This window comes from Myotis lucifugus, unplaced genomic scaffold, assembly GCF_000147115.1.
Source record: "Myotis lucifugus unplaced genomic scaffold, Myoluc2.0 scaffold_60, whole genome shotgun sequence".
Taxonomy (NCBI): Eukaryota; Metazoa; Chordata; class Mammalia; order Chiroptera; family Vespertilionidae; genus Myotis; species Myotis lucifugus.
In genome coordinates, this window is record NW_005871108.1 from 361,631 (window position 1) to 432,901 (window position 71,271).

Consider the following 71,271-nt stretch of genomic DNA (forward strand, 5'->3'; position numbering starts at 1 on the left):
ACTTAGCGCAAACTTGTTTGTCTCCGGTCGGCGCCGCGCGCTGGGCACCGCATCCTCTTAAGGTGGACTGGGGAAGTTGCGGCCGGCCTCCCTGGCCTCCTGGCTCCGGCCGCGGTCAGTCCCCGCTTCCCTCTGCCGACCGGCTGGAGGCGGCGAAGGAGTGGGGGAGTGGTGGGGACTCGGGGTGTCGGCCTTTGCCCCTTCCCAAGTGGCCCCGCCCCTGCTCCAAAGGAGGGCCCAGTTGGGGGTACGCTTGGGCCATAGGGGCCCCGATTCTGTCCGAGCTGGGCCTCGGTGAAGGAAAAGCAGGAAGTAAGTGAATGTGGGGGGAAGGGGGAGAGGAAGGAGAGAGTGATGGTACAAAAATAGCGTGTGTGTAGGAAGGATTTCAGTGCTGCCTGGAAAAGAGGCGCAGAGGAGAGGAAGACTGCGAGGAGGGCTGTGGCCAGGAAACTAGAGGGGAAGGGTCCTCACCTCCCTGAGGAGGTGGGCGCTCTCTGCCAGGTGCCTCCCGGTGGCAGGCTCTGGGGGTGCGGGGAAGGGGGGCTTGACGTCCTGGGCTCCAGGAACATGACAAGTAATGAGTAATAATATGAGGGCAAAGGAGGGGAACAGAGGCAAGAGGCTTGGAGCTGGAGAGGACAGAGCCTCAATACGTCTCTGTCTTTCAGGCTTCCTGTCCCCCTCTCCTCCTTCCTCTTTCTCTCCCCTTGTTCTTAAGCTGAGCTGCGTGCCCAGTAGCAGCCAGGTCAGTGACGGTGAGTGGGAGTGCTGGTCACCTGGCAAAGGTGGCTCAGGACAGTGGGAGGGAACGGAGTCCAAGGCTCTCTGCTAATGGGGCTTGGAAAGCAGCCACATCCCATTTTGCTTGGCGGCAAGGCTGTGAAGTAAAGAATATGAATGAAGCCACAAAAGGGAGCCCAGAGAGGAAGCGGACTTGCCTCAGGCCACACAGCAAGGCCAGGGGTAGCGACAATTTTGACTTTCTGAATCCCCGGCTAAATAGAGACCTTTGCAAAGAGATACCCTCACTCCCATCCCAGCCTCCCTGTGGGATGCTGGTCCTGGACTTGTGCTAAGAGAGAGGCAGGCCGGGCACGGCTTGAGAGCAGGGACCAGACTCCCTGGTTCCAATCCTGCCAGCTACCTCTTACGAGCTGTGTAGATTTGGGGTGCTTCACCTTCCTCATCTGAAACGAGGCCAACCTGAGTATCTACCTGAAAAGGCTGGAGTGGGGATTGGGTGAGTTAATGCTTGCACAACACTTTAAAGAGTGTCCAGCATGTCCCAAGTGCTCCATAGCACTCGACAAATAAGTAAAGTGTTTGACAACAGTCCTGGGGAGCCCACAGGGTTCTGGGCAGTATTTGAAGTACAAGGGGATTTTTTTTTTCCTGTGGGTATGGGAGATACAAGCAGGAACCCTCACAATGTTCCTGTCCATGAGGCATTTACATTCTAGTGGAGAGACAGATAAGTAGACAAGTAGAAATAATTAATGAACAACAGAAGATTGAGCTCAGAGAGTGAGAAGGGTGTGCTAATTTAGATAAGGGTGAGGCCTCCCTGAGAAGCTGGGAGCTGAATCACAAGGGGTAACAGGGTGAGGGTTTGGGGACTTGCTGTTCCAGGAAGAGGGAGCGGTATAGATAAAGGCCCTGGGGCCAGTTTGGCTGGAGGGGAATGAGTGAGCGATGGGGGAGAGTGGTCCAGGTAGGTGGTCTTGCAGGCCTTGGTAAAGCAGGCGTTTATTCTGCAGATAGGAAGTCATTGGAGGGTTTAAGCAGGAGAGCACCATGGTGTGATCCATATGTGTAAAAGGCCAGGCCAGCCTGGTTTCCAGTGGAGAGTGGGCTGCAGGGAGGGGAACACGGAATCGGAGCACCAGTGAGGAGGTTGTCCTGGGATCCTAGTATCTGAGTGGGAGGTAGCGAGTCTCTAACTCTTCAGGCCACATCTGGCAGAGACCATGAAGGTGACCAGCTGAGACTCCTGGAGAAATCCATTATTAGAATCCATCTGGGTGGGAATGGGGGCCGGGGCTGCTGATGAAGGTCAGAGATGAGGCAGACCCTGGCCTGGGCTTCCAGAAGGTTCTGCCATTCCCCATTCCCCAGGGCAGACACACACACACACACACACACACACCCTGCCTGGGATTAGGAGACGGCGGATTAGGGAAGGATAATAATTGAACCACCTGCTATTTATATATAGCACCTCCTCTGGCAAAGGACCCAGCAGGGGTTCCCAGCACTAGGGCAGTTTCACTGTCCCAGGAGGGGGCCTAGGCCTTGTTTTCTTGCTCCAGCATCCATAGGAACATCCCCCTTGGCCAACCATCAGGGGTGGGAAGTCACTGAGACCAGTGGGCAGCCGGGTAGCCTGAGGTTGCGGGAATTTGTTTGAAGTCACAGTGAGATTATGGCAGACATAGGAGGCCTCTGGGCTGCCCTGGATTAAAATTGAGTTGCCTCATACATACATGATTCATTCATGCAATCAACAGTATTAATTATGCGTCTACTATGTGCCAGGCTCCGTGCTAGGTACTGAGGGTGCAGCAGGTGGGGAGAAAAAAAAAACGACAGACAGAAACTCCTTCCCCAAGGGACTGACATTCGAGCGGGGACAAACAAGCAAATCAGTATGTACACTATTTAGTCTGTCCGATGGGATAAAGCTATAGGAGGAAAAAAAGCAGAGAAAGGGCCCAAGAGGGCCAATGAGAGGGAAGGGCCTCAGAGGAGGTGATATTTAAGTGACTACCGGAAAGACTCGACAAGGGAAGCCAGAGGCAGCTGCATCCCTGCATTGCTCCGACTCCTCTCTGTCACTCCTGGTGCGCCATCTGTCAGCAGCACATCCCACTGGCTGGACCATCCCTTCAAATCCAGAACCAAACCCCTTCTGAGCGCCTCCACAGCTGTTACCGCCCTGGTCTAAGCCTCCACCATCTCCCTCCTGGGCACCCTCTTCCTCCATCTATTCTCCACTCAGCAGCCAGAGGGATCTTTTTATAGAAGCCGGACCATGTCCCTGCCCTGCTGGAAAGAACTCTGGAATGAGCAGGAGGAGGGGAGCACCAAGGTTCTTTGAAGCCAAGACTCTGCCCACTTGACTGATGAGACTTGGGGGAAACTTTTTTATGAGCCTCAGTCTCTTCATCTGTGAAATAGGAATAACCAGGTCTCCCTGGTCCCAGGGGCAGTACTGGCACAGGCGTGAAAGCAGCCATAGTGGGAGCATCTAAGGAGTTTGCCTCTGTGGGGGAGGGGGGTGATGGCACCCCTGTGTGTGCCTGGCCCTTCTACATGCATCATCTCCCTGATGTCACTCCGGTGTGTTCCCAGAGGTCGGGAAACAAGGCCGGAGGCAGAAAGTGACTTGACCAGGGTCACTCTGCCAAGGCATGCTGGAACCTGCAGGGACCCAGTTCTGCCTGGCACCAGCCCTGCCCAGGCTCGGCTCCTCACTTCCTGGAACCCTGGGCTGGCGTCAGCAGGCAGGCCCGCCAGGCCGCTTTTGTCTGGGGCCTGTCAGGAGGCTGGAGCTGCCAACGACCTATTTTTCTGGGCAAGAGGAGCCATTTGGAGTGAGAGGCCTCAGCTTTGGAGCCAGAACAATAAAAATAAAAACAGCTAGGACTCCTGGGCAGCCTGGACCAGGGAACCAACAGCCCCAGAGAGGAGCTGCTGGCAGCCTGGAGAGTAAACAGGGCAGGGGCAGGAGGTGGGGGGCCCTACTGCACAGCGCCCCCCACCCCCGCTTCGGTTCTGTTCTCTGACTTTATCTCCAAGGCTCCTGCCACCCATTTTATAGCTGCAGAAACCAAAGTTCAGAGTGATAGTGACTTGCTGGGGACACACAGTTACTGAGGGGCTGAGCCAGTTAGGGTTGGAACTCAAGTTCTTCAAGTAACAACAATTCCTATTTGTTCGGCATCTACTATGTATGCTTCACAGGCATGTTCGTGTGACATATTCACACCGCACCTGGGAGAGCTGCTAATAATTCATTTTACAGATACGAAAGCTGCTTTAGAGAGAGGTTTCTGCTCACAGGTCACCCCCTCAGAGAGGCCTTGCCAGACCACCCACCCAGTTAAAACAGTCACCCCCCCCCCCATCCCAATGCACTCTATCCCCTTCCCTATGTTATTTTTTGTCTTCAAAGCACACATCATGACCGGCCTGTGTTGTCTGTCTTTATTGCATTTTGTCCGTCTCCTTAACTAGCCACAGCTCAGTGCAGCCCAGGGCCCAGCACCTGGCCCTGGAAACACATGTATGGCTCAAACCTCAATGCTGCTTAAAACTAGTGGTGGGACAGTTACATTGCCCATCTGTGCCTCACCTGCCCAGAGTCAGGTAAGGGTAGAACCTTGTAAGGGTTAAATGAGTGACTATAGGAAAAGATGTTGGCTATTGCCATTGTTTTCTCCCAGCAATGCAGCCCCAGGGCCTTCAACAGCAAAGAGTAGGTTTCAATAAATATGTATTCATTTTAAAAGTGACCTGCGCAAGATCACATGGTAAGACATCAGCAAGTCTGGATTTGAAGGTGGGTGGGTCTCTCTGAGCCTGTGCTCAACGCACCTCACTTTATAATCACCTCTTCACAGCATGCCCCTCCCCGTTCCTCCTCCACCCCCCCACCCCCACCCCGCAATCGCCACCACCATAGCTGCACAGGACTCAGAGCTGTGGTTTCCCAAGTGAGCAGGCACCAGTGTCACCTGGAGGGAGTTGTTAAACTGGGATCCTAGAATTGCTGATTCACAGGTCTCGGGGGAGGTCTGAAAATCTGCTTTCCTAACAGTCCCCAGCTGATGCAGATGCTGCTGGTCTGAGCTCAGCCTCTGAGAACCACTGAATAGACTGGTGGGAATGGGTCATGAGCTCAGCCCCAGTTTTCCTGTTTGTCCACCTCTCTATCCCTGTTTTCTGTCCTCCCCCTGCCAGGCAAAGCAAAAGGGTGACAGCACTGGCTCAGAGACAGCAGCCAGTGCCCTGAAGCTGAGGGGCTGTGACAGGTCACAGAGCCAGGGCCCAGGGGAGCCATGCTGTAATTAATGCTTTCCTGGGGAAGTCAGCGACTCAGCGGCAAGCAAGCAACTCTCCGAGCTCATCGGGGGTGGGACCACGCTGTCAGGCCCTAAACACTGTTCTCAGGCTCTAGGGATCTGACTCTGCCAGGAGCTGAGCCCAGCTGTGCAGAGCTGAGCCTTCCCCTATACTCCTGGTCCGGGGCCCCCTGCAGGGTGGTGATGCAAGGACTGTCGTCTAGACAGAGAGCTGATTGCCTCACTATACACTGGGAGTTCAAGTGCTGACTCTGCCCAGTGATAATACTACCCAGTGATAATAGCACAATGTAGGAGCACTTATTAAGCTCCAAGCCTAAAGGATTTTAGTGGATTTTCCTATACTTTTCACTCCCTATAATTCTTATCCCCACTTAACAGATGAGAAAACTGAGGCACAGAGAGGTTAGGGGACTTGTGCAAGAGCACACACCTTGTGAGCTGCAGAGTTAGGCTTTGAATCCAGGTGTTCTCATTCCCCAGCCCCTGCCCCCAACCTCTATACATTCTGACTTTGAGCCTGGGTGGCCCCACAGTGCCCGCTCTGGTCTCCCTCAGTCATCAGGGGCTGGCTGATGATTTCTGGGCCCTCTGGCTTGATGATTGCTGGGCCTGCTGAGGCGCTGTAGGCATGGAAGGATCTGGTGAATGAAATGATGAATGAACAGATGAGTCTCACTCTCTCAGTTGTGATGAGACACCGGAGCTCAGGGCTGAGAGCTCCGGGCTGTGCCCCTCACCACCTGTGGGATCTTGGATGGGTCGCAGCCTCCATGCTTCTCTGAAAACAGGTTGAGGGCAAGATTCATGGCTACAAAGGGAAGAGGGGCGGAGCTGGAGGGAAGTGACAGACAGATGGAATCAGCAGACTGCAGCTGAGAACCATGGCTGGCGCTTGCCTCTGTCCCATCTTCTCCATCCCAGTTTCACTCATGCAGTTGCTCAGGCAAAATTCCTTGGTGTCTCCCTAGAACCCTCTCTTTTTCTTCCTCTCCACTCACAGTACTGCCAGCCAATCACCGGGGCCTTGCCTTCTAAATAAACTCATTATCTGACCAGTCCTTACCGCTGTATCCCCTCTGGTCCCACCCACCTCCATCTCTCACCTCCTCACTTGCTTCCTGCTTCCTCACTGTACTCCCCAGCTTGTCCTTCCTTCCGCCTAAACCTCCCAATAACCTTGCCTCTAAACCCCCAAGGTCTTAATGTGGCCCACGAAGCCCCTGTGATCCCACCCTCTGCCCCCTCTCTGACCTTGCCTCCCTCCTCTTTCTCTGGCTCACTCCATTCCTTGAACATTCCCCAGGGCCTTTGCACTTGCTGCTCCCTGTGCACAGTGTCCTCTCACCCAGCTGGCAGCCTGGCTTGCTCTGTCCCTTCCTTTGGATCTTTGCCCACAAGTCCCTTCCTTGGAGAAGCCTGTCCTGACCACTCTATCTAAAGGGGACCCGTCATATCTCACCCCCTTACCCCACTGGATTTTCTTGAAAGCATACAAGTCTGATAAATTCCTTGGCTGCTGTGCCTTTCCCCCACTCAAATGTGGGCTCCGTGCAGGGTCTTCGGTCTCCAGCGGTGCCGGCACAGAGCAGGGCCTCCGCGAACGAGTGGAAGATGCCGCTAGAGCCAGCAGATCTGTCCGCCAGCACTGGCAGCTCGGCCAAACGTGCAGGCTCCTCTGCCCTGATGGCCCAGCTTGGCCTGGGTTTCCTGGAGGAATAGATGCCCTCGTTGAACTTGGGTTTCCTTCCCAGGCAGGGACGCCAGGGCTCCTGTTGGCCTCGTTCCTGCTCCTGAGAGGAAGTATCTGTCTCCGGCGGCAGCGGCCCTGCTCTCAGGGAAAACCAAAGCAACTCACACCGCTTTCTCCGCTCCCAGCTTCTGAGGAGCCGGCACTGTGGCCTCAGGGAAGCAGGTGGCCTTTATAGTGCCATTGCCCCTGGAGCGAGGGGGAAGGTGGGGTAGGAGGCGCCTCCAGAGGTCATTTCCTGAGCTCTTGGGCCTGTTACCTCGATGGACTCCCACAGTCCGCTGAAGAAGGCTGGGCGTGGATGCTGGCCTCACCTGACTGAGGTTTGCACCATTCACGGCCCCCATTTGTACAGATGGGCAGACAGAGGCTCCGTGATGGGCAGAGACAGACCACCTGGGCTGCATATTGGGTCCATGGCAAGCAGAGGGGATGAGCCCAGATCTTCTGCCACGAAATCCCTTATTCTCCTCCTTTTCCTCACTCTACCCCTCTCCAAACGCCTGGGGCACTGGGTGCTTCATACCTGTGATCCCACCTTTGGCGTTTGTCCGGCCAAGAAAGCAGTAACTGGCCCCTAAATGGATAAGAAGACTGAGGCACAGAGAGGGCAATGGAGAGGCCCATCTCATCGACTGGAAGTCTGACGGGCCAAATTGGAACACGTTAGCCTGTTTCTTCTCCCCAGTTTCAAGCAAAGACCTGGGCTTCGTACGTAGGTGCTACGGGGATTTGGGCAGAAGGGTGCCATAGTAAGGCCTCTTGGTTTTTGGTAAAGTCTAAAACTAAAGGAATTACTAGACTTGGAAGAGACGGGGGAAGAGGCAGGACATGTTGGAGAAACTAGAGGGTGCCAGACTGGTGGGGGTGCTGCTCCTCCCTCAGTGGAACTGGGGTGTGGGGGTGCAACCTTGGGGCAGGCCTCATGGTGGCCCCAGGAAGCCAGACCCGGGTTCCAAGGCCTCTGCCTCACCACAGGCCCAAGGCCCCCCTTGAGGCATGGCCTTCATTCAGTCGACATATTTATTGAGCACCTACTATGCGCCTTGGCTGTTCTGAGTGCTGGAACAGCCTGTGTGGGCCCGGGTGGAGGAGGGAAATGAAAAATAAATACAGGCATACTATGTAGGCAGTGAGAGCTGCTGAGGAAAAGGAAGCAGAGTGAGGGCCTGCGATTCTGCATTTCTAACAAACTCCCAGGTAAAGCCAAAGCCGCTGGTCCACAGACCGCACTTTGAGTAGCAACTGTGCCCAACTGTGCCGGTGGCTCGAGAATCCTACCTGCTGCTCAGTTTCAAGGCCAAATGCTTTGGGATGTCATTTGAGGCTCTTGACAAATTTTGCAGTCCCTCCCACTTAACTGAAGGCTGGAACCTTAACCTTGTGACTATTGCCTACAACAGAACGGTTCTTCCCCGCCCCCTGGCACGCCCCACCCCTTCCCTGCAAGCCCTGAAGCCTCTGGGTGGAGCACTGGGATCCAGAGCCAGCCTGGTGGGGTCCAGATTCCAGCCCTGCCAGCTATATGCTGCGTGACTGGGAAAGCGACTTTGCCTCTCTGTGCTTCAGTTTCTCATCTGCACAAAGGAAACACACACACACACACACACACACACCACACATTACAATTCTTTTCAGGGATATTTTGAAGATTCAAGAAATAATATTCATCAGAAGTCTGGCACACAGGAGGTACTCAATAAATGCTACATCACTCTCCTCCAATTCTCCCTGTCCTTTAGGGTAGCGATCTATGTATTTTCATCTCATTATTTCAAATTTTTCTATTTTTGTTTCTGTTCTATAAAGTGCATACGTGTCCAAAAAGGATATAATGTATTTATAAATAGACAAATAAACATACATTGGGAGTGCCTGTTGAAAATGTTTTTACTAACAGGGAATATGATTTTTAAAAATTCTGAAGCCCAGTGGGGTTGATAGGAAAAGAATATTAGCGCTGGAGGGAATTTTAAAGGCCTTCAGCTCCCCCCAGCACTCCTCTCCCACCTGATGTGCAAACCTCTCTGTTCCACTAAATTGCCTCTAGCAATGGGGAGCTCACTGCCTTTCTGGGCAATCCATTTTGTACTGTTCTGGGAGGGGTTTTCTGAACTCACTGCCCCATGTGTTCCAGCTGCTTCCATGGCCTCCCAATCCACCGTGTCCTAGCTCTGGGATGTCCCAAGGGCCCAAAGCCAGGCTATGTGCATAGTAGGCCTTCAATAATGTGCCATAAACCAGTGGGAAGAGTAATTCTTATTTGGAGGGTGCACTAACAACTCAGTATCTTGTTACCCTGGGAGTGTGTTGGTCTCTGTAATTTGCATCTTTATTTGGGTTTGTTTACATGTGTTTGTACATATATGTATGTGTGTATGCCACTGTGTTTCTCTGTGTGGCTTTGTCTCTATGGATGTGTGTGTGTGTGTGTGTGTGTGTGCACTACAAATATCCATGTGTGCTATGCATGTCTTTCTCTGGGTCTTTGCATATCTGTACATTTACGGTGGGTCGTGTGTCTGCCTATATCTGTTTGGTTTGTTTGCATGTGTGTGCGTGCGTGCTGTCTGCAGATGTCCATGTGTGGTGTGCATGTCTCTCTCTTTCTCTGTCTTTGTATGTCTGTGTGCCTGGAATCTTTCTTTGTGTGTTTCAGTGTGTGTATGTGTGTGTGTGTGTGTGTGTGTGTGTGTCTGCATGAGTGTGTCTCCCTGCTCAGCCCTTTCAGGGAGCTGGGGGTGACTCCTTGCAGCCTGGTCGACTTAAGGCCGTCTGACTGGCAGGCAGCAAGGGCTCCACACCCTCCTCTCCTGCTCAGCTGTGCTAATCACTGGGTTATATGCAGATGGCAAATGTGTGGCTGCCAGGCTTGGAGGAGGGGTTGTGAGGGGTGTGTAGATGAGCAGACACTGAGAAGCGAGAAGACAATTTAAAGGCAGAGAGGGGGAAACAAGCCTGCTTTGGAGTTCGGGTGTGGGGGTCTCTCCAGAGGCATGAATTTTATTAAGAGAATGTTAGCCCTCCCCAGTCAAGCTCGTCTTAGAATCACAGAATTCTAGCATCCTAGAATTTTGGAGCTAGAGAATTCTAGAATCTCAGCCTCATGCCACTCTAGGCTCTTAGAATCCCATCCCAGAACTCAAATCCTCCTGCAATCTTAGCATCTTCAAACATTGCTCTCTCCCTCCCCCTTCTCTTGCCTGTCTTTCTATAGAATCACGCCCAGGGAATGACCTTGAAAGTTCACCCCTCCGCCCCCTGGCTGGGGCAGGGCAGTGGAGAGGGCAGCCCAGTCAGCTGGACATTCTTGGGATGTTGATCTGGAACCCTCCCTTGGCAAGGACTTGTCTCCTAAGTGGTCTGGGCTCTCGTATTACCCCCGCGACTTTCTGCAGCGACGGAGACAAAGGTGCCTGTGTTCTCAGGATGTGTTCTCAGCCATTCAGGAGCTGGCACAACAGACTGCAGGTGTGAGGAAAGCCAAGGGGCGGGGCTCCTGCGGCCTCACAGAGGAGGTTTAGGAACCCAGCTGGGGTGGGGTGGGCGGCTAACCAGGCACCTCCCCCAAGAAGTTCACTGGGTGTTTCCTTCTTCTAAAGGCTGCTCAGGATGGTGACTTAAAAGGCCAGACTAGTCCTGTCTTAGGGATCTTGGGAGCCATGGATTGTCTCTGAGGGAGGTCACTCCCTTGCACCCTGACATCCACCAGGACTCACCCAAATTCTCCAACGTGGCAGCTTTTCAGGCTTTGACTGCTAGCCACCGCCCCTTCCCCCCTCCCACATGTCCAGCCACACTCAGCCTTCAATATAGCTTACCTTCAATACATCACACGGAGCCTCCAATGGATCTTACTTTCAATATATCTTATTTTCTCATGCCTCCAAATCTTTGCATGGGCTTTCCTCTCTGCCCTTTCTTTATGGTGCAAACTCTTGTCCATCAGTAGAATGCAGGCTCCCACTCAATTAAGCACCACGAGAGAAAGTGTTTGACTTAGGTAATACTTTATTTCCCAGAATCTACAGTAATGCTTGGCACACAGTAGGGATTCAATAAATGTTTGCTGAATTTTGAACTGATTCCACATTTCCCCTCTGAAGCCTTTACTCCCCACTCCCGTACAGGTGTTTCCCCGGGGCCCACTCCACCCATAGGCTTACCTGCAGCCCAGAATTTACCAGCCTAGGCCGTCTTCATTACCAGACTGGGGACCCCTTGAGCTGAGACCATATCTGGTCAATCTTTATACCTGCAGCATCCAGTTCGGAGCCTGGCACCCAGCAGGTGCCCAGTAAATGTAGGGCTGCTGTGAACAGCCTGGCTTGGGGACTTGAAATCCCCTGTTGGTCCCAACTGTGAACGCTGGTCCAAGCTGTTGGCAACATCTGTTTCAAAGTCTCATTTGCAATTATACGTTCCCAGGCTCTTGCCTCTTAATATTTAATAACCAGGCAGCTAGCCTGTTCTGGCAGCCACTTAAGGCTCTGATTGCCTCTTGTCTGAACTTGGCCGTGAGTGAGGCAAGGGCCACACTGGGGTTAAGTATAAAGCATGTACCCTGATTCTGGGGCCAGGAGAAGGAGCCTCGGGAGGGAGGAAGGAATGCCTAGGAGCTGGAGGCTCCTGGATGGCCTTACCATCAAGGCAGGCTGGGCATTGGTTCCAGCTGGCTCCGCCCCCCACCCCCCACCTCCACCCTCACCTGGTGAGGTGGTGCCTGCTCATGCCTTTGTGGGCTGGGGTGGAGGAGAGAGGAAGATGTCATGGGACCTTCCCTGACTCATGTCCAATCTGGACGAGAGGGAAGAAAGGGGGATTCCGCTGGGCCGTGTCCCAGCAGGAAAAGTGGCTCTATCCTGTATGGCTCGGCCCCCAGGAGCCAGGGCCAGTCCACGTGGGGACCTGTGGTGCCACAGAGTGGGTGCTGGCAGCCAGGGCCGGGAGTCCTTCCAAGTCAACCGTGGAGGGAGATGAGACAATAGTAACGGCCTGACCCTTGGGACGGCCGAGCTGCTGGGAAATCCTGCGACCGAGAGGCCGGGGTCAGCTCTGCAGGCCGACCTCCACAGGACCGCGGGGCCGGGCGGGTGAGGAGCAGTCACGGGGAGGCTCAGGAAGGCAGAACAACAAGTGCACAGGCTATGAGGCTAGAGGGCGGCCCCTGAAGGAAACAGCCTGCAGGGCCAGTTTCTCCGTGGATGCGGGAGGAAGAAGGTGCTGTCGGAATTCCCGCCCGGGAAATCAGACTTTCCGGATCCCAGAGGGGATTTTACAGCGTCAGGAGACTTGTTTCCAGGTCCTGCTCTGCTCCCAACCAGCCCAGTGACTTTGGGCAAGTCCCCGCCCGGGGCTCATGCTGTCACCGCACACCTTGAACAGTGGTCATCTGGTCCAACCCAAGGAACTCGGACCAGAAACATCCGCCTGCACGGCCTGCAGGGTTGATCCTGGGAGGAGGTCAGCCTCGGTGCAGAGCGCTCGGTGCCTGTGGGCAGTATTTATCGAGTGTGTGTGCAAAGGGCCACGCTAAGTAAACCCTTTTCCCACACACATAATGTCATGTAATCCTGGTCCTCCTCGTCCTCTCTTTCCCTCACCCCCTTATCCATTCTCAAGTCCTGTCAATAGCTCCTTTTCACCCCAGTTCCAGCCCATTTTCCTCTTCCCACCTCCCCCGTGCCACCCTCACTGACCACCATCTGCCCTAGGACGCCACACCAGCCTCCTCCCTCCCCGGCCCCTGCAATCCATCCCCGACCGGCAGCCAGGAGGCCTCTGAACAGTCTAACTCCATTCATGTCCCTCCCCTGCCTTTGAACCTCCAGGGGCTGCCATGGCGCTTAAAATCAAACCCAGACCCAGACCCTAGAGCCCACGGTGCTCTCTCTGCCCCGTCCCCCCGGTGCTCCCGTCCTGAGGTCCTGAGGATCATACCATCCTCACTGCCCACGGTGCTGCAGCCACACGGGCCTCCTTCCTGTCCCCGGTGCCCTGGTCAAGTCCACCCCGAGGCCTCTGCACTCGCTGTTTCCTCTTGCTGAGACTTCCTGTGCCTGCTGGGGTGGTGGCGCCCAGGGTGGGGATGGGCTTCTTGATTTTGTTTCCAGCTGGGTCACCTGCCTTGAGGCTGAGGATCTAGGGTGGAGCCAGCTTCACCCACCCCCCTCCTCCCAAAGGCCACCTCCTGCCCAGGGCCTTCCTGTCCAGGCTGCCGGGCCCCCTGGAAGCCCTGGGTCTGGTTGCAGGTCAGCCATCGCAGCCCCTGCCACCCTGTGGTTTCCAAACCTCCCTTCTCGCTGTGGCAGGCAGTCCGTTGCTACAGAAGTTAATGAAATAACAAGACCCATTATCTGATGCAAATACCTTTTGTTGCCAGCGCCAGCCCGCGGCTCAGATCTCCCTGAGACCAGCCTGCCTCCTGCTCCAGGCTCTAGCCCTGACCAGGCCCAGGCACCCTCCCAGCCCTACCCCCACCTCTACCCCCCAACACCCCAGCCAGCAATCAGCCCCTGCAGCTCTGGCCCAGGAAGGCACCAATCCTTGTTCCAGCCACCTTACAGCAAGGCCCGCAGTGTGCAGGCCGTGGGCATATTTAATTTTCACATGATTCCATTCAAGTTTGACCCCCTACTGTGCAGACTTGGAGATGGAAGTCTGCGTTGCCCTCTAATGGGGTCCAGCGGTGTCTGGATATGCCCTCCAGCGCTTGACTCACCCTCCATCCATGCCTTAGGGCTTCATCCATGTGATCCCGTTAGGCCCTGTTTCTCTATTAGTTACATATCGGCCTCTCTATTTACAGACGAAGATGGGAAAGGTGTGTGGCGATGTGCTCACGGCCACACTGGTGTAAGTGGGACTTTGTGCTTGGCTGGGAGCCAAGGAAGGTGGGTGTGTGAGTGTGGGGTGCGGCGGAGAACTCCCAAAGTGTGCCCCCTGAAAGCCTTCATCCCGTGACCCCACACCGCCAGACACACCCGCCTGGCTCACCTTTAGTATCTCAAGCTGTACAGGCCCCCGGAAGGTGCTGAGGTCGCTCAGAGAGAAGACGGACTTCGCCTAAGTGCGTGTGAGCCTCAGAGGACAGCCGGGCAAGAGGCACCTCCCTCCTCCCAGCTGAGGCCGTGGGGGGCAGAGGACGGGTGTGACATGAGGCAGGAGAGGGGTCTGCTCAAGGCGGGACACCTGGTGTGCGCAAGGGCCCGTCCCAGGTCACTGCCCCTCTCAGCAGTGCCCTCACCCATCTCCAGGCTGGACACTCTGCCTCACCCACAGGCCTCTCTCTGGCTTTTCCCTGGACACCCCTCCTGGATGCCCCACGGGCTCCCAGATCCAACCTGCCTGTGAAGACACTCGCTGTCACCCCCACCGGCTCTCCCCCTCCTGGGTGCCTTTGTCCCCCCAGTTTCACACACCCTTTGCCTGCCTCCCCCTCCCTTCATCTCCATAGCCACCCGCCTCAGTCCTGTCTGGTCTCTCACAGGTGTTCCTCCCAGCAGTCCTGCCTGCCCCATTCTCACTGTTGCTAGCCTAGCTCAGCTCCACCTGCCCCTGCACCATGGATCCTCCCGCCTGCAGGCTCTCCGCCTCCAACCCCGCCTTCCCAGGCCACCAGTTGGGCTTTCTGAAGGCAAAGATGGCACCCTCCATCCTTCAGCGGCACCGATGCCATCCTGCAGTCTGATCCCTATGCCAGGACCTCAAAGTCACCAAGTGTCCCCCAGCCCCATGTGGCTGCCACATGACAGTTCTCGGGGTGTGCCTCCTGATGTTTGCCTGGCCAACTCCTGGCAGTCTGCCAGAGCCCAACTCTCAGGGGCCTCCTCTCAGGAGGCTTTTCCAACAAGCTCCCTGCTCTGGGTGAGGGGTCCCTTTCCTGCGCCTCCCCAGCCCAGGCACGCCCCTCCCTCAGGGAACATCCCCATGAGGTTTGTGACCTGTGCATTCATCCTCCTTCCCCGCTAGCCTTTGGGTTCCAGGGTGGGGGTGGGCGGGAGGGCTGGGTAGGTAGAGGTAAGACCCTGATTTTAGCTTGGCGGTAAGAGGGGCAGCTTTGAAACCTTCACTGGAGTGGACCTGGGTTCAAATCCTGGCTCTGCCCCTTTCTAGCTGCACAACCTTGTACAGGGGAGCTTACACTCTGTGGGCAACTAATCGTATTGCCTCCGTTGTGGGGTTGTTTGAGAATGAAATGAGCTTGAAGCACTTAGAAGAGGACTTAGCACACAGTAAACGCTCAATAAACAGTAGCTCCTGTTGTCCCCACCAGATCCCAGTAGGCAGCTCTTCTAAAGGTCTAGTCACCTAACAAATAGAGTGACTTCTGTTTAGGTCAGCGTTGACCTAAGCCCATGGTCCTGAAACTCAGGTTGCGAATCAGAATCAACTAGGACAGTGATGGTGAACCTATGACACGCGTGTCAGAGGTGACACACAAACTCATTTTTTTGGTTGATTTTTCTTTGTTAAATGGCATTTAAATATATAAAATAAATATAAAAAATATAAGTTTGTTTTACTATGGTTGCAAATATAAAAAAATTTCTATATGTGACACGGCACCAGAGTTAAGTTAGGGTTTTTCAAAATGCTGACACGCCGAGCTCAAAAGGTTCGCCATCACTGAACTAGGATCTTATGAAAGGCAGGTTATCGAGCTCCCGCAACCCAGGGGGGCCCGGGAACGAGGTTTCCCACACGACCCCTGTACCCTGAGGTCAGGCTCATACTCACTGCTCTGAGGGCCAGGAAGGAGGCCTTTGCCGTGGAAACATGATTCCAGGGATCAGCCCCTCCTCGCCCCCTTCTGCTGCCCCAGCAAGGAAGGTTCGGGGTGTGCCGAGCCGTCAAGGCCCTGCCTCTGGAGTCAGGGGGGCCTGGGGTCTAACACTGACTCCCCATTTCTGGCCAAGTGGCTTCCCTTCCCTGTGCCCCACGCCCCTCTCTGAGACATGGAGACCCCATAAGCTCCCTGTTGTGAGGGTTGCATGTGTCCCCATTTGGAGGCACCCCCGGAGTGAGACATCGTGAACGCTCAGCAAGCCACGGCGGCTCTTACCCTCGGCCCGCAGCCGTTTGTCTTCTGAGCCGGCTCTCCCTGAGTGTTTTATTTTCTGGTGATGGATTCCAGCTCATGTTCGGGGCCTGCACCTGCATACAAATGCCAAGAGGACAGGGGCCCTCGGGATCTGTCCTCGCCTGCTCTCCGCCAGGCTCAGCCTGTGAGTTCTCAACGGGCCCGGAAGTCCCAGGGCCTCCTGCGAGGCGGGGACCACCAGGCCCTGTGGTGGCCGGAAGCAGCCAGCCCGCCGGCCCCTTTGAGAGCAGGCGTCCCTGTGAGACCGCGGCCACTGGGAGGTCTTCGGGGGACTTGGGAGCTGCTGGGACAATCGGTTGCTGTTTGGGGGAGGGAGGTTGGCAAGGCCTTGCCCCTTGGCACTGAGCCCCTTGCCAAGCCCCTGCCAAGCCTGGGTCTGGTTCCCCACTGCCTGCCAGTTCCAGGGCTCGGGGAAGGGCCAGGGCCACGCACTGCCCCTCTCTCCAGAGTCTTAGCTGTGGTCAAGGAGGAGGCCTGAGCAGTTGAGGGGGGTGATGCGTAGGCCCCGCTGTCTGCCAGGGAGCAAAATAAAGCGCATGAGGGGACACAGGCGATGGTCAGGGCTGGTTTTGCCAGGATGATGGTCTCCTGAAAAGGTGCTATTTGAGCAGAGACCCAAAGAGCCCGGTGAAGTGAGAGACATGCCTGGGGGAAAAGTGTTCGGGCAGAGGGAACGGCTTGTGCGAAGCTGCTGAGCAGGGAGAGGACCTGGCAGGTTTGAGGAGGGCCTGGAGGCCAGGGCGGTCGGCCTGGAGGGATGAAAAAGGAAGAGGGAAGGCAACAAGGTCAGAGGGATGAAACTCCTCACAACCACCCTGGTCTCACCATCATCCCCATCTTGTAGACAGGGACTGAGCTCAGAGAGGTTAGACTACTTGCTTGAGGTCACACAGCCGATAAACAGAGGCGCCTGGCCAGACGCCCGCTCCTTCTGATGCCAGAGCCTTTTATCACTATGTTCGTATGATGCTCTGCCATGAGGCACAGGCGGCACCTTGTAATGGGCTTACTGGGTGCTTCCCTTTCGCATTCAGTGGGGCTGTGTGCTGGGCACCCAGGGGCTGGGCCGTCTCTGAGGACCTTGCTGGAGGGCTGGAGGCTGGCCGGTGGGGTTCTTACCCTGCTCTGCCTCACTAGTCACTGGGCTTTTCTGGGCCTTGGCTTGCTTACCTGCAAGCTGGGGCTAATTCTCTCTACCTCAGAGACCTGGCAAGACCTCAGGACAGCCCTAACCGGTTTGGCTCAGTGGATAGACAGAGCATCGGCGCCGTGGATTGAAGAAGGGTTCTGGGTTCGATTCCGGTCAAGGGCATGTACCTTGGTTGCAGGCACAATCCCCAATAGGGGGCGTGCAGGAGGCAGCTGATCGATGTTTCTCATCGACGTTTCTAACTATCCCTCTCCCTTCGTTTCTAACTATCCCTCTCCCTTCCTCGCTGTAAAAATCAATATAAAGAAAGAGCTCAGGACATGGTGGGTGATTAGAAAACATTTACCCCCACTCCCTCCAGGCCTCTAACTCTGGCCCTCACACCTCAGAGCAGCCTTCCCGGTAAGTGTTCAGGAGGAAGCCTGCCCCGCTAGCCTGCAGGCCTGGGGGCTGCACCGGCCTCCCCAGGGGGCTCTGGTGCAAGGGGCTGCAGGAGGCCCCTGGGGCAAGGCTGCTGTAAAACCTGATACAAATGGGAGAAATTGGCGGCTCCCTCCTGTCCCCTCCCAGGGCTCCCTCTGCTTTTCCTCAGTGGCATCCATCATGCTTGTAATTACTTGTTTAGCATCTGTCTGCTTCTCTGGGCTGTGCGCTCTCATTCTCGTCTGGCCTCGTTCATGGCTGGGTCCCCAGCACCGAGCAGCCTGCCTGGGGTGTAATAAGTGTTTGTTGGGGAAGCAAACAAACAGACGCCTGGCTGGCTGAGTGAACGTACGGATGCTCTTTGGAGCAGCTGGACTCGGCATCCCCCCCGAGGCCGGGGTTCTAACACAGGCTCTGCGGCCACACACTTCTTGTGTGATCTTGGGCCAGTCACAGTGTCCTCTGGGAAATTAGACGAATGGGTGAGGAGGGGTGGAGCTCGGGGGATCCCAGAGAGTTCTGGGGGACCGTGAGGGCGCAGATTCCAGGGAGAGGAAACGGCACGGACAAGGGTGGGAGGCGTGAAAGGGCAGGGCCAGACTTCCACGGGGCCAGAGCTCGCCCCGCACTGCGGTGTGTGTGGGAGGGCGCTATGTCTCGGCGTGTGCAAGTGTGTGCTACACAAGTGCAGCGGGTGTCTCGGTGAATGAGGAAGCGAAGGCACAGAGAGGGTAAAGCCCTTGCCTAGGGCCCCTCGGGGGCTGGGTGGCAGGCAGTTCTCACCCCCTCATGGGGACCAAGTTGAGGGGGGTGATGCCATGGAGCAGGGAGGGGGCAGGCCTTCTGGAGGAGCCTTTCAGGCTGTGGCTGGGGGTCTCCAAGGTCAGGCTGAGGAGCCCAGACTTAGGCCGGAAGACCCGAGGAGCTCAGAGCAGTCCCCTGGCTGCTGGCGCTGCGGTGGCAGCTGCAGATGGAGTAGTCAGCCAGCCCTCCTGCTCACTTCTCCTTCCCTTCCTCACAGAGGAACCACAGCACGAAGGTCCCCGAGGGGTCAGGGGCTGTTTGGGCAGCTTAGCTCAGTGGCTGGGGCGTGTGCATGTGGAGGGAGGGGTGGGGGCTGTTTGAGGGTGACTCAGAGCGGACCCCACGCCTCTTCAAGAGGGAATTCTATCATGGAAATCGTTTCGTGGTCCTCAGGTGGCACGGGGTCGCACAGCAAGCTGGCACCAGAATATTTCGAGCTCGCAGTAATGAAAGCAAATGGCAATTTGCTGTGTCTTCAGGCTTGAAAGCCTCAGCGCGGCGTTCAGTCATTGGCGGCCGTATTACCCGCCGCTAATGGGGGCTGCTGCTCCCCGGCTGGTGAGGGAGCGAGGGCTCAGAGAGGTTAAGTGACTTGCCCAGCGTCACAGGGCCGGTAATAGGAGGGCAAAGTTTAAGGCGCAGAGTTTGGCCTCTCCCCCTCCCCCAAGGCCAGGCTGCTCCCCGGAATGGATCAGCTCTGAGCGGTTCCTAAGCGCTGGTTTCCATAGCAGCAGGGCCATCCATTCCTGCACACGGATCCCATCTTCCCTGGGCTTTGCTACGGTGGGGCTGCAGGTGTGGGAGAGGCTCTGCCTTGGAGGGCAGCCGGGCTGTGAGCCAGGAGGAGCTGACAGGCCATTTGGACCATCTTGGGGCCCCCAGCCCTTACCGAAGGGCCACTCTTTTTCAATTCTTCCATCGGTTCTGGGGTTGGGTTCACTTTCAGGTAGAGAGTGGTGAGAGAGGTGAGAAAAAGAAATTAAAAAAACACCAGGACAGAGAATAGAGAGAAGACAAAGACAAAATAAATTCTACAAAAGCCTAGACCCGGGGGGAAAGGAAGACACGTGTGCTGTTTCCCAGATAAATCATTTCATTTCATCTTTACAACCTTGGAGGTAGTTTCTGTTTGCTCCCATTTTACAGATGAGGAAACTGATGGCAATGCAGTGCTTCCCAAAGGTTGTGCAAGAGCCAGCCCACCTGCCTGGGAGGTAGGGAAAGGGAGAGGGATAAAAGGCGGGTTCCCTGACCTACTCTGGACCTATAGAATCGGGATCTCGAGTGGGGCCAGGAATCTGCATTTGGTGAATTCCCCGGGAGAATTTTCTAGAGAACAAAGTTTGAGAGTATCCACTGTCAGGATGACTGCTCCGCACCTCTGCCTAAGTGTATGCAGCACATACACACAGAGACAGGATTTAGGACCCAGAGGGGAGCAAGAAAGAGGGGAAAGTGACAAAGAGAAGCTTTTCAAAGCAAGATAGATATGCTGCAGAAGAGAAGGCAGAGAGGCAGAGAGAAACAACATAGAAAGAGACACCTGAGGGCGCAGCCGGTGTGGCTCAGTGGTTGAGCACAGACCCATGAACCAGGTGGTCACGGTTCAATTCCCCGTCAGGGCACATGCCCGGGTTGCAGGCTCAGTCCCCAATAGGAGCATGCAGGAAGCAACCCATCAATGATTCCCTCTCATCATTGAGGTTTCTATCTCTCTCTCCCTCTCCCTTCCTCTCTGAAATTAATAAAAATATATTTTTAAAAAAAGAAGGAGACACCTGAGGAAAAGTCCACAAAACTCAGAGAAGGAGCAACTAAGTAGGACCAGATTGAGCTTTATCGACTATGACGGCCTGGCAGTCCAGGCACAACCCCTCACCTGGTCCTCACTGCAGCCCAATCAGATGGGTCCGACGGCTCCCATTTTCTGGATGAGGAAACCGAGGCCTGGAGAACACAGGGGCAGAGCCAGGCTTTGAGCCCCAGTGCCTGGCTTTGGAAGAGGTCATGGCTCTAACCATCGAGCGAGGCTGCCTCGTAAGTGGAAAGCTGCTACGGAGAGAGGAGAACCCAGGAGGAGAGTCAGGCTTCAGCTCCAAGGGGCAGCAGAGCACACCCACAGCCCAGGCTGGCGTCCCGGAGGCCCAGCTGGCAGGGAGCCGCAGGCTGGTGCCTGTCTGCTCTCACTCTCCCACCAGGCAGACAGAACAGGGGCTCAGACCTTTGCCCAAATCTTGGCTTCATCACTTACTTTCTGTGTGACTCTGGGCAAGCGACTTCGCTTTTCTGTACCTCAGTTTCTCCACCTGTAAATTGGAGATCATAATAAGACCTACCAGTATCTCAAATGGTCATTGAGGGGCCTCATCTGAGATGGAACATGAGAAGCACATAAGCAATAGTAAGACCTCAGGAGGCACCTAGAAGCCCAGGGGTCACACGGAGGGCCTCACAAATGGTGGGTTTCTTGGGGCTCTCTTTGCCCTGAACTGGGGCAAGGGAGGGGGAGAGGCTCCCTCCCAGTGAGTCCTGCCCTTCGCCGAGCCCAGGGCAAACCTACCAAATACAGAACCATTGGTGCAGCAGCAACAATGGCTCCACTCAAGCCCTGCTGCTGCCAGGCCCAGTCCTGAGACCCGCACCAGGTCTTACGGGGAGTCCTCAACCTGTCACTCACCGGAGCTCACACCAAGTCAGCTCTGCCCAGATGCTGCAATGGCTCCACGGGCATGGCTGTGTCCCCCGGGGCCCCTGCAGGTGTCCCCCAGGTGTCTGGGAGAGGACCCAGCTGAGGTATGGGAGCCCAGGGACACCCCATCCACCTCCCAGGAGGAACGCGTCCTCCCATTTTATAGACGAGGAAACAGGTTCTGAGAAGTAGAGTGACTCACCCCAGATCACACACCAGGAAATGGTACAGGCAGGACACCCACCTACCTCTATTTGTGTTCTGTTGCTTCCAACAAGCATTTATGGAGCCCTTGCTGTATACCAGGCATTGGCGAGACACGTGAGCACGTTCACTACCCCCCTCTTACAGGCTGGGGGCAAGCGGAGGACGAAGGAGGTCTCCCCATGTCATGGGCAGCAGCTGGCATTCACCCAACCCACCAGGGCACTCCCAAGGATGTTTCCTGTGCAGACTCACTACCCTGTCCACAGGTGGGTGGTGATGAGCACCTTGGTCCAGCACCTGTTCTGAAACGGGTGGTCTTGGGTTGCATGGGGAGTGGGGTGGGGAGGGTAGGAAACAAGCCGTGGCCCCTGAGCCCTCTCCAGTGGTGGTGGTGGTGGTGGGGTGGGTGGGCAGTGAGAGTTTCCTGTCTTTACTCTTGTGACAGTGCAGACCAGCTAGCGCTCTGATGTCCATTAATGCCGAGCTGACCCCATGCTGCATTCTGTACGATTGGACCTCCAGGGTTCCACTCACTACGGGAGGTGAGTCAGTCATCAGGGATCACCCCATCGTACAGATGGGAACACTGAGGCACAGGGGTTCTAAGCTTGGGAGGATTTGAAACTGGTACTTAGGTGCCAAGACCTGTCCATTGATCCTGCTTCTTGGTTCTCCGAGAAAGGAGGGACAAGGGCAGGTTTACAGCTCTGGGCTGGCTTCACTGAGGAGCTGGGATTTAGGCTAGACCAGGAGACCGGCAGGAGACAAGAGGATGGAATGGGGAGAGAGCCCGGGGCCTGAGAGTGTGGAGTGCAGCTGGAAGGCAGAGGGAGGGAGGGCGGCTGCCAAGGCGCCAGGCCGAGAGCCCCTCCAAGCGCCCTCCTGCGGGTGGAGGAGGCTGCAAGCGCATGTTGGCACTGGGCTGCACTCTGTCAAGAAAATGAAAGTGAGGTCATGCCCTCCTCTGCTCAGAACGCTCCTGTGGCTCCCTGTTGCTCTCAGAGAAAAACCAAAGTCCTTCCAGTGGCCTGCGAGGCCCTGCCCTGCTGACCCCCGCGGCTCCTCAGACCTACCCCGGCCACATTCCCGGTGCTCACGTGGCTCCAGCCACAGGCTCTGGAACGTGCAGGCAAAGCTTCTGGTGGCAAAGCTCTTCTCTGAGCCATCTCTGTGGCCCCCTCACCTCGCCAAATTCTTTTTTAGAAAAGCCTTTTCCTGACTATCCCATTTTATTATTTATTTTTTTGTTAATCCTCACCTGTGGATATTTTTCCCATTGATTTTTAGAGAGAGTGGGAGGGAAGATGGGAAGGGGGGGGAGAGAGAGAGAGAGAGAGAGAGAGAGAGAGAGAGAAAGAAATTGATTGCCTCCCACATGCACCCTGGGGCCGGGGATCAAACCTTCAATCTAGGTATGTGCCCTTGACCGGGAATTGAATCCACGACCCTTCCGTGTGTGGGCTGACGCTCTAACCGCTGGGCCACACTGGCGAGGCCCTGACTATCCTATTTTAAGTTGTACCTTCCCCACTCCCTATTCCTTTCTTGATTAACTTACTACTTTTCACAGCACTTATCACCATCCTAGACACTATGTATTCTACTTGTTTAGTGTATGGCTGCCCCTGTGAGGTCAGCTCCATCAGGACTGGATCTTGTCTGTATTGTTCGCGGCTATATCCCCAGAGCCCAGCACAATTCCTGGCACATAGTAGGTGCTCAGCATACACAATTGTTGAATTAATATAAACACCAACGATGATCTCATTTCATCGTCATCCCTCTACGAGTCATTTCCTCTATTTTGTTGATGAGGAAATGGAGGCTCAGAAAAGGACAAGGTCACACAGCAAGTAAGGGGGCATGGTAGGCGCCTACCTTCCCTGTAGGAAGAAGGACTGCCCAGCTGCCCGGACATAGTAAGTGGGATCACAAAGATCCAACCATGTAATATGCAGTATCGTGCCGTCACAGGGTGAACAAACATCAGAGCTGTTGACTGGTCTGCACAGCACAAGAGTAGAGATGGGAAACTCACACGGCCCACCACCAAGTGCCAGAGGCCCAGTGGTCACAAGGGCATCATGCGCCTGGCGTATGTTAACTCATTTAATCTTCCCAATAACTTCTAGTGTGGTTACTATTATCATCCCACTTTATAGATGAGAAAACTGAAGCTCAGATGAGCTAAGTACTAGGACATAGTCCAAAATCTCACAGCTAATAATCATCCAGAACCAGGATCTGAGCCCAGGCACTCTGGCTCCAGAGCTCAAGCAATGAACTAGCACATACTACATATGTGGCGTGGACCCCCCCCCCCAACCCCCACCCCAAGCACAGGCATGCAGTTTGGACTAAATCCCTGAAGCTGGTCTATCCCTGAAGCTGGTCTCCAGCAAATACAACTGGATGCAAGGAGTTAACCTTTCCTGAGATGGTATTTCAACCTGTGAAAGAGAAGCTTTACCCAGAAGCATATCAGCACCCCACACTCACATGCACGAGGCCAGGGTGAGAAGTCTGCTCCCACAGCCAAAGCCTTCAGAATGTGATTTCCTGACGTGGTGTCATCCCATCCCCACCAAAGCCCCAAAACCCTCTGGGGCAGGGCCTCCCTCTGAGAAGCACGTGGTCCGCCCGCCCCTGTCCTGCTATGCAGGGCTCCGCCTCCCGGGTGGAGTCCGGCGCCAGCCAGGGACCAGAGAGAAGAGACTCCGTTGGCTTTGGGGTAGGCTAGAATCTGCCCTCCCCCTGAAAGCCTTTCCTAGCCCTCAGGTGTCTTTAGTCCGCTCCTTTTTACTCTATGGGTATTTGCTGAGGACCTACTGTGTGCCATGTAGCATCACAGTCAGAACCTCACTTAAGACTCCCAACAAATTTGTGCATCTGGCCATTTTGCTAAGGCAATGAATTGATATTTATTGAGCACTTACCAGGTGCCTGGCATTAAACAAGACACCAGGGACACCACATAAAAGAAGACAACAACTTGGCTTTGGGGAACCTGTGGTCCAGGTGGAGAAGACAGACAGATGAGAAAAGAGGCCATCGTGGGCAGAGTAGGATAAAGAGAAATGCAGGGGAGCTCTGTAAGCACAGAATAGGAGGAGCTCAATATATATCTGTGCTGAAATGCAAAGCTCTGGGATTCCTGCAGGATCATCGCTCTTGGGTAGCTCTCCAAAGTGCCACCTTATCGTGAAGGGCGGGACCACTGCGGTAACAAACATTCCCCAAGTCCCAGAGGCTCAGCACAATCTGCTTGTCGCTGAGTCACAGTCCTCCACGGGTCAGCTCCTCACAGTCATCCAGAGATCCGGGCCCTTCCACCCAGTGGCTCTGATACCCTTTGGGGTCGGGGTTCTTTTCTGGATCTTGTACATCCCCCATCAGAGGAGAGGAAAGAAGAGGCATGGAGGACCATGTGGGAGGTGTCATGGTCTTAGAAGGGACTCGTGGCCAACTCACCTGGGGTGTTTGGGGATCCAGGTAGTGATGTAGGATGGAGACAGCACCCAGAAATCCCTCCAGATATTTTCCGGGGGAGAGACAGTTTTCCTAAATAATGAGGCTGCTTAGAAGGGTGCTTAGGGTATGAATTTGAGTGGCCATACACTTCCAACCAACAGAGGTCCACACCAGTGTGCGAGGCAGGATTCTTTCGGCTTCAATGGACAAAACCCAAGTCAAACTCACTTAAGAAATGAAGGGTATGTGTTGGGTCCGATCAGGGAAGGCAGGTTCAGGAATGGCTGAACAGAGGAACTCAACAGAGCCATCTTTCCACTGGGCTTTATGCAGCGACAGGCTCTCGACGTGTCGTAGGGAAGATGGTCACCAACACGCAGGCCCAGATTCAAGTGCCCCAAGCCCAGCAGCCGGGCTGGAGAGAGAGCTTCTTTCTACAAGTCGTAGGTCCATGTGCACGTCCTACCCAAGCCCCAGAAAGTCGCTTTGGTTCTTGCTTGGATGGTCTTGATGGAAGTCCTGTGAGGCCCACATGGTGGTGGTGGTTGGAGGGCGGGGGCGGCATTTCACAAAAAGGGACTCAGATAATACCATCAAGTCCACTATGGGAGACCCCAGGAGAATTTTCCAAGAGCATCAGGCCTATCACATTGTTCCAGATGTCAAAGGGGATCGGGAACGAGAAAAATTGGTGACTAATATCTGTATGAATAGGCAATTTCTCAGATCGAGGTGTGGACCTTGTGATTTTATGGTGTCAGCATAATTTTTTTCCTCTCCCACTTAAATTCAGAAATAGTAGAAGGAGAGCTAAGAGTCAAGAGATGAAGAACAAATGCCAGCGCATAGACAGAGCCGTGTAGGAAATGCAGGCAGACGCAACCGCCAGCTCTGGTTCTCAGAACTGGGCAGGCTTGCCCTCTAGGCACGGTCTATGGACAAGCACAGACCACTGTCCTCAGACCCCAGGGCCAGAGCCGGTCTTCATGGGTGGGCAGGGGGGTGGGCGGGCTGCAGGGAGCTCAACTCTCCTCTCTACTCACAGATCAGTCAGGCCTCCCACCCAGGGACGCCCTGGGACCCTGGGACCCTGGGACCCTGGGAAGTACCAATGAGCATCCCCTGATGGGGGGAGTGCTGCTTCCTGAGAAAGCAGATGACATTTGTGAGGAGCAGGGAGCCAGAGAAAGAAGTGTGCTTGTTTCCCTTTGCTTTTGGAAAATGACTACTCAAATAATACAAGCTACTGTGAACTTTTAAAAGAAGAAAAAACAAAAACAAAACAAAAAAAAGAATTGTTAAGACACAAGCCCCCTTTAATTCCACCATCCAGTGTTAACTGTCATTACATGTTGGTATATGCCCCTCGGGCCTTTGTGAGTGTGTGTGTTTAAACGAAATTAGAAACATGCTTTATGCACAAGTTCCCATTCTGCTCCCTTTAGCGTTCCGCATGAAGCGTTTCAGCATGTCCACAGGCTGCGGGCGGCACAAGGGCCGATCGGGGACCGTGCCTGATGGCCACTGTGTCCCTGGGGCCTAGCACATGCGCCACGCTCAGAAAATATTGTCAAAAATAACAGTAATAACAGCCAAAGTACTTACTGGATGACTTTTAGGCTTCCCAGTGCATCATCTAACAACATCCTCGCACAAACCTATGCAGTGGGCACTTCTGTGACCCACATCTTATCATGGGTGAGGACACTGAGGCCGGGACAGGTCACACCTCCGGGCTGCATCTCCGCATGCACACAGCCTTGTGCGTGCGTTTCCTCACTTGGCACTTTCTTGCCATATTCTACTTTGAACCAGGGGCCAACTGAGGGGCAACTCTGCCCCCCTGAGCTAGGACTCCCGTTGGGAAAGAAGGTCCGGCCACCCCAAGGGCTGTGCCGGGGCACCCACCAGCATGTGGGCAGTTCCCGGGTGACCGGCCTGAGCCAGCCCAGACCCAGGACGGCCTTGGGTCCATCCTTCCTCGGGTCCTGCTGTCCTTGCCTCCATCCCAATACCAGAACTGCAGGTGCCAGTGAGTCTGCCGGGGCTCCCAGGTGCCAGGGCCTTCTGTTAGGCCCACTCACTCTCTTCTAGAACAGCGATGGCGAACCTTTTGAGCTCGGAGTGTCAGCATTTTGAAAAACCCTAACTTAACTCTGGTGCCGTGTCACATATAGAAATTTTTTGATATTTGCAACCATAGTAAAACAAAGATTTATTTTTTGATATTTATTTTATATATTTAAATGCCATTTAACAAAGAAAAATCAACCAAAAAACTGAGATCGCGTGTCACCTCTGACACGCATGTCATAGGTTCGCCATCACTGTTCTAGAACCTCACGGGGCAGCTACTGTGGAACCCCCACCCACATCCCTGTGGCCTTCCTTTTCCATTTCAGGGCGAGCTGGCCCTGTGTGCAGCTGCCAGCACAGGAGTCTGTGTGGAGACTCTCTCTGGCCAGTGCAGCCTGCTCGCTCCCAAGCCTGCACGCAGGTCAGAAGTGCCAGGGAACAGGCCTCCGGGGAGCAGCCCTCAGCCAATTAGTACAGCATCTGGCATTTAAATAGCCAGCTCCCTTGCCCTCAGGGGGCACAACTCTGAGGCCCCGGCTCCCAGAGCCCCCAGCAGGGCTCAGCAAACACTCACTGGCTTCCTTCCCTTCCCTGCCTCCCTTCCCCACCCCCTTCACTGCTTCCTGGGATGCTCCTACAGAAGCTTGAATCCTTGGCTCAGGGTCTGTTTCTTAAGGAACCAAACTACGACTTCCCTGCTGCCGTCACCCACTTCAGGCCTCTCCCACCTCTATCTCCACAGGCTCTGTCTCCACTCTCTCCCCTCCAGTCCATTCCCCACTCTGGTCCCCAGAGCCACCTTTTTAAAATGTGTTTTGTCCCCGCCCATGCCTTTGCTGGTGTGTCCCGGCCTTGAAGCAGAGTCCACAGCATCGTGTGTTTCTGCTCCACTGACCTCACTAGCACCCGCTGAGGCACAACCCTCGCCCTGTGCAGGTGGGTGCTAACCTGTCTCTTGCATATGCTGTTCCCCTGCCCGGCATGCCCTCTCCTATCCTGGTCACTCAAAAAAGTTATACTCATTCAGCAAGACCCACCTCGGAAGTTACCTCCTCTCCGAAGCCTTCCTAGACCACTCTAGCTTCCACAACCCCTCCATTCTTTCGTGCCCCATTTGTACATTATTCACCCCATTAATGCAAGACTTGTCTTACCTTATTATAATGCTCTATGTATACGTCTTCCCCACAGGACTGTGGATTCCTTGAAAGTTGGCTCTGTCCTCCAGAGCTCTCCCCGCCTCCCGCCGCCCCCACCCCCACCCCCAACGCCCAGCACTGTCCCTGGGGCAAATTAAGCTGCGAATGAATACAGGTGTCCCTTGCTAGCCAAACTCTTGCTCTTATCTATTCAAAGCTTAGGAACCAAATCAGTGAGGATAACATGGAGTCCCTCAAGCTTCCGAACCCATGGCCCGACATCCTGCACCCTGCGCTTAGGAGTGGCATGGATTTGGATGGCAAGAGATACTTGTGTATGAATGAATGAATTACTTAATGAATGAGGCAGTTCGAAGCTGAGCATGTTCGTCAACTCTGGGCACAGACCTGCGGGAAGTTGGAAGAGAGGACGCAAGGAGAGAACATGGAGATGCCAAGCCAGAGCCAAGAAAGTTGTTTTGCTTTGGAATATATTATTTTTGCAGGTTGCTATAGTTACCGCTGTGAAATTAAAAATTAAAACCTTGTGAAAGAGAGAGGGTTGACTGAGATGAGGCAGTTCCTTGACAGGCTGAGTTATTTATCTTTTCTCCATGTAACATCTGGTTATGTGCTTGCAAATTTATTTTTAATTCAGAGCTCTAAAAAGGATTTCGTGGTGGTGCGAGGGGCCCGGATGATCAGCTCCCAGGGGGAAGGTGAAGCGGGTGGTATCCCGGGGCTGCTGGTGACTTAGGTTTGTCCCAGGCCCTTGTCCCCTGATTCTGGCTCAACCTCTAGGAACCGGGGGCTTCAAGGCATTCCGGACCCCCTGCCAATCAAAAGGCAGCAGTAACCATGGTTCCCAGATGCAAAGCCAGGATGAGAGCTATTCTCTCTGTTTGGTGGTTCTCTGAGCAACAGCTGGGGGAGGAGGGAGACTTTGAGTTTTTCTCTCTCTAGTCTTTCTCTGAACCTGTGTGGCCCTCTGGGTCTCTTGGAATCTTCCTGAACTCCTTTATCTGACACCCAGAGAGGCAATGAGTAACTTCATGGAAACAACACTGGCTAGAATTAGGAGATGTGGGATCTAGGTCCAGTGCAGCCATTACTGGCTGTGTGACCTTGGGAAACCAGCTTTCCCTCTCTGGTCCCTGTTCTCCTAATTCTTCAGAGAGGGGTGAGAGTCTGGGAGAGTCTCTAACACCCCCAGGTCTCTATTCTAGGAGGCTAAGTGAGCGTAAGGGAGTTGGCAGGCATCATTGGTGCCTATTTTTATGCGTATGCCTGACTTCCCCCTATGGCAGATTGGGAATCCTTGGGCTACCTTTCCTTGCCAACCTACTTCTTGCTTCAGAGCTTTGCATCTTCTGTTCCCTCTGCCTGGAACTTCCCCAGAAGTTCACAAGGCTCCCTTCCTCCTCCCGCCCCTCCCCCCCCCCCAGGTCTCTGCTCAAATGTCACCTGCTCATCAAAGCCAATCTGAAATGGCCTCCCCACCTCACTCTCTTCTAGCACCCATCACACCTGGGCTATAGTGACCTGTCTGTCTGTCTTCCCTTCTGGGATGAAAACTCCATGAGGGCAGAGACTTCATCTGTCTTAGCTGCAGGAAGTGCTGACACCCTGTAGGACTTGATACATGTTTGTGTAGCAAATGAATGGGTGAGTGAGTGAGTGGATGAAGAAAACATTTATTGGATCCTGCTAAATGCCAGGCTAGGTTAAGACAAGTTAGTCTAGGCTAGGACTCAGGGGAAATGAAGGAGACAAAAAACTCACAGGCTAGAGAAAGTGAATGTTAAAGGCACTTCGAAGGAGGAAATAAATTCCCTCCAAATGGCCGGCGTGTGTGTGTGTGTGTGTGTGTGTGTGTGTGTGTGTGTGTGTTGGGGGGGGGGGATTCTTTTCTGCTGCGGTAAAAATGATCATACAGGGTGGAGTGGACTGAGAGACCCTGGGCTGAATAGAATGGAAATCAGTCCAGGACATTTTAGCCATCAAAACCGCAACCCCACCTGGGCCCTGGTGTCGCTGAAGCATCCTGGCTCATCGTCACCCACCACCGTGCATGACGGGGCGGGTGTGGGAGGACCAGGGAACATGTTGTGGGCAGACAGATTCCAAACTTCTTGACAGGTCTGGACTCATTACCCAGGCTCCCTCATGGGTGAGATCCAAACGCATGGCTGAAGCCCTAGGCCGTGTTCAGTGGGGATGAATAATTAAAGAACCATCGGGTGCCAACCGTTTGACGAGGGAGTTGCTGTGTAGCTGGCAAGACTGCGTCCCAGCCTGACTCTGTTTTGGGGTTGAGGCTGTTGTTTCCGACGCCTGTGTCAGTGGTGCCCACAGCAGCACATCCCTATGGCAGAGGGGCCTGATTAGACTGTGCCAGGGCACAGCGGCCATGGCATGCCTGGGGGAGGGCATTGGCAGCCAGACCAACCCAGGTCCACAGCCTTGTTGCCTCTGGACACGGCTGGTGATCTTGGGGAAACCTCTTCTCAGTTCCCATTCGGCCGCCTGGGTTTCTTCCATAAAGTAGGGAGAGGGCCCCTACTCTGCAGGCAGGGTCATCGGGCGATGAGGTTGGGGGATGTAAATCATGAAGGTCCTTGTAAAAGCCAGGGGCGGTGTTCAGAGGAATCGCCCATTTGCTTGCTTATTGTTTGCCTCCCTGGCTGGGAGGTGAGCTCTGACCGCAGGGCCTGTGCTGGCTTTTGTTCGCCTGTGAGCACCTGGAACACGGCAGGCCCGCAATCGATATTTGTTTAATAGTCAAATGAATGGTGGGTACATTTGTCAAATGAATGTGGGTCAGAGCAAATGTGGCGCCTGGGCGTTCGATGTGTTTGGACACTTGGAACCCTTGGAATGTTCATGGTAGGTGGGGGCAGGGCACGACCCCTACTCATTCCTGGGTTCCATTGACCATGTGGCCTGAGGGGCAATTGCTCAGTAGCCTTTTCTGGGCCCTGATCCAGGCAGAGGTCTGATGCGGGTGCATTGGGGGGAGAGAGGGAGAGAGACAGTGCGACGCCTGGACACGGTGTGTGAGGTTCCACACGGGGAGCAGGCAGTTCTTGGCTCTCCTCTGGCCCCACCATTAGGAAAGGTGGGAATGCACGCAGCTCCCAAGAACAGAAACCTCACTACGGAGGCATGGCCTGCTTGCTGCTTCTTGTCCTCGGTGGCAAGAAACCCAGGGGAGGCCATCAGGTCCAATGTGGCTCTCACTGAGGCCATTGGGCACCTACGCCCTGTTTGCCAACATCATTGCCATCTTTAGCAAGCAGCCCTTTGTCCTCATTTCTGGTGCCTCGTGGTTTCAAGATAACCACCAAGTCTCAGGCATTGCACCCTTGTTTCCTGTAGGAAGAGGCGGAAGGCATGACTGCAGAGGAAAGGGCCCTTTAATTGTGGAGGGAGGCGCTTTCTGGGATGTCTACCCAAACCTCATTGGCCAGGTCAGTGTCACCTTCTACTCCTAGCCACAAAGGAAGCTGGGAAAACTGGCTTTCGGGTTTTTTGTTGCTAGTATGGCAGGAACTATTGGCAGCTGCCCACACATGTTTCAACAGCTGTCGAGTGGTTCCTCAGACCCCGAAGCCTCCTTGCTCACTAACGCTTGAACTTCCAGAAGGACGGTCCTCTCCCCTCTGACAGAGTCGCCGTGCAATCCTGCTCCCCCAAGGACCAGCCGTGTGCTCTCAGGCAGGTCCAGCCTCAGTTTCCACATCTGTAAAATGGGATCATGATCCTGCCCCGTGGGGTTGTTTTATGAGGACTTAGACTTGTGCCTTCCCTGCACTTCAAAAAAGTGTATCTCTGAAAGGATTGTTGTTACACATACTGTGACTGTGGTGACCAGGATAAGGCCATGATGCCAGTGAACAATGGGGCCCCAAATATCTGAGGGGTGGCCCCTCCTGTCCCTACCTGCTGTGTAGCTTTGGATACGCTGCTGTCCTTCTCTGGGCTGGGGTCCCCTCTGTGTAATGAGGGTCTGGAATCTGATGGTTTCTACAGGCCTCCCCTGATGGGACGCAGACAGAATCCTCTCCCACACCACACCTCAGGCAGCCTGGGATCACACCTTCCCTGCAAGTGGGTCTCATTACAGAGGGCAGCAGGGGCCTGGGAGGGACATTTAGGCAAATTGGGGCAGAGGGGGGGCTCTTCTAGGTTTGCTGATCCCAGGTTCCCCCCTCCCGGGCTTGGTGGTGCTGGGCGGAGCCTCTCTCTGCCTCTGGGAGGGTGAGCTGCTCACCCCTCCTCCAGCCTCAGCCTCAGCCTTCTCTTTTCTTGCCACACACTGTCTTGGCTCCTGCCACCCCTCTTTCCTTCTCTAAATGTTACTTCCTCCTGCGCCTTCCCAGCAGCAGCAGCTGAGCTCTGCAGCCGCTTCCTGCGTGGGAGGAGGGAGCCTCAGGCCCCTCTGTGGCCTGTGTCTGTGCTTTCTGGGAGGGGGCTGACAGGCCCCTCTGCCCTCCCGGGAACTTGTCCCTCAACTGGCTGATGACCTCAGCGAGCTCCCACTCCTCTCCAGTCCTCAGTTTCCCCACCTGTGAAACGTGGCAGCTGGGTGCCATCATTTGAGAGGCCCAAGCAGACCGGACATGGATGGTAGGGAGCACTCTGAGCCTGCGAGGGGGAGGGCCAGCGGTGGAGGACCAACGCCCTGACGTGGCGTTGAGACTACCGTGGGAAGGGGGCAGATCTGACAGACTCTACCCCCAGCCCCCACCTTCTCAGATGGCAGCTTCTCTTTGGTCTGTTTTGGCAGCCACTGAAGTTTTGATTGGAAGATGGGACTCCCAACGTTAAAAGTAAAAGTTTGAAAGTAATAGCTAAGGCCTTACAGACTTACCATGTGCCAGGCTCGCTGCTCAACGCTTCACCCATGTTAACTGGTGTCACCTCACAGCAATGCCATGAGATGGGTCCTATTACCAGTTCTGTTATAAAGGCAATGACATTGAGCAAAGAATAAGTTAACAACTTGCCCAAGGCCGCATGGCACAGAAAGTGGGATTCGAACCCAGGCAGTCTGGCTCGTCACTACTGTTTTCTCCCAGAAAAGCCACCGAGCTAGCTCATCCTCTCTGCCCCCCCATCTGGTGTCGGAATCCTTGCTGCAGCATCCCCCCCAAGTTTATTGTCTGGCATGAGCTTCCACACCGGCAGGGATGGGGAGCGTACCACCTCTCTGGGGATCTGTGGTCAGCGGCACCGTTTTGAAAACTCTTTCCTAAGTTCGTGGACTCCTTAGCAAGTCTACGGGGCTCAAGATGGTTTCCTGGGAAACACAGCAGCTTGCTCAGCCCGCGGGGACCTGGTGTGGTCTGGCTTACAGATGGAGAAATTTAGAAAGCGCCAATAAGCCCCACGGTTTGGGACCATGGGAGAAGACGTGGGGTGTACATCAGAGTGGTAGCTCAGAGCATGTGCTCCGGGATCACTTCCAAGATGAGCTTTAATCTCATCTTCTATGAAATAGCGCTTACAATACCACCTTCTTCCTAGGGTTGGTGTGAGGATTAAAGAAGATATCTACATTAAGCGCCTGGCGCATAGGTAGCATTAAGACAATGTTAGCTAGTACTTGGTATATCTTCCTGTCACCACCACCACCATCATCATCATCATCACTTAAACATCTCCCTCCGAAGTTTAGAAATGACTCCGTCAGTGGTTTAATCATAGAGCTAACGAGGTCCGGAATTTGATACTGGGGTCCAAACAGTCCTCTTTGGGACAGAGAAGAAATTGAGTCCCAAAGAAGGGTAGTAGGTAGGTTCTTATTAAAAGCTCAAGGCCAGACAGTGGCAGAAAAGACTAGAGTTCCGTGTGTAGAGTGAGAGGGGATTGGTCAGTCCCACTTGATCCTCTTGGAAATATGAGGTCAAAGGTGAGAAGCAGGCCTAGTGGGAGGGTGAAGCTGGCTCCTGGGTACTTGGTTCTGGGAGGAGCAGGGAATTGCCTTTAAACATGGCATAGGTGGGCTGGCCAGCTGACCAAATCCAAACACCCTGATGTGTTGTCTGACTAGGTGTTTCTACGCTATGTCTGGGGGTGAGACACCGTTTGGAGGCGGGTAGCCTGAATGGGACAACAGTCGTAGACTTTCTGGAATATTTTTAGATGCTTTGGAAACACAAGAGGCAGAGGCAGGACACCCTCGGGGTCCCGTGAAGAAAGCAAGAACTCAGGAAGCTTGAATCCCAGCTACTCCACCCACTTGCTGAGTGAGTGACTCTGAACCTCAGCTTCTTCATCTAGAAAAGTGGTCCTCAACCTGTGGGTCAAGACCCCTTTGGAGGTCAAACGACCCTTTCACAGGGGTCACCTAAGATCATCGGAAAACACATATATAATTACATATTGTTTTTGTGATTAATCACTATGCTTTAATTATGTTCAACTTGTAACAATGAAAATACATCCTGCATATCAGATATTTCCATTATGATTCATAACAGTAGCAAAATTACAGTTATGAAGTAGCAACGAAAACAATTTTATGGTTGGGGGTCACCACAACATGAGGAACTGTATTAAAGGGTCGTGGCGTTAGGAAGGTTGAGAACCACTGATCTAGAACATGGAGACGGGGTTGTTGAAAGGATTAACTGTGACAATGGCATCTGAGTAGCTAAGAAAATTGCCAACCCAGCATGTCCTGAGCCTATTTAAAAATTAGGAGATTTGATACTTTAAATCCAGTTTACCTCTGTCTCTCGGAAAAGCAGGACCATCCTGGCACTTTGGACTTACCTCAAAAGGCCCATTGGGGGCATCTCTGATCCCGTAGAACTGGGTGGAGGAGCAGTGCTCCCTGGCTGTCAATCATCCCACACCTGCACACAGGTCAGAAGTCAGCTGGCCCACCCCCCTGCCCCGAGAAGCCTGCCCCAGGCTGGGGAGGCAGCTGCCCTGTTATAAAGGCAATGACATTGAGCAGCAAATGCTCTCCAGGAGGGGAATCCCTGGGAGAGAACATGCCTCCGCCCCTGGAGGTGTTTGCTCAGGGCTGCTACAGGATGAATATTTCCTTTCATAATGTTGCTAATCACTTCCCCCTCCAGGCAAGAGTAGAGGCTCTCCCAAGCTCCGCACAGCTGCGGTGCCCTATGGGTTCTTAATCAATGTTACATGCTAATTAATAATAGATCCTCCTGCTCCAACTCCATCACTCCCAGCTCCTCGCTCCCTCTGACAAGCTGGCATCTTCTTGGCCAGATGAGGCTCAAATCAAAGGCCTGGAACCAGAGCTGAAACGTCTCCTCCAGTGGCTTGTGGAGGAGAGCTTGGACCCTGGCTGGCCCGGTGCTGGGTGAGAGTTTCACTTCACTCGCACCGTGACTCGCCTGGAACATCCCCCTGCTTTAGGGATGGGGCAACAGACTAGGGGTGTCCATTCATTTATCAGCGTGGTTCTCACACTTGAGGCGCACACTGGTGTGATTCACTAGGTCTACAGCGGGACTCAGAAATCAACAGTTCTAACAAATTCCCAATGCTGTGCTGCTGATCCAGGGCCCACACTTTGAGAACCCCTGATTTATTTCGGTCATCCCATCCAGAGCAAGTTACTCTGTGCCAGGCACAGGATGCAGGCCTGAATAATGCAGAGCAGCACCTGCCCACTCGCTGGGTGGAATCCACCTGGAGCGCCATGTGGTGGGTAGGGAAGTAGGTTCTACAATCACATGGGCTTGATTCAGGCTCTGCTGGTTACACTCTCTGATTCTGGGGGCTTTACCTGAGTTTTCGGAGCCTCAGTCTCTACAGCTATCTAATGGGGCTAATTGTGTTTCCTGCCTTGGGTGGTTGGCGTAGGGATGCAATGAGGAAAGGAATGTAAAATACGTGCTCGGAAATATGAGCTGTAATAATAATGTACCATTAATGATTATGTTATTACTGTTGTTGGGTCACCATCCAAGGTTGTGTAACCAGGTCCTGAGGGAGTTGAGATTCATTAATTCGTTCATTATTTATTCATTAATTCATTCGCTACATATGTCTTGAACATCAAGTACGTACGTGGTGTTAGAAACACAAAGGTGAACTAGAAGGCTAACCTCCCTACTCCCATGGAGCACACTTTCTTGCCATAAGCAAAGAGATATATAGCAGGTCCTGGAATAACGTTTCGTTTGAAGTTGCTTTGTTATAATGTTGATGAGAAAGAAAAATTATTCCCGGCGGGGCCACTGTCTGTGTGGACATTCTCCCAGTGTCTGTGTGGGTTTCCGATGGGTACTCGGGTTTCCTCCCACATCCCAAAAGGGTGCACGTGAGGTGATTAGCCCAGACTGATGGGGGGGTGCCCTGTGATGGACAGGGGCCCTGTGCAGGGTGGGTTTCCACCTTGCACCCTGAGCTGCTGGGACAGGCTACATCCTCCCGCGATTCTGAGCTGGAATAAAAAGGGGCTTGGAAAATCATCATCTGACTTGTTTTTATTAATCTTTCTTAAATTATAGAGCTCACATTTATTTCAGTGTTTAGTACTAGAAGTATTTGGGGTATTTGTGTAAAAGTTTGGTGATGCTTTTGTGGCCAGAAATATGCTGTAGGAACTTGACTCTTGTTTCTATTAATTAGCCTCGGGTAAAGTCGGTTCTGTTATATGTCATCTTGCTTGACGCCACAGCCACAGCGTGCAAGAACCCATCAACAACATTAAGGAGGACTGTATAGTAAGTCGGCGAGGAGGTAAGTGCTGTGAGGAGAAGCTGAGCGTGGTGGGGCAGAGGTGCCGGGCGGAGAGGTACCATGCCCTTTTAGGTAGTCAGCTGAGGCCCCCCTGGCAGGTGACTTTGGAGCAGAAAGCTGCCTGGGGAGTTAGGGAGAGCCAATAGGTGTTACAGGGAGGTTGTTCTATGCAGAGAGCGCAGCAAGTGCACAGGCCAGGTGAGGACCAAGGTCTGCGCATGCATCCCACCTGGGTGTCTCATGGCAATATAACCGGGGGTCCAGGCCTTTGAACTGGCCCATCAGAAGCACCGTTCCCTTGTACTCCAGGGCAGCCTAGTTCTGGTCCCAGACTGGCAGCTGGCTGATCCCTTTGGGACCTTAAGAAGGTCACATCCTGCCCTAACTGGTTTGGCTCAATGGATAGAGCGTCGGCCTGTGGACTGAAAGGTCCCAGGTTCGATTCCGGTCAAGTGCATGTACCTGGGTTGCGGGCACATCCCCAGTAGGGAGGTGTGCAGGAGGCAGCTGATCGATGTTTGTCTCTCATTGATGTTTCTAACTCTCTATTCTTCTCCCTTTCTCTCTGTAAAAAATCAATAAAATATATTTAAAAAAAATAAAAATAAAAGAAGGTCACATCCTTCTCTGAGCTCCATTTGACCCACCTGCACAGTGGGATGATCTTACCTGCACCTCAGGGTGTGGCGATGGTCAGAAAAGCTGCAGGCTGTGCAACTGCTTTGCAAGCTGGACACTTAGTAGGTACTCAATGAATGATGGCCATCGCTACTCCTTCCTCTCCCGCCTCCCTTCCCAGCTCGGCTCTGTGAGACCCAGGAAGCCAAGTAGGAATCCAGGTGGGAGCTTAGACCCAGCATTCTCGCTTATCAACAGAGTGTGATTTATTTGCATAGATTTGCATAAGGCCTGGAATGTATGTACCTCTTCTTGCCTTTAGTTCCTGTGCGTTCACATCACCATTTAAAAATAGGGTGTTGATCTTCCCCTTTTCCCACCATTCCCTTTGGCTGTTGAAAGATTTCAAGCTATTAATCAGATGTGTCAGGTTTGGAAGCTGTTTTTCTTTTGGCCCCACGCTGACGGGGGGTCACTCGCTCCAGGAAGCCCTTGATTATTTGCTTTAGTGGAGGGGAGAGGACAGCAATGGCCTCACACAGTGGAGGATCCTGCAAGCTTTAAAAAGTCAATTTTGTTCTTTCCGCTTACAAAAGCAGAACATATAGGCAAAACGGAAAAATGTAGAACAGCAGGAGAAACTTCCCCCCAAAGTACTCATAATAACCCCAAGCAGGCATAATCACCGTTGCCATTCCAGTGCTTTTCCTTCCCAGTTTATTTTTTCCCATGCAATCTTTATATAAATGAGATCATACCATATATATGTAAAGTGTTGCAGCTGGCTTTCTCATTAACAACTGGCTTGAACATTTCCCTTTGCTATTACAAACTTTGTAAACATCATTTTTCATGTCCATGTAATATTTCATCAAATAGTTTCTTAATTTCCCCCCTGTTGGAGGACATTTAGATTTGTCCAGTTTTTTGGGAGGTGGGGGGGGGGAAGGGCGGGATATTTTTTCAGGAGGGATCCCAGAAGTGAGATGACTGGAATAAAAGGGGGAAATAAATGTAAGGCTCTAGATAGATTTTGCTGAACCCCAACCGGTATCTGGATTCAAGAATGTGCTTTTGTGCTGGTGTCGCTGAAGGCCTTCGAAACCAACCTGAAGCAACCCAGAGGCACCCGGCAACGGGTTAGGTAAGGCAGTGGCTGCCTTCTGCATGGCTCCTGGCCCCTCACTCAACACAGGGAGCACTCAACCGTCTGCTGGACTGGATGCAAAGGCCTGGGTACTCTGCCCTCTCAGGAGCATTCCCGGGGGCAATATGTGTTTCAGAAACAATCTGACACTTGAGCTGTGTCTCCAAGTTTGCATAAAAAATGTTGCATTTGTTCGTTTTATGGTTGTTAGGAATGCCTTTGTCTCAAATAAATATGAATTTCTAATTTTTTCCTTAAGATGGCAGTCCAGGGTATGCTGTCTGGACCTCAGGCTCCATCCATCTCTTCTGCCATCTCTGGGACAACCGCATTGGTTTTTTACAGTTGCTGCCTCATGGTCCCAAAATGGCTGCCACACCTCCAGGCATCAAGTCTTCATCTGAGGTTTGAATATGAAGGAATGCTAACTGGGCAACGGGTCATGCCAGCTGGGGTTGTTTTTTATATCAGAAAGGCAAAAGATTTCCTGGAAGCCCACCCAGCAGATTTTTGCTTGCATCTCATACAGCCATCCTTGAACCAATTGTTAGTGAAGATGAGTAAGGTTATATGACATCAGACCAATCAAGATTACCCCCCCAAACCCTCCATCCTGGCCAGGGCTCAGGCAGGGCCTACCTTCCTTGAGATCAGTGGATGGCTGGGAACAAATCAAATTTTTTTTTTAGCAGAGAAAAATGGGGTGGGGGCAGGTGGAATGAGTGTTACTAGGTAGAAGATGTTGCCATAAGCTTTGTGGAAGATGCTATGGTTTTCATCTCCAGGGTGGGCTCTCATTGGCCAATGCCCATGCCTCTTGCCCAGAGATGGGCTTAGGGGTGAACTCCACATGATCTAAATAAGGCCAGGACAACGCATCCACAACGGGGAGAAGAGAAGGTTTCTCTTTCTCTGTGCAGTGGGCACTCGGATGCGATGACCAGAACTGTTGCAGCTGTTTTGTTGCCATAAGGGAAGCCAGACTGAGAATGAAACTGACAAATACATGGAGGACGAAATAGAAATCCCAGGGGAATTCCCAAGACGTCGAGCCAAAGCCTTGATCTAACTATACCCGAGGCCCTCGTGTCTGCTAGACTTTTAGTCACAAAAGCTAACATATGCTCCTCTTATATAAACTAGCTTGATTGAGGTTTCTGATGCAGCTGAAAGAACTGCAACTGGTGGAGACGCAAACAGGAACTTTGCAAAAAAAAAAAAAAGATTGTGTAGTTACATAAGTTTGAAGAACCAGATGAAGTGAAGTTTGACAATTTTTTTTTTCTTGAGTGGGTTCTTTTCCATGCTGGTACGTAATGTGAAGCTTCATTTCCAGAACATATTATCCCCAGAATCATTTTATCACGGGACAGGGAATACCATCGGGAAATACTGTCTGCCTAACTCCTTCCCTATCGATCTTGGCTTGTAACTGAGATGGATATGTTAATGTGGACAGGGCTGGGAGGAGAGTCGACAGAGGGTAAGGGTTTCGGTTCCCCAAATTTTTCTCCGAATGGTCTGCACGTTTCCTCTTGAAGGAGGCCCAATGTCAAAGAGGTCGAACACAAGGGGTAACTAGAACTTGGTACAAAGTTCATTCCAGGAAGCTCAGTGTAGCCCAGAGAGCCTCAGCTGGGAAGGGGAGGTGGAGGGTCCTGGGTGTGCTGCTTGTCTTTTAGAGTAGCTTTGGGTGGATGCCTTCTCTCCAGACCTGGCCTTCTGGCTTTTCTACTAACTGGCTGTGAGCGCTCATACCCCAGGACCTCTGCACTAGCTGCTCATGTTGCCTGGAATGCTCTTCTAGATCATCACACGGTTCCCTCCATTTCCTCCTTTAGGCCTTTTCCCCATATCACTCTTTACTGAGGCCTCCCGACCACCCTATCTAAAATTGCTTCGGTCACTGCTGCTTTCCCTAACCCTCTCCTTTGCTTTTTCCCCGAAGGACACATCCCCACCACCTAGCATCCCATCTGCTCTATTTATTTATTAGTCTAACTCTCCCCTTAAGCATTTGCTCCATCAGGACAGGGACCTTGGTTTTGATCACTGGGAGATCCCAGTCCCTAGAACTCTGCCTGGTGCATAGTAGGAGCTCAATACATATTTGTTAAATGAGTGAAAGTATGATGGCACTGGGCTACAACCATCTTAACAAATCTAGGTAGCTCATGCTATGAATTTTTATTCTCAGTTTCTCTTTTCAGTTTGGAAAAGTTCATCACCAAGTTCACTTTCCTCTCTTGGGCCCAATCTGCTGAAAATCTCATCAAAAGAATTCTTTTCCTCTGATATCATATTTTTTTCTAGGATAGTGCTAGTACTTCCAGCCAGTTCTTTTCTTTTTTTTAATAGTTTCCTTCTCTCTGCCTAAACTTCACATCTGTTTATGCATGTTGCCTACCTTTTCTACTAGATCCTTTAATCGATTTATTTTAGTTATTTTAAATTCCTTGTTTGAGGGCAGATGATCATTTATTGACCACTCTGGGCATTGGGCAGTGACTTTCATCGCCCCAACAAATTGATTCAGATGAGAAACTTGAGGCTCAATAACATGAGGAGACTTGCCCCAAGGTCCCCTGGCCAGAAAGCAAGGGCACTGTGGTTCCAACCCCAGACGGACTGCAGAACGTTTGTTTTGACCAACTCTGTTAATCCTCCTTCAGCCATGAGCTCTCCCAGAGACCTGGACTCAGCTCACCAATTTATCCACAAAGAAGGATCCAGGTGGCCTGTCCCCATGGCACCTCAACATGGCCAGGTCTCTGAAGAGTGAAGCCAGCTCCGATTCAAGCCCCTCTGCTTGGCCTTCCAGACCCCCACCATCTGGCCCCATCCACCTTCCCCTCCCTTTCCCAGGGTTTCCCAACAGGGTGCCAAGCTGGTCCCCTCCTCGGCCAGACTCACTTGTCACTTTTTTCTCAGCCTCTTCTTCCTACCACCAAGCTTGTTCTTCTGTCTCTTGTTCACTGATGCTCTCATTTAACATATACTTACTTATTTGGTGAATTTAACGCAGCACGTGTAACTCAATGAAGGCGACATGACCTAAGATTGCCGCTTCCGGAGTCTGACAACTAGGTTTGAATTCTGGTCTCTCCGCCTACCAGCCGTGTGATTTAAGTAAGCAGTTCATCAACCTGTGTCTCAGTTTCTCCATCTGTAAAATGGGGATGACGGGAGGGCTATCTGAGAAAACCAATGTGAAGACTGAGTTAGACCATGTATAGCGACCAGGGCCCGACACTCAGCCAGCCCTCAGTAAGTGTCCCCTGTCACGATGAGTGAGTGCTGTGATGTGGGGACACAGGGGGCTCAGACCTGACGCTGCCTTCTGGGATCCCCCACATCCCCAAGGGCATCAGCCATGTAAATGCAATCCTTGTGGTCAGCTAGAGATGACTCCAGCACAGGCCCTGGGCAGCCCCGGGGAGGGGCCACTCCTTGGCCCTCTTGTCTAGCCGCTTGGCTGCTCAGAGGGACAGAGTCACTGGGCTGTGAAAAGTCCAGCTGGCCAGGCCCTGGTGGGAGCCTCTTCCTGCCAGCCCCGCCCCGCCCCCAGCCCAGTGGCACGTTCGCTCTCATCCGCCAGGGAGGAGACTGAGCTGCAAATGCAGGACTGAGACTGAGTCTGCGCCCACAGACAGATACACAGACAGCACACTCTCTAACGTGCCTACTTGCATGTGATTAGGCAGATCAATGTGAGTGAGCATGCTCAGACACACAGACACACACACAGACAGACATGCAGACAGAGCCCTAACATCATAGCGGCTCACACTTTGCTTAGAATGTGCCAGGTGTCCTTCCAACATTTCACGTAGATTAATTTTTTTGCTCCTCACAACAACCTCATGAGGTAGGTCTCATTAATGTCCCCATGTTACTGATGGGGAAAGTGAGGCAGGGAGGGGTTAGGTCACTTGCCCAAGGTCATACCAAGCAAGCGGCAGAGCATAGATTCCAACCCAGGGAGTCACGCTGCAAGGGCGGAACTCTTAACCATCGTGCATGCCCATGACGTACACATACGATGACACACTCTCATTTTTAGACATGTGGACACAGACACGTGCTCCCTGATGGGCATGGAGCCTTTCCAGGATGCACGAACACTCCCAAGGGCAAGGCCAGGGTGCACACACCACCCAGAGGTGGAGGGCGAAGTGAACCACTGTTTCCCCTGAGACCCCGCACAGCCACCTAGGAGCACATGCCCTCCGGGGACACCCCTCAGGGTTAGGAACACACAGGCTGTGAGCACCTGTGCCTGGACCCCCACCCCCACCCCCTCAGCACACACAGGAATGGAAAACAGCCAGCACATGGATTCTTGTAGAAACTGGCCTAGCTCTCAGCTGACTTCTGCCAGCCTCCTCCCCTCCCTCCTTTGGAGCAGCAGTCCCAGGGAGGTGGGGGCTTCACCCACGAGGTTCCCCAACGTGTCTGTTGCAATGCCTGGCACCTAACACATGCTTCACCCCTAGGCTTCCCTCCCCACACCAGTGTCAGGCCTTCATGGCAGGGAGGCCTGACAACAAGCAGACAGGCCCCAGATACTGCCCTTGGCTGTCCTGCTTCTGAAGCCAGTGGCTTCACCTTTCTGAGCATCCCTCCCCTGGCATGCCCCAGACTCGGGGTCTCCTGGGTGGGGCCCCGCATGCCTCAGGCCCTTTGCCTACACGGGCTCCCTCCTCCATCACCTCCTTCAGATTAGAGGTTTTCTTGCCTCTACTTCAGTTGCAACCCCTCCTCCCCTGCTCTCCCTCCTCCAGTCCCATCACTCTGTTACACTTACCCTACGCTATACACTTATGCTATGAAGAGCCATCAACTCAGGTAAGGGGATAAAGAATGTCAGGAGGGCGGGGGGGAGGTGTTATTCCAGGTGCTCCGGGGGCACCTCCACGGACGTGATATCTGAACCAAGAGTTGGAGGATGAAAAGGAACAAGCCCTGTAGAAATCTGGGGCAGAGCCTTCCTGGCAGAAGGGACAGAGGGTGCCAAGGCCCTAAGGCTGGCATGAAATTAGTGGGATGGAAACAGAGCCAGGAAGCCAGGGAGGCCAGAGCAGAGTGAGCCAGGGGAGGGGAGCTAGCTGGTCAGAGAGGTTGGGGGGTGGGGCACGTGGGACTGTGGGGGCTCAGTGAGCCCGGGGAGATGCTGTTTAATCTGGTGTGGAGTGTGAGTGTGTGTGTGTGCGTGTGTGCGTGTGTGCGTGTGTGCGTGCGCGCACGCAATTTGTTATTGTGGTAAAATATACATAACATTAAATTTATCATTTTAACGATTTTTAAGTGTAAGGTCACTGGCATTAAATACATTCACAGTGTTGTGCAACCGCCATCCATTTCCAGAACTCTTTTCATCTTGAAAACCCGAAACTCTGTACCCATTAAACAATAACTCCCTGCTCCCCAGCCCCTGGCAACCACCATTCCACGTTCTGTCGCTAGGGATTTGACTATTCTAAATACCTCATGTGAGTGGAATCATACAGTGTTTGTCTTTTTGTGACTGGCTTATTTCCCTTAACATCATGTCCTCGAGGTTCATCTGTATGTAGCCTGGGTCAGAAAGTCCTTTCTTTTTCAGGCTGAATAATATTCTATTGTATGTATATATCACTTCTTCTTCTTCTTCTTTTTTTTCTTTTTTGTCTATTCATCCGTCAATGGACACTGAGTTGCTTCCACCTCTTGGCTGTTGTGAATAATGCTGCTATGAACACAGTGTACAAATATCTGTTCCAGATCCTGCTTGCAGTTCTTTTGGATTCAGACCCAGAACAGCTGGATCCTGCGGTCATTCTCTGACCTATCCCGGGGCTGCCGGGGAGCGGTCCCCAGGGAAGGACAGAGGCGGGAGACCAGCAGGCAGGCGGCCGCATGGCACTCGGCACACGCACCCTGTGGCCCACCTGTCTTTTTTATGATTCAGGACACTCCAGCCTCCACCCTTGAATTCACCTCGTCCTGGCTCTGGGAGTCAGGTGCGACCGGACAGACAGGATGAGGCTGAGGGGGCGGGGGGCATCTCAGCCAGCCGCCTGGAACCCAGGGTCTGCCTTGGCGCTGATGAAGGAAGATGAAGTGGGGAGGATGAGGGGTGAGGGGGTGTGGACCCCCTCCTGTTTCCTGCTCCCACCAGGCAGGGCTGGGCAGCTGGAGAGCTCACAGCCAGAGAGGCTCTGCCTGGCTGTGCCAATACACTACTAACGAGCCCGAAATCCAACCCAGGGCATCCGGGGACCTGGGGACGACGGGAGGCAGTGCCCTAATTAACCACCTGCCGCCCAGGAAATCCGTTCTGCTCACTGGCAGCTTAAGGGGCTCGCCCCTGGGGATCACCTGCTGCCTGCATCAAGGCTGGGGCGTCTCTGGGCAGGGTTAGGTGGCCCAAGGCCAGCCACCGCTGGCTGTGCACCCCATTCTGTGCCTTCGAAGGCCCCACGAGACCGGTCCACGGTAAGATATCCCTTGGGAAATGAAGGAGGGCCCCAGGCGTTCACTGAGCTGAGGGTCAGGGCCTTTATGTACATGCTCCCACTCCATCCTGATACCCCAGCAAATGCGCTGGGGGTGACACTGGGAGAAAGAGCTGGCGGGGCTCCAGGCAGGCATCCTGGTTCTCCTCCCCACTTCCCCCATGGCCTCCCCTTTGCATCCTGAAGGAGGAGGGAGTCTGAGAGCCACTGGGAGAGTCCCTGTGGACTGGGCCGGAGGAGGGTAAGGGCACAATCTCAGTAGTCTTCCATTCCTGGGGACAATATTGCCTTCCTGCCCCTATTTTATTTTCACTGTTTGACTGATGAAGAGTTAGAGGATAAAAGAAAGAGATGCTGATTTCTTGGGCCAGGGCCCCTTGGGCAATGGAGACTGGGGCCAGGCCTGACCTGGCGCTCTCGCCTCCCCACGGGCTTCCCTCCCTCCTACAACCCTCCAGGTCCCCTGATCTCTCCTCACCATTTGCCCCTCCCTTTCTCCTCCCTCCTTCCCTTCCCTGTGTGACCTGCCTCCACATCTTACTTCACCACAGTGACATGAACCTCCTTGCTTCCCTCAAACACTGTTTCCTCGAGCGCTTGCTGTCCCTGCCTGGAGGAATGCTCTTCTCTGGCTTGCACCTCCTTGCTTTCCTCAAACACTGGGGCATGATCCTGCCCCAGGGCCTTTGCACTTGCTGTCCCTGCCTGGAGGAATGCTCTTCTACACTCTCCCATGGCCAGCGTCATCACGTCCATCTCAGGCTAACAGTGCCTCCTCGGCGAAGCCTTCCCTGACGACTAGTTCTCACTCTCAATTTTTTCTAAGCTCCATGGCAAGTCTCACAATTCAAACTTGTTTTGTTTTTTGTCTCCCTGACTAGACTGTGAGCTTCCTGAGAGCAGGTCCTTATTAGCTCACTTCTTGCAGCTCAGAGAAGATACCCGGCACACAGTAGGTTCTCAATACATACTGGCTGACTGTGTGGATGGAGCTGTCTAAGCACTTGTAGGCATTTTCCTTGTTACTCCTCCTTGTCCTCACAAGCTGGACATTGTGATGCCCATTTGACAGATGATATGACTGAGTCTCAGAGAGGTTGGACAGTGTGCCTGGGTCACACAGCTGGTGAGGAGCGTATGTCTGTATGTCCCTTTGTGTGTCTGTCTGCATGAGTCTCTGGGTGTCCTGTGTGTGTCTCTGGCTGTCTGTGTGACTCTGGATTTCTGCATCCCTCGGGATTTCTGCGTGTCTGTGTGCATATTTCTCTGAGCTACTGTGTGCATATCTCTGTTTCTGTGTGTGTGTGACTGTGTGTCTATGTATATCATTGTGAGGCCCTTCACGTGGTCTGCTCTTGTGTCTCTGTAGGTCCCTGAGCACGTGAGTCCACCCCTCCAGCTCTGTTGGCTTTCCGTGCCCCCATGGGGTGGCCCATCTTATCTCCCAGTCAGCCCCAGCCCGCCCAGGGCTCCAGCAGCCCTGTGATCTATCAGCTGCGAGGCTCTGAGCTGCTTGGTATCTGGGAGCTGAGCAGAGCAGAGGGGCGGGCGGGCGCCGTGCATCCCCGGGGCCCCATAGATCCCAACCCTTGGGCCCCCACTGCCCCCTGGGATTGACTCCTGACTTAAAATTGCCAATCCCAGATCAAGCTGCCAGGAGTCCGCACTGGCTGGTTCCCATGGTAACACTGAAGCCGCCAGGCCGAGCTCATAAAACAGGTCATAAAGCAGAGGGATGGGAGGAGGAACGGGGCTGCAGGCTGAGGTAGGGGCCCGCTGCCCGGAGTGGGAGTGGCGCTGGGGCCTCCTCTTCCAGAGACCTCACCATCCCCCTGGTGGGCAGCCAGACCCAGGTCCTGTTTCTGCCCTGTGTCGAGTGCCCTGGGAGGGCTCCTTGGCGTCCTGAGCCTCAGTTTCCTTCTCTGTGGATGGGAGTTAGGGTCCCCAGTACTGCCTCCAGGCACCACGTTAGGGTCCCCAGTACTGCCTCCAGGCACCACGTTGCCTGGATTCAGGAAGACCTGGTGGGTGAAAGGCCCATCAGGACTTGAGCCTAAGATCAAGGTCTCTGAGCCTCAGTTTCCCCATCAGTGAAACAAAGAGCTGAGGGGAAACAGCATGGTGAGTGGACAGAACCAGGCCCGAGAGAGCTGCAAGCTGTGTGACCTAGAGCAGGTGGCTTGTCTCTGAGCCAAACTTGTTCATCTCTAAAATGGAGACAAAATGTCATAGGATTTTGTGAGAATTCAGTCAAAGTTATAAAATACTTAGCTTGGTGCCTGGTCCAAAGGCAGTGACTGCTAGTAACGATAACAGCTCATAGTAATGATAGTGGTTTTTCTGTGCCAAGCATTTGTCTAAGTGCTTTGCTCTCAGATTTCATCCTCACAAGTTGTAAGTATTCCCATTTTATAGATAAGGACACCGAGGCACGAGAGATTAAGTAACTCACCTCAAATCACAGCTCCCGGAGGAAGAACTGCAGTTTAGATCTGGGCTCTGCCCTCTCAGACACAACCTAGTACTGTCACCCCATCAGGGCTCCTCTCGACCCTCCCTCAGAGCCATTGAAGATGGTGGAAGAAGGCAGCATGCAGCTGAGCTGGTCCCTCAGCCCTGGGGCCTCCACAGTGTGCTATGCAGAGGGTTTGGGGAGCATGGGCTTGGTCCTCTGGGAGGACTTGGGAGGCAAGCTGTAAGGACCATGGAGACTACCTCCTTCAACACCCCCTCCTCCCATTGCTCAGATGGAGAAGTGGAGGCCCAGAGAGGGCTAGTGACTTGTGCAAAGTCACATAGCAAGATGGCAGCTGCTAGGATTCAAGTCCAGGTCTCCTTTCCTTGAAGCCTGTTATACTCTTAATAATCCTGCCTGCTGCCCAAATACCCCAGGTCATTGGGTATTTGGGCAGAAGAGAGCAAAACAATAGCAATAGTCATAATAGTAATTCCTATGCCTTGAGTGTTTAGTAGGTACCAGGTGTTTGCGCTGCGCCCTTCACGCGCACCTTATCTAGTCCTTGCAGCAGCCCTGTGAGTTATAAGGTACGCATTATCATCAGATCCCCCCTTTTAGAGATGAGAAAACTGAGATCAGAGAGGTGATGTGACTTGCCCAAGGTCACAGAGCTGAACAGTGGGAAAGTAGAGACCTGAATGCAGGCCTGCTGACTCCAGAGCTGCCCTGGAACCCAAGCCCTTAATCTGGGGATCCTTCTGCCACTTTAACTCTTGGGAGTGCCCAGGGGGATGGCCTTGTGCTGGCTGTAGCCAGGGCTCTGCATGGGGCAACATCATTGATAGGAGGGGCAGGGAGGGGAGCCGGCATTTACCTGTTGGTTGGTGGTTTCCTTAATTAATTAATTAATTTAATCACTCAAGAAAGATTCATTGAGGTCCTACCTAGTGCCAGGCAATCTTCCAGGCCCTGGGGATAGAGCAGCGAACAGAACAGGCAGTCCCGCAGCCGGGGCCTCCGGGGGTGGGGAGAGGCAGACAATAAACAGAGACACAATAAAGATGTATGTCAGGTGGTGGTCAGGGCTACAGCAGAAAACAAAGCAGGAGGAGGGGACACATATGAATGGTGATGTGCAGGAGGTGAGGGCCCCAGCCGAGGGGCTCCTGGGAGGGTGTGTGGCAGAGGAAGCAGCTGGAGCCCCCCTCCCCCCAAGCTGGGCGCGTGTCTAGCATGTTGGAGGAACAGAGAGCAGGTTGGTGTGCCTGGAGCAGAGGAGCCGGGGGAGGGCATTGGCGGGGGGAGGTGGAGGGTCAGTGGGATTCAGACCCAGCAGGGCCCCGTAGGATCTTCTGCAGAGTGAGATGGGAATCATCGGAGGTTCTGAGCAGAGGCGTGGAAGAGTCTGGTTTTGTTTTGAGAGAATCCTCTTGGCTCTGGGGTGAGGAGGTGCTGCAGAGAGGGAGGGCAGGAAGGCGGCTGGGAAGCTGCTGCGGATGGAAGTCCGTGGGAGGGTGGAGGCCGGGCCTGGGGAGTGAGGGACGTGGTCCATTTTAAAACACAGAATCGGGGTAGGAGAACCCTGGCCCAGGATGACTCCAGGCTCTTTGGCCTGATGAGCAAGAATGGAGTTGTGGCTTCTGGAGGTGAGAAAGCTGCAGGAGGAGCAGGTGTGTGCCCAGCTTTACATCTCAGTGCGTTTCAGCGTCACTTTATAGCAGCGCTTCTCACACTCGAGGGAGCAGCGGACTCGCCTGAGAGGCTTGTTTAAAGCAGCGACGCTGGACCGCGGGCCAGATTTCCATTCATTTCCATGGGGCGGAACCCGAGAACTTGCATTTCCCATCCGTTCCCTGGCGACGCTGATGCTGCTGGTCCCAGGACCTCATCCCGAGACCCACACGGTGAGGAGACTGTTATAGCCGAGGAAACGGAGGCTCAGAGAGATGACGTGACCAGTCCACACAGCTGGAAGGTGACTGGTCAGAAAGCCAGTGATTGAGCCAAGACCTCTGAGGTACTTGGCCAGCTTCTGGTCCCGGAGAGGGAGAGGGGGAAACTCCTGGAAGGTTACCACCACCCCAACCCCTGCACACACACATGCGTACATACACACACACGCACACACACGTGCGTACACACACACACACATGCACACACACATGCGTACACATGCGTACACACACACATGCACACACACATGCACACACACGTGCGTGCACACACACACACTTCAAGGCTGAGTCCTAAGGAAAGGACCCAGGGACCCTCTGGTCTCAAGACCGTCCTGCCTCTGTTTTCAGAGACACTATAATAAAGAGGTGGGGGCAAGACTGGGGTGCCATGCCAACCCTCCAGTTTCTCCTTCTGGCTTAGTTGGTCCTGCCTGGCTTAGCCTGCGCCCAGTAGGAGGTCTGGTGAGGTTCCCTGCAAAACACGGCAGCCTCACTCCTTTGTTTCAGCACGTTTGCCGCCTTCACCGGCTGCGGTTGTCAGGGGTGCTGCCCGCTGTCTACTTCGGTTCTCGTCCTGCAGGGCACATGGCAGGATTGCGCTTCCTGCCCCCTTGGCATTAGGCCGGCCATGGGACTTGATTTAGCCAAAGATCCGTGCTCAGCAGTGAGGCGTGCCTTCCTGCTGGGGGCGCTGGTGAGCACTGGGTACCTCTGCCCCCTCCCAGGGAGACGGTGGGCTCGCCACCTGGGTGGCTGACTGGGGATGGCATGGAGCAGGGCTGACTGAAGAGGGACATGAAACATGAGTGAAAAGCAAACCTTTGTTTTTTGAAAGCCAGGGGTTGGCAAACGTTCTTGGCCCGTGATGAATATTTGAGGCTCGCTGTAGCCACTCAGCTCTGCCATGGCCGCAGGGACGCGATCGGGGACAATGCATAAATGAGTGCTGTGGCTGCGTTCCAATCAAGCTTGACGGACACGAGTGGCAAGCTCGCAGGTCATGAGCTTTCTACCCTGTTTGGAGTCTGGAGAATTGGGCTTGTTTCTGCATCATGACCCAGCCACACCGACTATTGTGCATTCAGTGGTGACCTTGCTGGTAGAGGCAACAGAACCCCACGCCTGTGCAACAGGGGGCAGTAAATAGGGAAAGAGCACTTGACGTTGGTTGGGGATCACCCTCTTCCCACCCTTCCCCCTGCTGTCTGTCCTGGGCGTTTGGCCTTCCGGGATCATGTCTGTGACCTCCCTTGTCCTCTGGTCTCCAGGTGGAGCTGGCCCACGGGAGCACATGGGAGGGAGGGGGGAGGTTGGGTCTTTATTCCCAGCTCCCCCCTGCAGGGTCACAGCGGCTCTTGGGGCGCTCTCTCTGTCTCCTGGGGACAGCAGCTTTTCTCTCTTCTCACCCCTTTGACTGATAATAGCGCCACTCACACCAGCCCTGGGGCCCGGCCTTATCCTTTATGGGTTCCTAACCCTGTCCACCCACTTATAAATAATCACTTTATTAAACGGGAATCAAATGGCCCAGCTGGGTGGTGCCGTGGGCTCCTGCGGGGACCCTGACTGGGACCACTTTGAGGCACTCATGTCTGGGTTCAAATTCTGATCATGCCGCTGCCTTGGGTGAATCATTTCATCTCTCTGAGCCCCTGGGTTCTCTCTTCTGCACAAAGGAGCAAAAATAACCTCCAGAAGAGGAGGAGGGGTTTCACAAACGATGATGCCTGTGCAATGTCAGGACTCATCAAAATTAGTTAGAGAAGATGGAGGGAGGGGGAGGGAGGGAGGGAGAGAAGGAGAAGGTAGAAAGGAGGAGGGAGGGGAGGGGAGGGAGAGTTGGAGGGAGGAGGGAGGGAGGAATCCTCACAACAGCTTGAAGAGGGCAGGGCCATTAGCCCCCTTCCCTTTTGGGAACCTAGGCTAAGGCTGGGTGTGATGGCGTGTTTGGAGGCTCTGAAGGGGTCTGAGTCCTGGGAAGACACCAGGACAGCCATCTCTGGTCCCGGCCCTTCTGGAGATATTCTTTTAAAAGGTTCCCTAGCTCTGGCCAGTGTGGCTCAGTAGGCTGGAGTGTCACCCTTTAGCACCGAAAGTTCACTGGTTCGATTCCCGGTCAGGGCACATACCTAGGTTGTGGGTTCAGTCCCCGGTTGGGGTGCATATGAGAGGCAACTGGTCAATGTTTCTCTTTCACATCGATGCTTCTCTCTCTCTCTCTCTCTCTCTCGCGCGCGCGCGCTCTCTCTCTTTCCCTCTCTTTAAAATCAATTGGCATATCCTCGGGTGAGAATTTAAAAATAAAAGTTTCCTAAAAGCAGAGGATGAACCTCAGCCAGGTCTGGGCTCAAATGTGGACTTTGCCCCTCCTTTGCTGTGTGACCTTGGGCAAGTGACACCACTTCTCTGTGCCTCATCTTAATATGGGGGTAAAATGGGGGTAAAAATACCTGCCTCACGTGAGGATTCGCACATCAGGAAGGCAGGCCTCCCACTCCCTTTCTGATGGCTGCATGCCCAGTGTCTGATGTACAGTAGATGTTCGGTGTTTATGGGATAACTACTTTACACGGTCATTACGTGAGTGAGTGCATGTACACAGCGCACTTAGCACAGCACCTGCCTTAGCGGTGCCAGTGAATGGCAGCTTCACAGGAAGCGTCACAGGAGGCAGGTGCCTGGGGGTTCGCTGCCCAGGCCCTGGAGCCTGTCTGGGCTCGGTTCCTGGTTCTGCCCCCTCCGGCTCTGCAGCCTTCGGCACCTCATGTCAACTTCCTGTGTAGGGACGGGATTCACAGTAATACCTGCCTCATGGCCTGCTGAGGACTCCACGGATCTCCCCGTGCGCCTGCCCCCGAGGCAGCACGAATGTGCAGGAACCTTCGTCCTTCCCTCTTGTGGGAGCAGGCTCCTTAGCACCAGGGGGTTGGCTGGACTCACCCTGGCCTGGGGGCAGGAGACGGGCCCCTTGTGGTGGGACATTGGACTATCACTGCCTGCCAAGAGCCTCAGCTCTCCCGCCTGTGAATGAGAGGAGGGGGCGGAGGAGGGGGATCTCGGACAGCGCCTGCAGCTTGCACCTGCACACAGGCCACTCGCCTGGCCAGGCCCGCGCTCGCCACGCCCTCTGCGTGGCCCAGGATGGAGCATCTGGATGCTAATGGCCCCTGGGCAGAGCGGACCAGAGCCCTCCTCGAATACCTGGGCCAGGGACAGGAGTAATGACGTCACAGGCAATGCTACTGATGGTAGCCTTGTCATCATTATCATTTCAAGGCTTCGAGGTGGGAGGAAGGCCTCTTGGGAGTGGGGTCCCTGCCCTTTCCTTTTTTTTCCTTTTTTAAAAAATATCTTTTTATTAATTTCAGAGCAAAAGGGAGAGGGAGAGAGAGAAACATCAATGATGAGAGAGAATCACTGATCGGCTGCCTCCTGCACGCCCCCCACCGGGGATTGAGCTCACAACCCAGGCATGTGCCCTGACCCAGAATCAAGCCGTGACCTCCTGGTTCTTAGGTCGACGCTCAACTACTGAGCCACGCTGGCCGGGCCCTGCCCTTTTCTGGTCCCTCCTCCTCTGTGCCCAGTTCCCCCACCACCCCACCCGCCAGTGCCCACCTGCTGGGCGCAAAGGGAGGAGGCAGCCCTTGGCACCCAAACTGGGAAATGCGCTCTTCACAAGTGCGCGCGGGGCTTCTCTTTTTAGCCGCCAGGTGCTGACTGATGCCCAAGAGTGCCAGTCCCTCCCCCTCCGGTGGCCGCCAGGTGCCCCAGAGAACAGGGGGGTGAGGGGGCTAGCCTGGGGGAGAGGTGGCTGCTGCCTTCAAGAGCTGTCAGGATGAGTGGGACCCCAGCGGCTGAACCCAGCCATTGGACATGCGTGTCCAACCCTGTCCCTCGGTCAGGGCTCCCGTCTCCTGAGCCTCCACCCCCTTTTAAGCTCTCCTACTCCTCTCTGAACCTCAGCCTCCTTCCTGAGTCTCCACATCCTTTCCTGGATGTCATCCTGTCCCCTCTCTGAGCCCCGTCCATCTACCCTCTCTGGGCATCTGCTCCCTTCCCCCCCCCCCCCACCACTTCCCCATAGCACAGCCTAGGTAAGCGGTAAGCATTAGTGGGGTTGGCTATAGAGGACCCAGCCATGCCCGGGGAGTCCGAATCCTGCTCTAGACTCCGTTCAGCAGCTTGTAACTCTTAGGGGACGTTGTGCGACTCTTGTCGGCATTCGGGTCTCAGTTTCTCCATTCTTGTGATCAGAGGTTGGCCCAAATGAGTGAAAGGCCCCTGTCCACACTGAGCAGGGAAGTGTCCCTGGAAACCCCAGCCCCTGCGGTCGGGCGGGATCCAGGCACCCCACCCACCTTTCTCCATGACGATGGCACCCTCACCAGTCCAGGTCCCTTGCACAGCAGGGCTGGCTCTCAGCAGTGTCTCCCTAGCGTATTTTTGGATTTGCCTTACTGTCACACGAGTATTGCCAGCTTCCCCTTCCGAAGTCAGCAGTGTGTGGTCCAACGGGGCCTTCCTTTGGTCTGGTTCCCGTCATATTTTCCATCTTGCACAACCTCAGACCTGTCCAGGATGTGTCTCTCGTCACTGGCCACGCACCCTCGCCGTAGTCCCCACCCAGTGAGCTCTTCATGCCGAGGGCACAGCACACTGCGTGGACCCATTTCCATGGGCTGGGGCGGGACTGGGGGAGTCTGGCTCCGGGGCCAAGTCTGTTTTTGTGGCGGCTCTCCCGCCACAGGGAGCATTTTGACTGACAGCCCCAGCTGCTGCCCCTTGGGAGGCACCACCTTGTTCTCACTGCGCCCTGCTTCCTGTGGCTGCTGCCAGCCCGTGACTATGTGATGGGGAGACTGAAGCCAGCCCGTCCCGGAGAGATGGAGCTCCTCCTGCAATGGCTTTGGCTCAAGGACTCCGCGTGGGCACAGCTGAACTTTTGTTGCAATGATGCTCCAGTCCAGACTCTTCTTACCCAACCTGCCTTCTCTCTCCTCTCCACCCCCACGTGTCAGACCTGCATCCTTACAAGTCTGCAGACTCTCCCTGGCTCCTGTTCCCTCCCTGAAAACCTCTTCTCTGTCTCATCCAGTCTCGACATCTGTTCCTCAGTGGGCCACGCTAACAGTGATCAACGAGAAGGCTGTCGAAGGCATGTGACTCACAGCCAACGACAACAGCTAGTGTTTCATGAGCACATACTGTGGGCCAGACCCTCTCTTCACTAATCCTCGCTGCAACCTCGCGAGGGAAGAACTCCAGCCATTCCGTTTAACAATCAGGAAACTGAAGCTCGAGAAGGAAGTTGCTAACTCAAAGCCGTAAATAGAAAATAACGGCAGCATCTCCAGAAATGCGTGTTATTTGTCTCACCCTCTCTGCTGTGTAAGCCAGTGAGTGCAGGTGCTAACGTCACTTTGTGTTCATCATTGTCTCCTGCTCCCCAGAGCCTCGCAGAATCCCTGGCATGCGGAAGGCTCTCGATAAATATTTGCTGAAATTGCAAATGAAGAAATGAGCAGCAAGGGAGCTGCGGACAATGGCCCGGTGGCCCATCCACATTGCAAGAAGGCTGTGTGTGCTCAGGCTGGAAAAAGAAGCAGCTTTTGTGTGAGAGTCCTCAGCCCCAGTTAAACACGAGGATGTGAGGTTGAGTTTCTATATTTATTAAAACATATTTAGCTTCTCTTTCTTTCTCTTTCATTCCCGTTGTCTCCATCCTTAGGAGGCAGAGGAGAGCAATGCAAGGAATTAGTCAATCCTAGTAGGACTCCTGGCTCTGCCACCCACAACTTTTGGGGCCTCGGTTTCCTCACCAATAAAGTGGGGATAGTGATGTCAACCATCAAGTGCCTGGCGGAGGGAGGATTGGGTGGGCACACAGAGGGTCCTGGTCTCCTGCCCGTGTCTCCTGTTAGGCCACCGAGTGGGGCACAGCCCTGCTGCCAAGCTTGGCTGAGTGGGAAGGCCTGGTGGCTGCAGTGGCTGGAACATCAGTTCCCAGAGGGGCTCAGGAAGCCCAGGGCTGGCAGCCGGCTCCCTTTCCCCAGCTGTGTGGTGGCACCCTGCCAGCCTTCCAAGCCTGCGGGCAAGTCTCGGGCCCCTGGCTGTCCCAGTTTCTGCCAACAGCCGAGGGACCAAGCGTGAGTCACTGCATCAGCACCGGATTCCCACAGCTGCCCTTGGACCAGCGGAGCCGGACGGGATTAGTAACTGGATCACAGGGCCCGCCTCGGAGAGTGTCAGAGGCTCAGGGACTCAAGGCCGCCGTCCCTGCTGCAGGAGACCTCGGTGTCCGCTGCCCCAGCCTCCTCGGGCCTTACCTGTAAAGAGGGAAACGGAGGGAGAGGGATTTGCCCACAGTTTCACTGAAACTCAGTGGCAAAATGGGGACTGGAACCTACCTTTTCTATCTCCTCAAAAGTTCACCCATTTGTTCTTTCTTTCTTTCTTTCTTTCTTTCTTTCTTTCTTTCTTTCTTTCTCTCTCTCTCTCTCTCTCTCTCTCTCTCTCTCTCTCTTTCTTTCTTTCTTTCCTGCTTTCGTTCTTGCTTTCCTTTTCTCATTCATATTCTATGTCCTAGCTCTAAAAAATATATCTCAATTCTGTCCACTCTCCCTCCTACCACTGTCACCCCTGTGGGCCCAGCCACTGATACAGGTAGTTCTCACATGGACAGCAGGCTCTATCCAATCATCGTCACACAGCAGGCAGGGGGGCCTTTTTATTTTATTTATTTATTATTTTTTTAATAATTCTTTATTGTTGAAAGTATTACATATATTTCCTTTTTCCCCCCCACTGACTCCCTCCAGCCTACCCCCACCCAGGGGCCTTTTAAAAAAATAAAAATTAGACCATGTTATTCTCTTTACACGTTCCTACACTTTCCCATCTCATTCAGAATCAAACTCCCAGGAGCCAGCAAGGCCTGTGGATCTGGCCCCCCCTCCGGATCCTTATTCCTACTACTGTCCCCTCCCCCACGTGGTCCCAGTCACATTGCCCTCCTCAGTATAGATTCCAGGTCAGTCCTGCCTCGCAGCCCCCTTGTGTGCTGCTCCCTGTGACAGGAACACTTGTCCCAGCACCCCTTCCGCCCTTCCCATCTCGGGGCGGGGCGAGCACCCCCTCCTCAGAGAGCCTGGTCAAAGCAGCTTTCCCACCCCCACACCGCCAGCCGCTCTCTAGCCCACCACCTGCCTCACTTCCCGACCGCATGCGGCTGCATCGCCATCATCACATTAGCTCATTTGCTTACTTGTGTATCAACTGAAGCCCCCGTGAGAGTGGATGCTCCCTGAAGGCAGGGTCTTGTTCTCCACGGTGGACCCAGACCCTAAAGAGTCTCTGGCAGAGAGTAGGTGCTCAACAAATATTTCTTGGTTGGATAAATGAGTGAAGGAGTGAGTGAGAAGACTGAACAATGGAGTTGGTGGATGTGAAGGGAGAAGGGCTGATCTTGAGAAAAAATTACTAAAGAAAAGGTCTCCTTATATTTCCTCACTCTTTCACACGTAATCTGTGAGTTGTACCCTCCTCCTGTCTCCTCTGCCCCCTCCTCCTAGTGGCCCCCTTTTTGCTGCTCGCTCTTTCTTGCTACTAACTCACCCTATTCTAAAAAACAAAACAAAACAAACCACACCAAAAAACGACTTCACACTTAGGGGAATGACGGAACACTCCCATTCAAAGTTTTTATTTTTAGCTGCCTTCGAAGGTTAAAGCCAAGCAAATGAATAGCTAATGGTGGAACCTCTGCCACTCGTGAGACTGGGAGGCTGTCTACTCCCTGACATCACAGTCAGGGTGCAGTGACCCCGCCGCCTCAGGTGAGGGCTGGGAGCCTGCCCTCCAGCCAGGCTGGATGAACCACATGGTCTTCTGGATTATCCTGGTCTCTGTCACCTCACTCCCCTCCCTCGCCCACCACTTTCCCAAGATAAATCAACCAGGTCAGTCAACACGTTTTGATGAAAAAGAAACAAGTTAGTCTTTTGACTCGACAAAGTGGGCCTTTCTCAAGGCAGAGGGGCTGGGGCAGTCTGGAGCATGTGGAATAAGCGCCGCCGGGTGAAGACAAGGCCCCTTTTGTGTCCAGGGACAAAGATAGAGTGTCCCGGCAAGATGGGGCCAGGGCCTTTCCAACGCCAGCTCCGGCAGCCTGGATTGGCTGGCCGTCAGACAAGTCCACCCCGTGACGGGGCCGCCCAGGCTCCCAGCCACCAGCCACCACCGCTCTTCCCTTTAGCAGACAATAGGGTGGGAGGGAAATAGATCATGGAACCAGACTGTCTGTCCTGTCCTGGCCACCTGGCACTCATGGAGTTGGGAATGTTTACATTCTACAGACCTGGGACTCGTGGGGTCAAGGGGCCTCGAGGTTTCCTCTGCCTTTGGAGATGAACAGATTCCTTGGGTTTGGTTCCGGGTTGGATGACCTCGGACTAGTCACCCCACCTCTCTGAGCCTCTGTTTCCCCATCTGCAGAATGGCACAGCAATAGTTCACCTGCAGCTGTTGTGTCAGGTCGATGAGATGGCATCTCCAAAGAACAAGGCACCTGCCTGGCACAGAGCGGGAACTCAGTCATTGTGATGCATGGCACTTTACAGTTTAGATTTCACTTTACATCTATTATCTCATTCTACGCTCAGGATACCACCTCCTCAGGAGGCAGGACAATCACCCCACTGACTAAAGAAGACACTGAGGCTTGAAGGAAATTTGGAGAAATCGAACTCCTGGGGAGTGGGGGTATTCTGGAAGGGCACCGGCAGGTTATGAGTGGCACAGGCTGGCAGATCCTGAGATGGTAAAAGAATCTTCGAGGCAGAAATATTGAGAGAACCAGAGACCACTGCTGGGTCATACCTCGGGGCCTTTGCACATGCCATGCCCACTGCAGGAAATGCCTTTTCCTTTTCCTTTTTTTTTTTTTTTGTCCAGGTTAATGCTGCCTTGCCTTTTAAGACTCACCTTTGCCTAGAAAAGGAGAAAATTCACTTTTCATTGGGAAACCTTTTGTACTGTTTAAAATGTTTGCTATGTAAAATAAACTTTTAATGAGATATTTTGTTGAATGTGTTTTGTTTGCTTAACTGATACTTACTGATCACCTACTATTCATCAGACATGGTTAAACAGAAGAGATCTTGGCCCCCGGGGGCTGAGGTTCTGGCTGAGGGGCTCTCAGCCACGGACACATTGGAAATAACTTGGGGAGCGTTAAAATCCCCAGTCCTTGGCCCCACCCCAGGCTCCTGAGTCAACTGGTCTGCCGTGGGGGTGGGGATTTTAAACAGCTCCAGTGTGACTCCAGTGTGCAGGGGTAGGTGAAGAACCACAGGTTTGGGGAGGAGACAAATGAGCAAAATGCACATCTGGCAGTGGTAGGAGAGCTTAGCAGGGACGAGGGCCCAGCGAAGACGGGGCTGCTGTTTAAGACAGCTTGCTTAGAGAGGCTGGTCAGGGAGGGGACAGTGGAGCAGGACGGACCCAAAGAAAGTGAGAGAATGAATCATGGGAAACCTGGGGCAGGGGAAGAGGGGGCAGCCAGGGTAAGATTCTAGAGAAACAGATAGGATCTTGGCCAAGACAAACTTTGAAACTATTGCTTTCACTAAGCTGCAGCAGCCTGTCCTGCTGTGCTCATATGGGATCAGAACCAGCCCCTCCCTCCTTCTCCCTCACCACCCCCACCCATAGAAGCATGAGGCTTAGAGGAGAGGGGAAGATAGAGGCATCCATCAGAGGCCAAGGAGCCTGACCCCATACCTTGATGAAGGTGTGTCCTCTCTGAGCCTGGGCTGCTGGACCCATCTGACCTGGGGGCTGCTCTGGCCTCACAGATGAGGAGCAGGTGGGGCATGGCCAAAGGTGGAGGGCAGAGGCCCGGTCTGTAACGAGGCCAGGAACACCATTCAGCGTGACTGGGCTCTCAGTGTCACCTTGTGCGGTGGGACGCGGAGGCTCAGACCCTCAGAGTCCTCAGTGTTAGAGGAATAAATTAGGAAGTTATTTCAGAGTCTTACATTAGAGTCGTGTTCAAGTAGCACAGAAATGTCATATCGTTTTAGCAGCTCAGATTCGAATGTTGTTCTACGACGTCTTAGAATATTGTAGCAGGACGTTATGTAATGTTATGTGTTAGAATAGTATGTTGCTTTAGAGTGTTAGATTAGATTGTGGGTTGGGAATGGGCTGAGATGCTGAATTAGAATATGAAGTTGTCCCAGAATGTATTTCAAGGTTATAATAGCATAGTAGAGTGTTATATTAAAATACTGTGTCAGAATGTTTTGTTAGTATGTTTGCTTAGGATGGCATGTTGAATCCTAAAATCAAAAGCCGATTCATGGGCCCTGGCCGGTGTAGCTCAGTGAATAGAGTGCCAGCCTGCACACCGAAAGGTCACCGGTTTGATTCCTGGTTAAGGGCACCGTACCTGGGCTGCAGGTTCGATCCCTGGTCTTAGTAGGGGTGAGTGTGGGAGGCAACCAATTGATGTATCTCTCTCACACCAATGTTTCTCTCTCTCCCCCTTCCACTCTCTCTAAAAAATTAGTGGAAAAATATCCTTGGTGAGGATTGAAAAAAAAAAAAAAAAAGCCAGGTCATGGGATTTGGGGATGCTTTGATGGGGTACAGAATGATGCCTGGCCTGGGAATCTTGGAAGGGCTGGGTTGGGGTCCCCCTCCTAGGGCCTCAGTTTCCCCACTTTAAGATGGGCTGTTGATAGTGTGCCCTCTAGAGCCTCTCTCACACCGACTTTATGGGACGCTGTGGGCTGGGATCTCCCCCTTTGCCTCTCCCTGGGCAGGAAGTAAGAATTCCCGTTAACAATGAGGTTGATCTTATCAGGGAATGAATGACTTTCTGGGAGTAAACAGCTTCCTCACTGGCAGGAAAAGTAAGAAGATCAAGTGACCAGGGTGAGAGAAACTCCAGGCAGCCAGACCTGGAGCCTGGAGCCAACTGCTCACTGAAGGCACAATAGGCCCTCCGCCAAGGATGAACCAGGGCCCCTGCGTCCCCCACTTCCAGGGGACACTCCCCACACCCTCTCACCCGCCAGCCCTCTCCATACCCCATGACTGACCACAGTTCTGGGATCGCCACCCTTGGCTAGAGAGGGGAACTGCTGACTTCTGAACACCCCCCCACCCGCCCCCACCTTGGCCACATCCCCATCATCTCGAAGTTCTGCCCCCTTCCCTATGTGGGTTAGGCCCCTTCAGAAGTAAGCCTTGAGCAGGTGGTTTGAGCAAAAATACCCTGGGGCTCCTCAACCCCAACCCTTCCTGGTCCTTACTCCCGAAAAGAAAAAACAAGTGATGCCGAGGTGACCTGGGAAAATCCTCTCGCTCACACATACTCCGTTGCATACATTTCCAGTGTTTACAGGCACCCCCACCCAGACACTCCAGTGGCCTATGACCTAAGACAGTGGAGCGGTTGAGAGCATGTCCAGCAGATCAGCTCAGGACCACGAGTGCTCTTGTGAAAGCCACTTCCCCTCTGACCCTGTGTCCTCAACTGCAAGAGGGGGTGAGGGCTTTGGCCTTATTGGGCATCGTGGCAGGACCTTGAGGTCACGTCTGCACAGGATTTCACTCAGCACCTGTCAAGTGGCAAGGGCACTGAGCTGGTTGAGATTCAGATTGTCTAGACCTGGGCACACCCCATGCCCTCACCCATGCCTCTGGCCTAGGCTCAGGGCCCAGCCTCCCTGCAAGCTCCAATTTGGAGAATAACATCCATTCCCACGGTCATCCTGAGATAAAAGGGGAAATCCATAGGAGAAAGTGAGCAGGAGTCTTTGGTTTGGAAGGAGGCTTTGCTAGGAAGCTGGCCGTGAGCACAAGGTTTTTGCGGAAATAAGTCTGTTGATACCTGCAAGGGCATCTGATAAGGCAGACAAGGCCCTTGACTTGGAGTTAAGAGGCTGGGCAAGATTCTAGCTTCACATTCTTCAATGGCTGACCTCTTTCTATCTCAGGACATAAGTCATCTGTAAAATGGGGCTTAAGAGGGTACTTCAAATTGTTAGTTACAAAATAGCCACGGAGATGTAAAACACAGCACAAGAAAAAGAGTCAAGCCTGGCTCAGCGGGTTGAGCGCTGTCCCATGCACCAGGAGATCGCTGGTTTAATTGCCAGGCAGGGCACATGCCTGGGTTGTGGGCTCTGGCCCCAGTGGGAGGCATGCAGGAGGCAGCCAATCGATGTTTCTATGTCTCTCTGCCTCTTCCTTCCTCTCTCTCTAAAATCAATAAAAACATTTTTTTAAAAGAAAAATACTCAACAGTACTGTAATAACTATGCATGGTGCCAGGTGGGTACTAGAATTATCAGGGGGATCACTTCATAAATTATATAAATGTCTAACCACCATGCTGTGCACCTGAAACTAATCTATTATATAAAAGCCTAAGCGACTGGCTGGCCAACTGGCTGGTAGGTATGACGTGCACAGACCACCAGAGGGCAGATGCTCAATGCAGGAGCAGAAACCACAGGCATGGAAACATGGAACAGACTGATGAATCTCAGAGGGAAGAGGGGAGGGGGGAAGGCGGAAAGAGATTAACCAAAGATCTAATACTCATACTAGAGGCCCAGTGCACGGATTCGTGCACCAGTGGGATGCCTCGGCCTGGGCTGCGGGGATCAGGCCGAAACCGGCTCTCTGACATCCCCCGAGGGGTCCTGGATTGCGAGAGGGCACAGGCCAGGCTGAGGGACCCCACTGGTGCACGAATCCGTGCACTGGGCCTCTAATATAAAATAATATTGAATGTCAACTGTAGTAAAGAAGAAAGACACTTCTTTTACAGACCATTGTAAGAGTCAAATAAATGGTTAAACTTCTAAATCCAGAAAGGGACATAAGACGCCTTATGTGGTATGGGGTTGTAGAATGAAAAGTATCATGATGAAATGGAGAAGAAAGGGAAGAGTGAAAAGGGAAGGGGAGGGAATAACATAGAGGAATTGCACGTACGGGCAGTCCCTGGGACAGTCCCCAGGGCAACTTACAGAAATGGTATGTGGTTGAGCAGTCAACAGATTTAAATCTAATCCCAGCTGTGCCATTAGCTTGCTATGTGACCTTCATCTGGCCCACTACCCTCTCTGGGCCTCAGCATCCCATAGGTAGCATGAGTCAATCAGATGAGATGACATTCAATGAGGCACCCAACCCTAGGCCTTTAGATTCCCTTTAGTGCAGCCACAAGCCCTTGGTTCCTGGAAGTGCTTCTTGGGGCTCAGTGTGCTGGAATCTCCCCCTTTGCCTCCTCCTGGGCTGGAAGGGGAGACTTGAGTTGCCCACAATTTCTGAACACCTTCATTCTCATCTTCATGATTGGCCCAAAGATGGCAAAGGAAGGATCTCAAACTCCTAAAGGAAGAGCTGAGGGCAGTCCGTGGTCTGAGGCTTGGTGACAATTCCCAGATTCTACTTGTCTGCTTTTCCTGTGGTCACCTACTGGAAACAGTGGGAATTGAGCAAATGTGTGCTAGACACAGTACCTGGCACTGAAGCAAAGCAATGAGCAATATAGATCCAGTTGTTGCTGTCATGGGACTAGCATTCAGGGAGTGGAATAGACAATACATCAGAGCTCTGTTGTTTGGTACGTATATGTTTATTATTGTTATACTAGTGGCCCAGTGCACGAAATTCGTGCATGGGGGAGGGGGCTGTTCCTCAGCCCGGCCTGCACCCTCTCCAATCTGGGACATTCCTCTCATAATCTGGGACTGCTGGCTCCTAACCACTCACCTGCCTGCCTGCCTGATCACCCCTAACCACTCTGCCTGCCGGCCTGATTGCCCCCAACTGCTCCCCCCTGCTGGCCAGCTTGCCACCAACTGCCCCCCCTCCCTGCCGGCCTGCTTGCCCCCAATTGCCCCCCCTGCCAGCCTGATAGCCCCCAACTGCCCCCCCTCCTGGCCTGATTGCCCCTAACCATCTCTGCTTCGGCCCCACCACCATGGCTTTGTCTGGAAGGATGTCCGGAAGGTCTCCCAGAAGGTCTCCTGGTCTAATTAGCATATTACCCTTTTATTAGTATAGATTTTCTTGTTGAATTGATACTTTTACCAGTATATACTGTCCTTCTTTGTCTTTTGTAACAGTGTTTGGCTTAAAGTTTATTTTGTCTGATATTAGTATAGCTATCCCAGCTCTCTTTTCATTACTATTTGAATGGAATATCTTTTTCTATCTTTTCACTTTCAACTAGTTTTGTCTTTGGATCTTAAGTGAGTCTTTTGTAGACACCATATAATTGAATATGTTTTCTTTTTATTTTATTTTATTTACTTTTTAAATATTTTTTAAAAATCTGTTTTGCCAATTTATGCTTTTTGATTGGAGAGTTTAATCCATTTTCATTTAAAGTGATGACAGATAAGGAAGAACTTACTCTTGCCATTTTGTTCTCTTCTGTGTCTTATCACTCTTTTTGTCCCTCATTTATTCCATTATTGCTTATTTAGTGTTTAGTTGATTTTTTGTAGTGATGTTTTTTTATTCCCTTCTCGTTTCCTTTTGTGTATCTCCTATAGACATTTAAAATATCTATAGAAATGTATTCTAGAGATATTTATAAAATCTATAGAAATATATCCTATAGGTAATTAGAAATATCTATAAAATTTTTAATTTTTAATGGTTATCATGGGGATTATATATAACAGCCTAAAATTATATCAATCTAGTCTGAATTGATACCAACTTAATTTCAATTACATACAAAAATTCTACTTCTATACAGTTCTGCCCTTTCTCCCACTTTATGTTATTGATGTCACAGATTACATTTTACATGTTGTGTAATTACTAACATAGATTTATAGTTATTTTTATTCATTTGTCTTTAAATCTTGTAGAAAACTAAAAGTACAGGCACAAACCAAGATTATAGTAATATTCACTTTTATATTTGCCCAAGTATTTACCTTTACCAGAGATCTTTATTTTTTCATACAGCTGGAGTTACTGTTTAGCATCTTTTTATTTCAATCTGAAGGCTCCCTTAACATTTCAAATAAGGCAGATCTAGTGGTAACAACCTCCCTAAGCTTTTATTTTCCTTGAAATATATTAATTTCTCCCTAATTTTTAGAGAATAGTTTTGCTGGACATAGAATTCTTGAGAGGTTTTTCCCCTTTCAACACTTGAAATACATTCTCCCACTGCCTTCTCGCCTTCAAGGTTTATGCTCAGGAATTGGCGGATAATCATATTGAGGATCCTCTGTATGTGATAACTCACTTCTTGCTGCTTTCAAGATTTTATCGTTGGCTTTGACTTTTTACAAGCTAATTATAATGCAGTTCAGTGTGGGTCAGTTAGAGTATGTACTTGGAGTTCATTAAACCTCTTAGATTTGTAGATACATGTATTTCATTAAATTTGGAAAGTTTTACCTATTATTTCTTCAAATAATCTCTCTGTCCTTTTCCTTCCTCCTCTTTGGGACTCCCATAATACATATATTGGCCATTTGATGCTATCCCCCAAATGTGTTGGTCTCTGTTCACTTTTCTTTATTTTTCCTTTCTGCTCTTCAGATTCAATCATTTCAGTTGTCCTGTATTCAAGTTCACTGATTCTCTCTTCAGCTTGCTTAAACGTATTGCCCATCATAGGCAGCAAAATGGCAGACTAGGAAGTCCAATCTCTTGTCCCTCCTGCAGAAGCATCAAAAACACCAAAATCAAAAGAAAAAACTGCACTGAACTAATACAGGAGCTCTAGGAAACAGTCAGTGGTTTATAGCAAACCAGTGCACATCCAATCAAGATGCCTAGGAGAAAAGATTATGGGCGGACACAGACAATGCATGGACCCAAGTATCTGTGTGTCTATAGTTCCCCTGCAGCTTTCATGAGCAGTGTCTGCTGCTCTTCCCGCCTGAGATCCAAGTTAGACAAAACAGGGACCAGTCCTCAGGCATACCTCATCAGGTTAGAATGTTGCAGGTAACCTGGTTTGCAACCTCTGATTTGAGGGAGGGAACTGGGGACTGGGCTACCACCTCCTCCAGACCGAGACCACCATTGTGCCAGGAAGAGAATGGAACAAGAGCTAGTAAAACCACCACAAGACGTTTCCTACTGCTTTGAAGGTGGCCTTTTCTTGAATGGGTGTTCATTTGGTTGTTGTAAACCTTTGACTATTTTCCAGAGTTCCTATATTCGTTCAGTCCAGTTTCTGGATTTTTATTCTTGTTTTTTGATGCTTCCGTGGGAGCAACGAGAGCTTGGAGTTTCCTCGTCGGCCATTCTGCTATCTTAGATGGACAGTACATTAGAAACACTCAGATGCCTAACTGCACAATACAGGGAAATGAGCAGCATTGCTGGTGTGAATGTGTTCAGGGCAGGAGCTGCTACAGATAATGGGAATCAGGAGCGGCCTTAGGGAAAGGATGATTTTTGAACTGAAGGAGGAGAAGGAAAACATCAGGAAAGAAACTGAGAAAAACGCAGGAGCAAAGACAAAGGCCCTGAAGTAGAAAAGAACCTGGTTTGTCCTGGGCCCTGTTGGCAGGCGGAGGTACCTAAAGCCCGGGAAGGCCTGGGAGCCAAGCAGATAGGGCCTGGGGCCAGGACGTGCAGGTAGGTTTTAATCCATGGTTAGTTTCAAGGACCAAGGAGATCTTATGATTTTTGTTTAAAATTCCAAGGTGGTTTGGGAGGTAAGGCCTAGAGTGGAAGCAGGGAGGCCAGTGAGGGGGCTGATGTAGATGCCCTGGTGAGAGATAAAGCTGGTCTTGGAACTGGGGGCTAGCTCCTGGTAGGAGTCGCGGTAAGGCTGAGAGTTTCATGGGAACGGCCTGGCCACATCCCTGAGTGCTTTCGGAGATGGGTAGGGAATACCTCTGGCCAAGTCAAACCAAGTCTGGTGCCAGGGCAGGGGAGGGGGCTGCGTTTGCCCCGTGGACTTCTGAAGTTCTGTGCTCCGCCTCTACCAGCTGTGCCTTTGTCCAGGGAAGAGAAGACAAGCTGTGACCCTGGGGTCCGCAGAAGCAGCATCTGAAAGATCCATGTTATTTGAACAGGAACTAGACCACTCAGGAGATGGAGAAGCTGGGGCCCAAGGAAGGGGACGCGGCTGCGGCCTCACAGTGAATGGGCCTCCTTCTGCTGTGGTGAGTCAGAGACTGATTCATTCAGTTCCTGCTGAGTTTGAGGAGTCAGCATTCTCAGTGTGTCTGCGGTTAAACACAAGGACTCCAGAGTCCTGACCCTCAGAGCCACAGTGTGATGCTGTGCAAGCTGCTGCCCCTCTTGGAGCCTCAGTTTCCCCATCTGTACCACTGAGGTGATACCAGTCCCCACAACATTGGGTTATCGTGAATTATGTGAGCTAATGTGCACAAAGCACTTAGCAGGTACCGGGCTCCTAGTCCGTGTTGTAAGTGCTCAGGAACTGATCTTTGCAAGGACGTTGCTCATCGCTGTGAAAACTGCAATATTAGCAGGGGAGCCCCCCAACAATTTCAGGTTCCCAGCAGAACCGCAGAGTCCAGCTTGGTCCGGCTTGGGAGAATATCAGAGGGAAGGATCCTTTTTTCTTGTTCCCTCTGCCTTAGCCACAGAGCTCACCTGCTCTCAGGCCCTGCAATCCACCTCATGTTGCAAACGAAACGTCATGGGTCACAGAGAAGAAAAGAGAACCTGCAGGAGAAAGGACTAGGAATGATTACATCCAGGCCTCGTAGGCAGGTGGCATTTGCGCTGGACCTTGTGGTTAGGTTGGAGCCATGCATGCTAAATTGCACAGGTGCATTCTGGGGGAAGGGAGGAGCCTTGGCCAAGGTTTGGGGGTAGAAAAACGTTTCCTATTCCTTCTGGGTAGACAGAAAAGGAGTGGTTTATTTTGGCCACAGTGGTGTTTTTGATGGAGGGTGAGTGGTTGGCTGTGGCTAGATCATGGGTACTGGGGTAGGGGAATTCGGTCTTTACCCTGCAAGTGATGAGGAGCTGTGACTGCTCCTGAGGAAAGGAAGACCGTACTTAGAGCTGGGCTTGGGAAGACCACTCTCTCTCAGCCCTACCCAGGCCAGAGCCTCCAACCCCGCCAGGGCCACTGCCGTGGTCTAGGCCAGGGATGCTGAGGCCTAACCTTGGGCAATGAGGGGGTGGATGGAAGGAGGTTCCAGATAAGGTAGTAGAATCAACAAGGCATGATAAGTAACTAGATGTGACCAGGGGGAGGGAGGTCCAAGGCCAACTCCCAGATCGACAGCTTGGGCAATCAGACAGCTGAGATGAAGGCCAAGGATGGACGAGGTTCGGGGAAGAAGATGGTGGTGGCAGCTCCGACACGCCTTGCTTGAGGAGCCCCGGAGGGGCCCTCGGCACAGCAGTGGACTCTGTAGGACTTAGAGGCCTCAGGTGGGGACGGGTACTTGGCAGTGTTTCTGCCCTGGCTGATTTGTTGAGGGACACAGGCAGAGAAGAGGAGACTCCGGCAAGGGCGCTGGCTGCTGCTGCCCCCTCAGTCCGAGTGCACCCCGTCTGGCCCTCCCCTCGGCTGCCATTCCCCCTTCTCATCTTGCACTTCCTTCTGGCCCTCACTTAACTGCGTCATTTTAGGGAACTTGGAAACCAGGCCTCGTGTCTTTAACTTACAAAATTATACACTCCAATGAGCCGGAAAGGGGCTTTCGGAATAATTCTATTGAAAATATGTGGGTTTTCGCCTTGAAATGATCTTCCTGAAATTATCCCCTTTCTCTCTTTATAAATATTAAAAAGAAGAAATCAGAGCTTAGTGCTTTAAATCCCTATTCAGGGGCTTTCTTGTCTGCCTCCCAGGAAAGTAACCAGTCATCTCTGAGGAAGAAAGGGAGACTGGCTGGGTTCCCTTTAACACACCACCCATCCAAACCCCCCCCCCCTTTTGAAGCCCCCCTGGCCAATCCCTCCTTGCCCCCGTACAGCCAAGCTGGGACTTGCTGGAAGATTACATGTCCATGTGGGGGTGTAAGGGAGAAGGGTGGGGAGAGGGAAGGTGAGGAAGGCTGCAGAGAGATGGAGGCAGCGAGACAGAAAAGTAGGGAGAGGGAGAGAGAGAGAGAGAGAGAGAGAGAGAGCGGCAGAGAGAAAGCAGGGAGGATTAGGAGAGAGACAGTGAGAGTGAGAGAGAGAAATAGGTCTGGGGAGAAAGACAGAGACATAACGACGCAGAGATAGATGGGCTGGGGCCAGCGTGCAGACACAGAGCCCGGAGATTAAAGGAGACAGAGAATATGGAGCGGGTCGGGAGCACACACACACAGAGACAACTGGAAGGCAGAGGCATAGAGAAAGTGGGAGGGTTAGAGGAGGCGACAGGGAGCCGGAGGCAGAAAATGATGCAGAGAGAGGCCCAGGGGGTGGAGACGACGCAGATTGACAGGTGGGGTCGAAACGAGCCATGGGGAGAGGCACAGCGGACAGTGACACACGGCAGGGGAGTGGGGAGGTGACAGGGAGATGGAATGGGCCCCTGCCGCCCTGGGGCTGGAGGCCAGCTGGTGCTGGGGATGGAAACGTGACTCATGTGCGGATGGCATCGGGTGGCGGGAACTTCCTCATTCCTGGCTCCTCGGGCACCTGCCTCTGTCCATGATACATGAGGCAGGGCGGGGGCAGAGGGGAGAGGCGGACAGGGGCAGAGGGGAGAGGCGGACAGGGGTTCAACCTCAGCTCCGCCAGTCGCTGCTGTGTTACTCTGGGCTCCTTAGCAGTCTTTGGAGCCTCCTTAGCAGACTTTGGAGCCTCGGGTTTTCCCATCTGGAAAATGGGGATAATGATGCCTATGGCATAGGGTTGGGCGTGGCACAGCGCCTCAAGGATCTTCCACAAGTGAGAGTATGCACTCCACCTCACACGAATCGAACCGGTTGATGTCGTCCATCCTGGAGTCCGCCCTCAACTCCAGTCCTGTGATCTTAGAACTGACCTGGGCTGACCCTGAAGACCTGGAGGTAAAAACTCCACCCACAGGCATCGCAGTAGGGGACATCTACAGGAGGAAGGATTAGGGGAACAGAAGGTTTTGTGTCTGGGAGATTCCTGAGAAGGTTTTCCCAGGCAGCAGCGGTGGGTGTAAGAGGTGTGTGTGTGGGGGGAGGGAGGGACTGGGTGCACATAACCACACAACTGGCCTCTGACTCCCTGAAAGGGACCTGAGGAGCATTGGCTGGGGGTTCCCTGTGTGACCTTACATCCCCCAGGGCTTCTGTTTGCCTGTCTGACCAAAAGGGTATCAGGTTCCAAGCTCTGCAGGACCTTGAGACCCTACCACTCAAAGTCTATGATGGTAAGCAGCCGACCTAGGTGGGGGTGGGGAGGGTGTCCCCCGCTTCCCCCCGCCCCCCCCCCCGGGCCCCAATCCCCAAAAGAAAACTGCACCGCGAACAGAGGCCCGGCGCCCTCCAAAGGACCCGTCAAAGCCCTGTAGTTTTTTCCCCGATACCAATTGAGCCAAGCCTTGTTCGGCCTGTTTGAGGAAACCCTTTGTTCCTTTCAAGTCTCTATTCTCCCAGCTGGGGCTGGTGCAGAGACCGAAGCAGTGAGTTTTCTCTTTCCTCCTTTTCTTTTTGGATTTTTAAAAATAACCGGCTTGTGCATGCAGGCAGTGTTCCAGAACTGGGTTCCCAGGCCGAGGTTCAGGGCAGGGACTCCAGCACCCCGTAGTCCCGGGACAGCTGGGAGAAGGGACGAAGGGACGGCTGGAGGGCGGTGTGGAGGGGGGTGGGGATACTAAACCCCTGCCCGAGAGCGGCTCAGGCAGCAGCACTGGGAGGTGAGGCTGGGGGAGCAGGCCGGGGGGGGGGCGGTCTCATCCTGGCTGCAGCGACCCCACGACCCCACGCTGGCTGACCCTGGTGCCCTCCCATCTCCTGCTGGACCTCGGGTGTGTTAAGTGTAAGATGAGAGGCCAGAGCAGAGATGCTGGGTCCATGCCAGACCCTGCTCATTGATCGCCCTCCCGCAGGGAGCTTGGATGAGCCTTGAGAACCCTTTCAACACAATGCTCTGGTGTTTACTGCAATTGGATTAGGGGTGCAGAATGCGACCCACCTCCCATCCTGGACAAGTTCATCTCCAAGGGGACATTCAAATATTTGTGGGATGCATGGATGATTTCTTTCTTTCTTCCTTTTTTTTCAGTCCTCTCTCAGGCATTGTTCTAAATACTTTCTAAACAGTGAGCAAAACAAGAGTTCCTGACCTCAATCCAATGTGTGGGAGAGGCAGGCAATCAGCAAGTAAGCAGAGAAATGCATCAGATGTCAGGTGGTGATCGGGGCTATGAAGAAACACGAGCCAGAGTAAAACAGCCGTGAGCGGCAGAGTGTGGGTGAGGTGGGGGCACATTGTAAGAAGGTCACCAGAGAAGGTCTTCTGCGAAGGAGCAGAGAACTCAACCAAGTGAGATAATCCCAGGATTCCATCTTGCTGAGACTTTGAGTCTAACCTGGTGTGACACTAAGATTCTATTTTCTGTTGCATAAGATTCTAGAATCCCATGAATCCAGGAACCTGTAACTAACAGTACAGATTTTTACTGCCCTCACATTCCACAACCATGAATCTAGAAATTCTAGGATTCACTGAAGCATCTTTTTGCTTGAATAGACCAGGATTCATCTCCTACCCCCTTCCCGCTGCCCCTAGGAAACGGAGCTGAAAATAGAAACCATCAAAACAACAAGCCATTCCCGCTCTAAGTGCCATAGTAAACAAATGGTCCAATGTTGCTCTGGTGGTTTAATTGCAGCAGTTCCAAACAAGCCCATTCATGAAGGATCTTCAATTGATGGAGAGGGGGAGTGAGCCTTGGGGGGAAGGGTGGCTTGTGACTAGCCCTGGAGGGAGGTCCCTACCACCACCCAGATGAGGCTGATGGGATGCTTTGGGGAACCCCTTGGAATTCAACAGCCAAAGC